Source organism: Pelobates fuscus, chromosome 10 (genome assembly GCF_036172605.1).
Source record: "Pelobates fuscus isolate aPelFus1 chromosome 10, aPelFus1.pri, whole genome shotgun sequence".
NCBI lineage: Eukaryota > Metazoa > Chordata > Amphibia > Anura > Pelobatidae > Pelobates > Pelobates fuscus.
The window spans coordinates 58,404,890-58,476,978 of NC_086326.1; the positions used below are offsets into that span (position 1 = coordinate 58,404,890).

At 42.4% G+C, this 72,089-nt stretch overlaps 1 protein-coding gene across 1 annotated transcript; it reads left to right on the forward strand.

The window, feature by feature from the left end:
* The first annotated feature begins 20,096 nt into the window (after positions 1-20,096).
* Positions 20,097-56,656, forward strand: CCDC6 (coiled-coil domain containing 6). Its single transcript, XM_063433986.1, has 9 exons — positions 20,097-20,498; positions 41,649-41,798; positions 46,000-46,128; positions 50,929-51,032; positions 51,693-51,853; positions 52,361-52,517; positions 53,506-53,606; positions 55,097-55,221; positions 56,175-56,656. Exons 1-9 carry the CDS (start codon positions 20,238-20,240, stop codon positions 56,355-56,357), a joined length of 1,371 nt encoding a protein of 456 aa, XP_063290056.1. The 5' UTR covers positions 20,097-20,237; the 3' UTR covers positions 56,358-56,656.
* Positions 56,657-72,089: the final 15,433 nt, after the last annotated feature.

Here is a 72,089-nt window from a genome sequence, read left to right on the forward strand (position 1 = left end):
AATGTACATCATAATAACTGTTGATCTTTTTAAATTTTGAACAAATGCTTCTCAATGCAAGATGTTGTTTCGTACCCCGAATACTGGCCCCTCTGTGTCACCCCAGCAGTTTAAACAGCTATGGATCACACACTTACTTTAACAACATGTTTTATTCTTGGAGAGAATGCAACAGTTGGCTCCAACAGGGTACAGAGTGAAAAGCATAGGTGTGGTCATTGTCTGACATAGGTAGGACTCATCGATGAAGAGCAGAGGTGGGCTCATTTTTGGAGAATGGAAAAAATGTGCAGTATTGGGGTTTCCCATGAATATCTAATGTCCATTTCTTTATTAATCTATGCTTTGATGGCAAGTAAGTGAGGTTTGAACAGCTGTATTCCTGATATTGGTAGTTCAATAGACCTTCAGTAATGGTATTCAAGAATACGTGTTGGTCAAATTATCCTCTTTATACAATTTTCTTTTTTTTTTTTTTACTTGGTGTCATTGTGTACAATCGCGCTGTTACACCACTTTGTGATATATTGATATATAATTAGGCTGAAAGGAATGAGTTCTTCAGATTACAATAAAAGCTCCCATATTGTAAAAGGCAGAGTTTCCTGCTGGCCTGGATTACTATGTGAGTCATTTAAAATGCATTTCAGAAATCCTTGTGACATCCACGCAAACCCTATTTATGTTATGTTGAACCAAAGCATTTTTAATCCAATGATCAGCTGTAAGATCTTCCAAAGCTCCTGAACCTACTGCCAGTTGAAAGTGGATAATAAAAATGTGTAATGTGTCTACATAAATCATTGGATTAAGGGAGTATTTAAATACCCCCTTATTATGCTGATCATTGCAATTACACAAACAGATGCTGTTGCGGACAGCACTCTCCTTGTCTGTACTCTGACGTTTGGCACAGAGCTGTGGGAACAGCTGGTAGTCAGAATATGTAACACTAACTATTAAAAAGCTGCGTTATCGGAAACATTCCATTTCCTTTCTTCCCATCATAATTGTTAAATAAATGACCTCATGTAATAAGCGACTGCTTTACTGTAGTATGACAGTTGTTTAAATTAAAGGACCGCTCCAAAGCTAAACACCAGGTGAGAAATGGCCACCCATGTGGTGCCTTTTCTCATATAATGTAAAACACTGCCGTTTGCGAGAATTGACAATGTATATTTTTGGGCAAAAAACATACTTTGTGCGGCTGTCTAACTGACAAGAGGGACTTTGTCCTTAAAGTGGCCCTGTCACCTCAAACTTACCTTTCCATTTTCTTTGTTAAGTTTAAGCTAACAAAGGGCGAAGCTTGCCTTAAACTTCAACCTTTGTCCAGATTGTCAAGCATAGGTATAATATATAAGACAAAATAGTCCCTAGTTTGTCTTGTGTTTTAAAGAGAAATAGATCAGAAATGGAGAACAGATTCTGAAAGAGGAAGAGAAGAGGAGACAATAGGAGCAAGGTAAGTTTGAGGTGAGACACTTTAAGAAATCTTTGATTTTCGAAGATCTTCGCATTCAGTGTCATCACACACAGCATGATGACGCCAAACACAGCTAATTCTCTGGATTACAGGTACATTTAATATCTTTTTTTTTTTAAGTATCTTTAATCCACCAGTGATCTATACTAAATAAGGAACACCAATATAAAATGTTTTAAATAAATACATTTACTTTTAATGTTAAAGTGTTCCTTTTATAGCAAGTCAGCCTATGTAACAGCAATCATTATTATTTCTATAAAGTGCCACTATATTCCGCAGTGCTTTACAATTATAGAATGGGGGTAACTGACATTGACAACAGGTAACTGAAATACAAAATGGCACTATATCTGTCCTTCACGTGCCTGTCCTTTAATTTTTTTTCCCGAAAACAGTACGTTTTTTTCAGGAGGCTTGAGTTTTAGCTAAAAAGTTGGTTTGGGTCAGAAGCATTTCGGTACCGAACCAAATCACAAGAACCAAAAGGGTGCAAAAGCAATATAATATTATGTATATATTTTGCAGTACACTGATAGGAACATGCTCCCGCTATTTTGTTCACAGCTCAAATGAATAAAAAGTAACAAATATTGGGAAAAAGAGGAAGAGCAATCTATTCTTATATATCTTTAAATTATATATTTATAAAACATATAATATAGAAATATATTTATTTATTACTGCTCCTCCTTTGTTTGCCCCTATTACTTCTCATTTGAAAAGAATACAAATAGGTGTGATAGTTGGCGCTTAGTGTGAATATTATATTTATGTAAATAACAGCATCCCAGGGCCAGACTGGCTTACCAGGAAATTTCCTGCTAGGTCGTCTGCCCTTGGGCCGCTTTGTGCTGTGACTCTCCCGCGGACCGTGGCTGATTGCATGCACCTGCGGACAGCCTGTGGCCGCAAGAGCACAAAACATTGTTCCGTATACAGCGAATGGAGTCATATCCAGTGGCTGCACAGAGTGGCTGGCTGCATGCAGAGCACACCAGCCACTCCCCCTTCCCAGCAGTTTGCAGTGCCAGAGGTACGTGTGGCCTGCTTGAGCAGGGAAGATCTTGCAGTGTTGAACTGGAAACGGCTTAAGGTAGAGGAAGAGGGGCTTAGGGGAGCCTTCAAGCAGTGTAGTGTATTAGAGTGGTGGGAGGACGGGGCAGTGTACTAATTGGGGGGAGGTGGGGCAGTGTATTAGTGTGAGGGGGTACAGTGTATTAAATTGGGGGAAGGAGGAGGAGCAGTGTATAGAGAGAGTGGTGCGAGGAGTGGGCAGGGTATTCATTTGGAGGGGAGGGCAGTGTATTAGCGTGAGGTGGGCTGTGTATCAAATTGGGGTGAAGAAGGGGGGCAGTGTACTAAACTGGGGGTGGTCAGTGTATTAAATTGGAGGAAGGTAGGGAAGTGTTGTAAAGTGAGGGGGGCAGTGTATTTAATTGAGAGAAGAAGGAGGGGCAGTCTATTAGAGAGTTGGGAGGGAGGGGCAGTGTATTAGAGTGGTGGGAGGGGGAAGACTATCAGAGTGGTTGGAGGAGGCAGTGTATTAAACTGGGGGAAGTGAGAGGGAGGAAAGTGTATTAAACTGGGGAAGGGAGCAGTGTATAAGAGTGATGGGAAGGAGGGAGCGGTGTATTACAGTGGTGGGAGGGAGGGGCAGTATATTAGAGTGGTGGGAGGGAGGGGAAGTATATTACAGTGGTGGGAGGGAGGGGCAGTATATTAGAGTGGTGGGAAGGAGGGGAAGTATATAAGAGCAGGCCAGTGTATTAAATTGAGGGGCGGGAGGGGGCATGGTATTAAATTGAGGGGAGGAAGGGTATTAGATTTGGGGAAGGGAGGGGAGGCAGTGTATTAGATTGGGGGAGGGAGGGAGGGCAGTGTATTAGATTGGGGGAGGGAAGGGGGCAGTGTATTAAATTAGAGTGGTGGTGTGGGGGCAGTGTAGGGAGGGCAGTGTATTAGAGTGGGGGGGGGAGGAGGTGGAGCCATGGGAGGCTGTGTATTAGATTGGGGGCATAGTAAGTAGCGTGAAGTGAAGCTTTTGAGTAAAATATATATATGTACCCAAGATTACATATTGCTTGCATGAGAGTGATACAAGTAATTTTAGTTTGTGTTGGTTTTTTTTTTTGCGGCCCACGTAAACTTTAACCTAGTTCATTTGGCCCGATAAGATGCCTAACAAGGTTGAAATGATCGTCTCTAGTGCAGAGTGAGCCGGCCTGCATTTTGGATCTGTTCTCCTCTTTTGGGTGGAATCAGTCTGATATGCAAATGGCATTTTTGTAATTGCACAAGATGAGCTAAAACCATCTTGAGATCTAAGCAGGGACCCACCGAAGGGCAGGCTAATTAAACTGTTGTCCGTTCTCAGAACTCTCTTGCACCTTGTTTTTGTTGCTCATTTAAGTATGAGTTCCATCGCCAAATGTACATTTGGTTGAACTGACTTTTGAATTCAATTTTTCTGGACTTGCAAATAACAAACATAAGTAGGTATACAGTTTCTAAAAATATATTTTAAAAAAAGAGGGCTTCTAAACAGCTGGACATTTCCCGTGGATCTTTAGGTCATCTAATGCAATGCTCCGGGATGAAAATGTATAGGTCAAGATTAATCCATGGATTATTAGAGGATGATCTGGATCGGCGTTTACAATTCTGTGATGCAATTTTGAATGAAGAAACATAAGGAGATGGCATGATTAGAAAAATAACTTGGATCATTAAAATAAAGACTTCTATATTCAGCAAGATGGAGCCCCCCCCTCACTATGCTGTAACGGTGAGTAATTCCCTTGACGAAAAATGATCCAATAGGTGGGTAGGTAGAAGATGTCAAAGATACGATATATTCAAGAAAACCATGAACAATTGATAACATGATTCGTCTCATAAAAGAAGCATGCCAGGAAATGAATGCCAATAAAGATCTTTGTGCCAGTGTGCTTGAGTGTAAAAACTAGATTACAGCTGTAACGGACCGTTTTGCACACAAGAGGTTAAAAACCGTTTAGGCGATATTCCCCTTTTCAGATGCACAGACAGCTACTGCAATCACCAATCTCCCGAATTGCAAACACATGAATACTCAAACTCCCGAACTGCAAACACATGAATTCACCAATCTCCCGAACAGGAAACACACAAATGCTGTAAACAGCCTGTGACGAAGTGCCCTTCGCCTCTTGTGCCTGGAGAGGACTAATTGCCAGCCTCCTGCCATGTGACTATGGTCCCTGGGAGACTTTGCCAGTTAAAAAGACTATTTGGGCTTATTGGCTTTTAAAAGACTGTTTCTGCCCTTTGATTCCATGGGAGCATGTGTCTCTTCCCCTCCCCCTCTAATACCTATACCATTGTTCTCCAGCAGGGCGTTGTCCCAGGGACACTGCCAAACCAGTTGAAACGAGCTGTTTTGTCCTAAATAGGACTTTTACCTAACTTTTGAACTACTGAAGGGAATTGTATGATTTTTGGGTATGTTTATAATTAAAGTGTGCTGAGTTCGAATGTGTGATTTTTATGTTTGTGGCATGTATATTTTGGAAGTTATTAATATGTTGCATAAAGTGTATTTTTCCTGCCTGCGATAAATTACATTAACCCATTTATTCACCCAATTATATCACAGGCAGAGGGGAGGGATTGTGTGTTTGTGCTGGGTGTGTTTTACGGTTTGCCTGTAAAGGATTGGTTGTACTGTGTCCAACCCTGTGGGATGTCCCCTTGCATGGGGACTTGCATAAAAGCCAGTGTGTGGTCATTAAAATCAGATTATCTTGAACCTTTCTTGAAGCCTTGGCTCATGTTTGGGGGAAGGGATACCTACACTCTGGGGATTGCTATAATCACTTACGCCTCAGAGTAAGCTCTTGCAATAGCTTGATTTGTTCCTGCTACGCTCTCTGGATTTAGGAGAGGTTCACCCACTGGGAGCTGGATCCTGGTCGTGGATCCAGGGTGGGTGGAGGCGGCGAGACCCCGGCGCAGCTGTATCGCTGGAAGTGGGGTCTGCAGTGCTGATGGTGTCGGTTGGCGTGCTTGGAGTCCTCAGCGAGCACTAGGCGCATCGATTGGTGGAGGTACTCAGTCGGAGTGCCAGCATTTCGTCACACAGCCGAACAGGTAAAGCCATACGAACAGCTTACACTCCTGGCAGTCGCACTGTAACAGCATACAATCCAATTCCCCCCAAGAAGGAGACAACACTTTGTTTGAGGGTCAAGCAGAACTGATTTACTGAGGCTACCTGCCTGGCTTTTATGCAGGTCTTCCACCTGGTGGACACTCCCATAGGGGACCAGATCGAAGACTGGGAAACATATTGGACATTGGCCAATCACAAGCTTACAATCCCACAATGCATCACAGTCCCTCCTCTCTGTCTTGGAGATAACTGGGAAGTAATCCAATTATCTCCAAGGACAGAGACAAAACTCCATTAACCACATGGCAGACAAAGGACAATAAAAGACATAAAAATACATACTGTTACATTTATCACATAGAACATACGCATTCTACCTATCCCAAGATAGCTTAGATCTGAGCGCCCATTACTACCGGATGGCACTCAGATCACATACATACAGTTCAATCGCCATGGAGCCAAAGTCTTTCATACAGTCTTTCAGTATATGGCTGAGCTCCATGGCATAGCTATCTGGGGTATCATGGCTTTAACAGTCTGCAGAAAGACACAAACCAGCCTTTCTGCAGGGAAAAAGAACAGTGTTAAACATGGGGCCATAGTCCACTGGCAGGAGGCGGGCGACCAGGCACCTCCAGAGGCCAGTGGCGAGGTTGGTTCCGCCACAACAGCAAAGTGTAAATAGTGAGGGCCGCCAATTTGATCATATAAGAGATTGTACTTAATTGTTCTGTTATTCAATAAAATATTATTTAAACTGTATACATTTTATTATATTTAACGATTTAAACTTTATACAACAAATACAGGGTGCGCTAAGTAGGACAATGAAAGATAATAAACAAAAATCAGCAATAATATAAAGAGTCTCTTAAAGTACAGTGAAGACCTGGAGTGTATATTCTTCAGTCCTTGCTTTGAATCCTCAGTGGAAAATATGAAATACAAAAGCAAAAATAGAGACCAATAGTGCAAAACCGTTTTAGGAAAGCTGGATCACGAACAACATAGAAGTAGAGAAGTGCCAACTCACAATTTAAAGAGCTATGCCCAGCTCTAGGTAAAACAGCATACATTGGTATTTAATACTCCCCACATGTAGGATATAACTGGACACTTGGAGATGTATCCTCAAGACTTCTTACAGCATTCCAGATAAGCGTCAGCTGCAACTGTAGTTTTTCCCCCTTTTATGTATTTTATATGCTGACGCTTATCTGGAATGCTGTAAGAAGTCTTGAGAATACACCTCCAAGTGTCCAGTTATATCCTACATGTGGGGAGTATTAAATACCACTGTATGCTGTTTTACCTAAAATAACAACTACATATTGGTAATCTAGTCACACTAAAAACAATGATAAAATGTCAATCACCTATCTCCCACTCAAAGTTCTTTTAAGTGCCCCTGGCTGTGGCAGTAGCTAATACCTAGATGCAGCAGCAAGCTAAACAGAAACAATGACCTGGGCATATTTTCATGTTTATTTGTTCTCTGTTAACAAGTTGCTTCTGAGGGAATCCTGTAACAAAAGTGACAAGAGAATGACTTGCAGTGTCGTTGGATGTCGTCGGATATAGTGCCCTGTGTCAATATTGACGCATGAATAGTGCCCAGTACTGTTTAATACAACAGAACAATGCTATTATACTTCTTGTTTGCTAAGCGTGTTCAGTTCAGAGTGTGCTGTGCAAGTATGCAAACACTGTTCAGCAGGCCCGGACTGGCCATCGGGCAAACCAGGCAAATGCTGGTGGGCCGCGGTGGCCATGGGCCGAGGCTGGCAGGGGAGATCGCAGGATCTCCCCTGCTGGTCTATGCAGGGCGGGCACTATCCAAACACCGGCCCCGCTGTGTTCCATGACATGCCGGTGGGGAGATTAAAGATCTCCTTCACCGGCCCATATGCAGTGAAACGCGGCCGACAGCTCGGGAGGGAGACAGCCAGGAGAGGAACCCGGAGGTTTCTCTCGCAGGATCTGGAGCGTTGCCATGGCAACGCTCCTGGTCTTGCGAGAGTGAACTCTAGCCCCACAGGCTAGAGTTCACTCACCACTAGGACCACCAGGGATGGATGGCAGCAGGTCCCCCCTTCCAGGCTACAGGTAAGAAGGGAGGGGGGAGAATAATGCCTGTTTTTTTTTTTTTTTTTTTAAATATATATAAATACTGACTCCTCAACACACAGTCCTTCCAAACACACACACACACACACACACACACACACACACATCACCCTCACACAGCACCCTAATACTCACACACACATCACCCTCACACAGCACCCTAATACACACACACACATCACCCTCACCCAGCACCCTAACACACACACACACCTCACTTTCATACAGCACCCTCACTCACATCACTCTAACACACACACAGCATCCTAAAGAACACACACACTCACACAGCACCCTCACTCACACAGAACACTCACACAGCACATCACACAGCCCAAACACACACAGCATCCTAACACACACAGCACCCTCACTCACACACACACAGCATCCTCACACACAAACAAACACATAACCCACACACACTCACACACATACAAACATATAACCCTCACACAAACACAAACAGCACCCTCACACACACATTATAATCCTCACAAATGCACACTACACCCTTCACACACACAACACACCTCACACATACACTCAGCAGCCCCCAAACACGCTGCTGCACCACTCTCTCTCTCTCTCTCACACACACACACACACACACACACACACACGATACTTCCAAACATATATGTATATATTCTACAGAACCCCTCACACACATACTGTACCCCTAAACACATTATATTCCAGACAAACAGTAGATTCCTTACCCAAATCTGGATCATCTACAGATATACACACACTAGATCTCTATATACACTCTGAATCTTCTACACACACACGCACTCACTAGATCTCCTATACACATTTTAGATCCTTCAAACACACATTAGATCCCTTACACACAGGCGCTGCACCATACAAACATAGAAACATAGAATGTGACGGCAGATAAGAACCATTCGGCCCATCTAGTCTGCCCAATTTTCTAAATACTTCCATTAGTCCTTGGCCTTATCTTATAGTTAGGATAGCCTTATGCCTATCCCACGCATGCTTAAACTCCTTTACTGTGTTAACCTAATTCCATGCATCCACCACCCTCTCAGTAAAGTAATACTTCCTTATATTATTTTTAAATCTTTGTCCCTCTAATTTTAGACTATGTCCTCTTGTTGTGGTAGTTTTTCTTCTTTTAGATATAGTCTCCTCCTTTACTGTGTTGATTCCCTTTATGTATTTAAATGTTTCTATCATATCCCCCCTGTCTCGTCTTTCCTCCAAGCTATGTTAAGATCCTTTAACCTTTCCTGGTAAGTTTTATCCTGCAATCCATGAACCAGTTTAGTAGCCCTTCTCTGAACTCTCTCTAAGGTATCAATATCCTTCTGAAGATACGGTCTCCAGTACTGCGTACAATACTCCAAGTGAGGTCTCACCAGTGTTCTGTACAATGGCATGAGCACTTCCCTCTTTCTACTGCTAATGCCTCTTCCTATACAACCAAGCATTCTGCTACCGTAGCATTTCCTGCTGCTCTATTACATTGCCTGCCTACCTTTAAGTCATCAGAATAAATACCTTTCCTCAGATGTTGAGGTTAGGACTCCATCAAATATTCTGTACTCTGCCCTTGAGTTTTTATGTCCAAGATGCATTATCTTGCACTTATCCCCATTAAATGTCAGTTGCCACAACTCTGACCATTTTTCTAGTTTACCTAAATCATTAGCCATTTGGCTTATCCCTGCTGGAACATCAACCCTGTTACATATCTTAGTATCATCAGCAAAAAGACATACCTTACCATCAAGACCTTCTGCAATATCACTAATAAAAATATTAAAGAGAATGGGTCCAAGCACAGATCCCTGAGGTGCCCCACTGGTGACAAGCCCAAGCTTCGAATATACTCCATTGACTACAACCCTCTGTTGCCTGTCACTCAGCCACTGCCTTACCCTTACTCAACAATACTGGAATCCAAACTTAAATATTGCAGTATATTGATAAGCCTTCTATGTGCAACAGTGTCAAAAGCCTTACTGAAATCTAGGTAAGCAATGTCTACTGCACCACCCTGATCTATAATTTTAGTTACCCAATCAAAAAATAAATAAGATTAGTTTGGCATGATCTCCCTGAAGTAAATCCATGTTGTCTCTGATCTTGAAATCCATGTGTTTTTAGATGTTCAACAATCCTATCCTTTAACATGGTTTCCATCACTTTCCCCACTACTGAAGTAAGGCTTACTGGCCTATAGTTGCCCGACTCCACCACCTACACACACACTACATTTCTGACATACACACTCTGGATCCCCTATGCACACACTAGATTCCATGTAAGCAAACACATAGTGTCTCCATAAATGGAATACAGTGAGTATCCTAATTATGGAAACCCCTGAGACAAGTTTCAAGCAAACACAACGCAAGCATGTTATTAAATTTGCTTGCACTGGAGGGCGGAGCCTGGCATCCAGACTGAGCGGTGGTGCTGAACCTCAGCTCCCGCTCTATTAAGCATTTTTCGGGGGTAATTCCCCTTAAAACCGGCACAAGCACGCACAGGAGGGAAGCTAGCATGACGGGGTCACCCTGGGGAATCGCCCAATCCCAAATTCAAGCCTGTAACCCCCCGGGGACCCAGCATAATCCCCTGAGGCCTGCCGGAGATCGAGCTGCGGGGAGACGGCCGCTTCCCGCACTGAGTGACCTGGACACAGATCCCTCGGGGCTACCATCTCCCACCTCCCCCCCCCTTTGGACCGATGGGGGTCATCTCGGTCCGTACCAAGCGACAGGAGGGGCATACGCGAGATGAATCCACAGTCTTACACCCCCCCGCAGCACAAGGGCAGCCGAGCACATGGCGCCCCCAAAATGGCGGCGGCAAGCACTTCAGGCAAGCAAAACCACGCGCCTGAAGCGGAGAAACATGGCGATGTTCTGCGGCGCATTGAAGCTTCATTTGCCCGATTTTGGCACAACCTAAACAAACGGCTGCAAGCACCTCAGGCGACCCTGCACTCACTACCAAGAACGAGTAAGCAGCACCACCCCCACGGGAGAAAGAAAAAGGCACAAAAGCAGACTGAGCGCAAAGCAGGAGCTGGGAGCACGGGGAAGAGCTGCACCACTCCCAAGCAGCTACATAGACACCTACCGCGGAGGCTGGGGATCCACCGCCGCTGGCGGCGACGTCGCAGCAAGAGCACCAGCCGTGCCTTAACCCAGAGAGACCAAGCCTCAAGACAGAGGACCCGAGTTTGTAGCCTCTCCTTCCAGGTCTTCACTCCGACCCAGGGCCGGAGGGCCTACGCGCCCTGCCGCCACCTGACACAACCCATGAGCCTGCATGCACACCCAAGTCTGGGTATAGGTTGACGCTGGACTCTCTGACCATGCCACCCTTATTCGGACGCCAACATGCCTGAGAATAAGGCGCAAGTATGGACTGTTTCCTTCTTGGTATTTTATTTTCTTTTTTCTAAGACCCTTCATATTGCTTTTCAATCCCAATGATGCTGTAGCTAGGAATCCTGAGTTACCTTACACAATGTAGCTTTGATTGAGAGAGTAAAGCCTAGGGGGTTCAGTATACTGCCTTCTAAGTCTTGCTGACTGTCCACCTGTCTGCCTAATTTACTTAATTAACACTTCACATACCTGCTCTCCCCTACGATTCTCCCACCAGTCTTGTCTTTCACCTGTATGCCCGAGCTTTTAATACACAGCGGTAATATACAGCAGCACTAACATGTTTCACCCACGTACTAACTACACCGCAGTAATTGTCAACCAAAGCAGACACACACCAAGCTAGCCTGAATTAAGCTTTTTCAATGTTTTGCAACCATCTTGATACTTATCCTGTCTACCAAAAAAACAAAAAAGTGCACTGTTTATTTTTCAATGCCATGTAAATGTTGTATGCTATATGTACCTAATTGCTTGCACCAGCTGTCGTGGCAGTGCAAACTTGATTGTTCTTCATTTGCACAAATAAAATAAAGAATGTAAAAAAAAAAAAATTTGCTTGCACTGTGCAGAACAAATACATGGCCCTTTTCTCATGCTAGAGCTCTTTAGCAGAGCTCTGCGCATGGTCTGTCCTGGAAGAGCATTGAACCAAGATGCTCACTTTGAGATGAGGCGTGCTTGTCATTGGGGATTAGCATTAGAGGGTGCGCAAGGGAGCACCACTCTGCACCGCAAGAATCTTCAGCAAAGCCTAAGAGCAGGCACCTACCATCAGGCACCCCAGCGAGCAAGATGCCTGTAGGTAGATGCCTGCTCAGGAAGAAAGAGAGACCAGCCCTGCCACTGGAAGAAGGGACTGATGCGACAGCCCCCTTCCCAGGCCAGGTGAAGTCAGTCCCCCTACATTAGTGAGGGAAGAAGCTAAAAAAGAAAGTGTTAGGGTAGGCAGCCAGTGCACTGTTGTATTTGATACTGTGCCACTTATATCCACTTTGATTCACTGAATGAGAAGACATGGATTGTTTGATTTGCAGTAAGGCTCTGTGCCACTGCTTGTGAACTGAAAATTGCAAGCTTCTTCCCTCACTATACACAATTTGTGGCTGCAGTTTACTGCGCAAGTCAGCCATGCCATCCCAGGACCCCCACCCGCCAGTCGTTCCACTTTGCATCCGATCCAGGTCTCTATGTTTTTTCAATGGACTTTCAAAGTAGTGGTAAAGAACTGTGTACTGCAGTGCAGCGTGCCGTGTGCCGTGTGCGGTGCAATCAAACACAATAACATAGCAGTAGTAGTAAATCCACAAGCAGCATCCATTTTTCAACACAAGCGTAAGGCAGGGTGAAACTCGGGAGCGTTGCTAGGATTAAAAAAAATATCCGTGGCTTGAGCCCTAAAATACCTTGGTAAGCACTTCCTAAAGCTCCACTTTTGGCTTCTCCCCAAACCTCACCCCAAACCTTGCCCCTCAACAATACCACCATCTAACATGCCTCTTAGAACACTATGCATTACTTACAGATACACATATATACAGCACCCAGAAAGGCTGTGTGAGAGAGAGAAATAAAGCACATTAAATGACATGCCTCCACTGTGTTTTCTGATGACATCACAAGTAGTTTCCCGTACATGTGCAACCATAGAAGTAGCCTCCAAACACGTGTTTTCTAGGCTATTTGTGGGGTTGCGTGTGGGATGCTGCTAGTGATCTTGTGTTCCTGTATGTCAACGTGCTGTATTAGAATTAATTGTTTGTCCCGTTTTATCTAATATACAGCGCTCCAGAATATGTTGGTGAGAGAATGTGGACAGGTGGGAAAACTTTTTTTATATTTTCTGGTCTTCTCAAATTTTCTATAAAAGTTCTATAAATTTTTGGAAGCAAGCATTGCGAATTGGCTCTTTGTTCCCTTTCTAATATCACAAATAATTCAAGACATGAATAGTTTATGTGGGAGGAAGACATCAGACTTAGATATAAGATATGATCATATTATCCACTTAACTGAATACTTATTGAAAATGTTTTTTTTTTTTTAAACAAATCAAACTCCATTACCAAACTGATATATATTGTTTCATGTTATATTTATTCATGGTTATTTATATTAGTTTTATTTATATGTAATATTAAAGGGAAGCTATAGTGCCAGGAAAAAAAAAGTTGTTTTTGTCTTATTAATATTGTTCATTTTATAATATAAATACTATAATACATTTTTCTTGTTATTGAAAAATTATCAATAAAACATTTGAACAGAATATGTTGGTGCTATATAAGTGATTGTAATAAACGTGTGTGTGTAAGGAGGCTGCATACAGTATTGCAATGGAGGGATGCTGCTTGTGATGTTTATGTGTAGGGAGGATGCAGGTGATTTTGCATGTGTGGATGAGGCTGCACTGCAGTATGTGAGTGGAGAGGGCTGGTTGTATTGCAGTGTGTGTGTGGTATAGATGCTGTAGTAGGCATCTCGGGGTTACTAGGGCTGTAGTGTATGTGTGTGGATAATAGAGGCTCTACTGTGTAAGGCGGATTATAGAGGCTGCAGTACGTGTGCAAGTAGGCTAGTGGCTGTAGTGTGTGCGTGGGGGGGATAGGTGCTCTAGTGGGCGTAGAGATTGTGTAGAAGCAGTGGCGGATCCAGAGCCTGATCTCGGGAGGGGCACTTGTAGATTATTTAAAAAAAATAATCCTGGCACAATAACCACTACAGCTCAGTGTAGTAGTTATGGTGCCAGTAGTGCCAGGATCCCACCCCAGAGTAAGTAGTCATACCGTTTAAGAACAGTTTGACAACTTACCTGGGGTCTGCTGGGATATAGGGCATAGAAGAAGTGGTGTGTGTTAGGGGTGAAGTGTGTGTGAAAGGTGCAGTGTGTGTGTGAGCGGTGAAGTGAGTGTGAGTGTGTAAGGGTGACAGTGTGTGTATGGGGGTACTGTATGTATGTGTGGGGCAGTGTGTGTATGGGGGGCACTGTGTGTATGGGGGGGTCGTGTGTGTGTTTGGGGCAATGTGTGTATGGGGGCAGCAGTGTGTGTAGGGCACTGTGTGTGTATGGGTGTGCAGTGTGCGGGGCAGTATGTGTATGGGGCAGTGTGTGTATGGGGACAGTGTGTGTAGTGTGTGTATAGTGTGTGTATAGGGCAGTGTGTATGGGGGGAGGGGAGGAGGGAAGGGGGGCTTTTTTAATAAAAAAAACAAAAAATGTATTTAATAAAATATATTTATGCCCCCCCTCATGGGGGGGGGGGGGGGGGCGGAGGAGGGAAGGGAGGCTTTTTAGTTAAAAAAAAACAAAACACAAAATGTATTTAATGAAATATTGTCAGGGTACCTGAAGCCTCTACCTCCGAAAGAGGTAGAGACTTAGTAGTTTACTCCTCCAGCAGGTCGGCTTCCTCCATCCCTCGCGGCTCTCTTAGACACTCTCACGCCGGCCGCGAGGGATCCGTCTCATTTTATGACGTCACGCACGCTGCCCGACGTCATGACGTCAGTCCGGACCGATCTGTCACTCAAGTGACTGGAAGCCACTCAGGACTCGTCGGAGGCGGGTATACTCACTGTAACCAGGGTATTTAAACCTGTTTCTCCCATTCACTCATTGCCCTGTCGTGGTTCTAGCCTGTCTAGTCACACAGTGCTCTGGCGTTTTCAGTTATTCCTTTGGTTCCGACCCGGCTAGTTTGACTTACTCTGTTTCCCTCTGGTATCCTTGACCCGGCTTGTTCCTCGCTCACCTGTCCTCTCGTTCCCTCGACCTCGGCTTGTTTCTGACCATTCTCTTTACTCTCCGTACATTAGTCCGGCCATTCTAAGGTCCGGTATACGTACCCTGTCCTGTTTGTACTTTGCGTGTTGGATCCCTGTCCCGATCCTGACAAATATATTTATGTCCCCCCTCCCTTCTTACCTTTATTGAGGAGGAGGGGGGACATTTCTGGATCCCTGGTGGTCCCAGTGGGGAATCCCTGGTGGTCCAGTGGTTCCAGTGAACTCTAGCCCGCGCTCCAGGGCTAGAGTTCACTCTCGCGAGATTTGGAGCGTTGCCGTGGTAACCGCGGCAACGCTCCAAATCTCGCGAGAGGAGGACCCGGAGGAGCTGCTGGTAACAGCTCCCGGGTCCTCTGTCCCTCCCTCCCCTGCCGGCTGTCAGCACAGTGCCTGCGGACCGGGGAGGGAGATCACTGATCACTCTCCCCGATCCGCAGGCACATTGCAGGGCTGGCGCTTGGGCAATGCCAGCCCTGCACTAGCCGGCAGGGGGGAATCTCGGGGGGGGGGGCAATTGCCCCGTTGCCCCCCCCCTGGATCCGCCAATGTGTAGAAGGTGCAGAGAGGAATCAGGGCTGTAGAGGGGGCAGGGAGGGTTTCGGGGCTGTAGAGGGGGCAGGGAGGGATACGGTTAGTTGTGGGCACAGAGATGGATAGGGGCTCTAGTAGGAACAGGGAGGGATAGGTGCTGAGGAGGGTGCATAGGGGCAGTAGTGAAAACAGGGGGACATAGGGATTGTACTGGGCGCAGGGAGGACTAGGGGCTGTAGTGGGCGCAGGGAGGGATAGGGTTAGTTGTGGGCGCAGAGATGGATAGGGGCTGAAGTGGGAACAGTAAGGGAGAGGTGCTGAGTAGGGTGCATAGGGGCAGTAGTGGGAGCAGGGGGACATAGGAATTGTACTGGGCGCAGGGAGGGATAGGGGCTGTAGTGGGCGCAGGGAGGGATAGGGGCTGTAGTGGGTGCATAGAAGGATAGGGGATGTATTGGGCGCATGGAGGGATAGAGGCTGTTTGTAGGGAGGATTAACAGCTGTTGTAGGTGCAGAAAGGCATAGGGGCTATAGTGGGTGCAGGGAGGGATAGAGGCTGAGGTGGGTGCTGGAAGGCATAGGGGCTATGGTAGGTGCAAGGCGGCTTAGGGGCTAAGGTGGGTTTATAGGGGCTGAGGTGGTTACAGGAAGGAATAGGGGCTGGGGTGGGTGTAGGGAGGAATGGGCGCAGGGAGACATGGGGCAGTACAAAAAGAATATACATAGCCTGTACTATCTGCTAGGCTGAAGCAGCTCCCATCTTCCAGGTACTCTGAAGGAGAGGGCAGGAAGTGACATCACTTCCCAAAACCTGGCCCCTCCACTTCCTCCTCACAAAGCGCACCGCACAGGGGGAGGAGACCTGGTAGCAAGAACTGAACTGAGAATCGGGTTAGGGGAGGGGGTTACTTACAGTGTGGTAGGTTCCAGGGACTCTGCAACCCATCGCTGTAATATGGGAGGAAATGGAATTATAACTTTCTGGCCGGGTCTCTGGTCAGTCCGCTCCTGGTAGTTTTCAGTTCATTGCATATATTAATGCTGAGTGAATAGACCTCAAAGGGAATTTCAAATTTTAGGTCAAAATGAATTAACTGAAAATATAGCTGAATTACTATTTTGGCCCCAGAATCTGAAATTCACTTTGAATTTTCAACAATCCATACTTACCTTAAACTACATGACCCAACATGTAATAAAGCACTTGTGCTCTAACTAACTGGGCTATTTGTTGAAGTTGAACCAAATAATCAAAATTTGATAAAGACAGGAGGCAAATATTTGCTTTCTCTTCTTTACTGAAACCTCCCAACACCAAAGAAAACATTTAAACATAAATTACCATAAATTCAACCAATCAGAATGCATATCAGACCTACAGGGCTCTGGAATTCTTCCCAACTCCTTGTTCTTGATGCAGTTGACAGTAGGAATCTAAACGAAGAAAAAACCCCCACCTCTTTTGAAAATGAAGAGATGGACGGTGATGGCCTTGAAGACAGCGGTAGAACAGAATTTGAATCTTCACAGTAGGAGAGAAGGAAAATACGCTATGTATTTGGGAATAGATTCAGCAATGGCGGAGTAAAGCCATGCTTTGAGTTCTGCAGATAAAAATGTGTCTTGGGGGGGTCAGACATAATAGGAATTTGAGAAGTAAAACTTGGCAGATATAAAATGGTCATAGGGATAGCAGTGGGGTCATCACAAATATTTTGAGCAGTTTACCACATAATGTGGGATATAAATATATATAAGAGGTTTACTCTTTCATATGCAATGTAAGGAAAAAATGCAGGCAGAATTCATGTCAGTAGAACTGAATGTAAAATATTTTGGTGTCACCAAACATATAAGTGGGGGTCACCCCACTAAGAAAAACACAACAGAGGTCACCTGTAGTTTAAATAGGCCTGAGAGATCATCCGCTTGTTGAGGTTTTATGACAGTAAAAGAGACAGTGTCATTCTCAGCATGGGTTCTGGGCACTAGGTAATGAAGCCGTGTGTAGATTGAAAAAAACAAACCTGTCAAATAAAGAGAAGGTAAACAAAATGGAGTTATAATGGTTCTCTAAGATATAAGATCGCAAGAGTAATGGAAGAAATTACACAGAATGAGGAACTTACCCAACTAAGAGATGAGGAGGCTGAGCGCTCAGAGTCCGGGACACTGTGGAAAATACTGGAGTGTGTCTGAAATTTGCATAGACCAGCGGACAGGGTGTAGTAAGAAAAACGAGCGGGTTGCCGACAGCCGTCGAGAATCGCTGTCAACAAGATGGCCACAGGGACTGAAAGTGAGGGGGGAGACTTTGTGTCATAAGAATGACATGAGTTCAAGTAGGCCCCCACCCCCCATCGATCCCCAACAAAACCACACCAAGCAGAACACGCCCACATCCATTATGTTATGCAGTGTGTGTAGTGAATACAGTGTTTGTGTAGTGGATGCAGAGTGTGTATTTGTGTATTGTAGTGTGTGTAGTGAATGCATTGTGTGTCTGTATAGTGGATGCAGCGTGCGTGTATTTTGTAATGGATGTAGCGTGTGGATAGCGGATGCAGAGCGTGTGTGTATATAATGGATGCAGTGTGTGTGCATAGTGGATGCAGTGTGTGTATAGTGGATGCAGTCTGTGAGTGTGTGTACAGTGGATGCAGTGTGTACAGTAAGCGCAGTGGGTGTGTGTGTATAGTGGATGCAGTGTGCGTGTGTGTAGTGGATGCAGTGTGTGTGTGTATAGTGGATGTAGTGTGTGTGTATGTGTATATAGTGGATGCAGTGTCTGTGTGAGTGTAGTGCATGGATTGTTTGTTTGTGGTGTTGTAGTGTTTTTTTTTATGGTTTATGGTTTATGTTGGCAGGGAGGTGGGATACATGATTCCCTGGGTTGCCATGGCAACGCTCCGCCTGCATTGCGTGCCGCACAGAGCGTTGCCATGGCAACCCATGGTAACGTTCTCGCGGCTCGTGAAAGAAGAGTACTAGCTGCTGCTGGAGGTGTAAGATTACTCTCAGGGCCCGCTCTTCACTGTCCTTCAGCAGGAGCTTGGAACTGCACATATATCTAGCGATACTCGCTAAATATATGTGCAAATAGGCGGCCCGGGCCCTGCACTACACATTTCTTTAAAGGTATGGGGGCGGCAAAATGTCACACTGCCAGGAGTTGTGGCTCCACTAGGGCCAATGGATGGGCCGGCGCTGGATAAATAAAATAAATAGAAACAATATAGAGAATCTAATTGGAATAGACACACTGGGAGACAAGCAGCATAGAAAGAGGAGTTGGGAGGACTTTCACAGCCCTACAGTCTATCTGATTTGCATTATGACTGGCTGAAATTTTGTTAATTTATGTTTAACTGTTTTCTTTACTGCTGGCAGGTTTCAGTAAAGAAAGGCCACACAAATAGGAAGCATCCTGTCTTGCATTCAAAGTGAATTTCAAATTCAAGGAAAAATAGCCGAATTGGAAAGATTCTCTAATGTCAGCTTCCAGTTCAGCTACTTTGGCCTTAAATTTGAAATTCACTTACTCTAGATCTAGACTGTAAGCTTGTTGAGCAGGGTCCTCCCTCATCAACCTATTGTTCCTGTAACATTTTCTAAATGTCTCATTTATTGTTACAATATTCTATAATATAAATGACGAAAATAATAAATAATACATTTTGCTTCACAGGGTTATTTCCTAAGTGAAAATTCCAATGTAAGGATTGATAGGGTTAATTTCTGTTCGGCTGAGTCATAAGACTAGTAGCCTTGTACATTGCAAGGACGTTGCATTAGTAGTTTTGCGCCTGACCATCTTTATTCTCTCCTATTCTAAGAAGATCCCAACTAGTAATTCCCCCCTAGATACGTTTTATGTCAATAATTAGTTATATGCTTTTACCAATGCTATATGCACAAGCTTGTTCTACCATGCAGCCCCTAGAGGTGCTTCCGGGATTTTACCAGACTCTGGGTCGCCTGACGCTGGACATCCTCATGTTCTACATGAGATCACCAAGCGTCAGTTAAATCCCCATAGGAAAGCAATTATTATTATTATTGGCATTTATATAGCGCCAACACATTCCGTAGCGCTAACAATATTATAGGATGGGGAGATTTAACAATAAATGAGACAATTACAAAAAACTACAGGAACAATGGGATGAAGAGGACCCTGGTCAAACAAGCTTCTGCTTTCCTATAGGGAGGGCCTAATGCGCTCGCGGTGCTCCCTGTCTGATATGCATTCTGATTGGCTGAATCATTAGTCCCCCCTGTCACTAGTCCTCCGTCAGATGCCGTCGGAGGAGATGGTGCCGACCCAGGGTCGAATCGGGTAAGTCTTAAAAGGGTTTTTTACGCCTTTATTGGTCGCGGGCACAAGGGAGGGGGAGGCAGAGGGAACTATAGTGTTAGGAATACTGATTTGTATTGCTATACTATCCCTTTAAATGTGAAATGTACTAGTGACTATCCCTAATAGAGCTTATCTAAGCGTGCCCTTGTATCCGCATCCAGCAGGTGTCGCTGTGACCAGACTGAGCGGTTTGCTAGCGAGGCGACGGTCACTCCCCGCAGGACTCGCTGGTGTCTGAGAGTGTGCGCAGAGCCGCCTGTCCCCTCTCAGTGGGCGAGTGCGTGTACCCGCTGCTGCTACCGCCGCTTGTCCGCTGCCTTCCCCTCCCCTCTCCCACCACAGCCGCGGGCCATGGCGGACAGCGCCAGTGAGAGCGACACGGACGGCGGAGGGAACAACCCAGCGGCCATGCAGACCTCGTCCTCCTCGGCGTCTACCTCTGGGAAGTCGGGTATCGTCATCTCCCCATTCCGCCTGGAGGAGCTGACTAACCGCCTGGCCTCCCTGCAGCAGGAGAACAAAGTGCTGAAGATCGAGCTGGAGACCTACAAGCTGAAATGCAAAGCCCTGCAGGAGGAAAACCGAGATCTGCGCAAAGCCAGCGTCACTATAGTAAGTGCCCCCTCTGCCACAGCTAGCCACCTGATGGCCCTCCCACAGCTAGCCACGGGGGCTAGTCACCTGATGGCCTTCCAACAGCTAGCCACGGGGCTAGTCACCTGATGGCCTTCCCACAGCTAGCCACGGGGGCTAGTCACCTGATGGCCTTCCCACAGCTAGCCACGGGGGCTAGTCACATGATGGCCTTCCCACAGCTAGCCACGGGGGCTAGTCACATGATGGCCTTCCCACAGCTAGCCACGGGGGCTAGTCACATGATGGCCTTCCCACAGCTAGCCACGGGGGCTAGTCACCTGATGGCCTTCCAACAGCTAGCCACGGGGTTAGTCACCTGATGGCCTTCCCACAGCTAGCCACGGGGGCTAGTCACCTGATGGCCTTCCCACAGCTAGCCACGGGGGCTAGTCACATGATGGCCTTCCCACAGCTAGCCACGGGGGCTAGTCACATGATGGCCTTCCCACAGCTAGCCACGGGGGCTAGTCACATGATGGCCTTCCCACAGCTAGCCACGGGGGCTAGTCACATGATGGCCTTCCCACAGCTAGCCACGGGGGCTAGTCACATGATGGCCTTCCAACAGCTAGTCACATGATGGCCTTCCAACAGCTAGCCACGGGGGCTAGTCACCTGATGGCCTTCCCACAGCTAGTCACCTGATGGCCTTCCCACAGCTAGTCACCTGATGGCCTTCCCACAGCTAGTCACCTGATGGCCTTCCCACAGCTAGTCACCTGATGGCCTTCCCACAGCTAGTCACCTGATGGCCTTCCCACAGCTAGTCACCTGATGGCCTTCCCACAGCTAGTCACCTGATGGCCTTCCCACAGCTAGTCACCTGATGGCCTTCCCACAGCTAGTCACCTGATGGCCTTCCCACAGCTAGTCACCTGATGGCCTTCCCACAGCTAGTCACCTGATGGCCTTCCCACAGCTAGTCACCTGATGGCCTTCCCACAGCTAGTCACCTGATGGCCTTCCCACAGCTAGTCACCTGATGGCCTTCCCACAGCTAGTCACCTGATGGCCTTCCCACAGCTAGTCACCTGATGGCCTTCCCACAGCTAGTCACCTGATGGCCTTCCCACAGCTAGTCACCTGATGGCCTTCCCACAGCTAGTCACCTGATGGCCTTCCCACAGCTAGTCACCTGATGGCCTTCCCACAGCTAGTCACCTGATGGCCTTCCCACAGCTAGTCACCTGATGGCCTTCCCACAGCTAGTCACCTGATGGCCTTCCCACAGCTAGTCACCTGATGGCCTTCCCACAGCTAGTCACCTGATGGCCTTCCCACAGCTAGTCACCTGATGGCCTTCCCACAGCTAGTCACCTGATGGCCTTCCCACAGCTAGTCACCTAAAGCCTTCCCACAGCTAGTCACCTGATGGCCTTCCCACAGCTAGTCACCTGATGGCCTTCCCTCAGCTTGCCATGGGGCGGGGGGCTAGTCACCTGATGGCCCTCCCTCAGCTTGCCATGGGGGGGGTGCTAATCACCTGATGGCCCTCCCTCAGCTTGCCATGGGGGGGGGGGCTAGTCACCTGATGGCCCTCCCTCAGCTTGCCATGGGGGGGGTGCTAATCACCTGGTGGCCCTCCCTCAGCTTGCCATGGGGGGGGCTAGTCACCTGATGGCCCTCCCTCAGCTTGCCATGGGGGGGGTGCTAATCACCTGATGGCCCTCCCTCAGCTTGCCATGGGGGGGGGCTAGTCACCTGATGGCCCTCCCTCAGCTTGCCATGGGGGGGGGGGTAGTCACCTGATGGCCCTCCCTCAGCTTGCCATGGGGGGGGGGGGTAGTCACCTGATGGCCCTCCCTCAGCTTGCCATGGGGGGGGGGCTAGTCACCTGATGGCCCTCCCTCAGCTTGCCATGGGGGGGGGGCTAGTCACCTGATGGCCCTCCCTCAGCTTGCCATGGGGGGGGGTAGTCACCTGATGGCCCTCCCTCAGCTTGCCATGGGGGGGGGGGGGGGGCTAGTCACCTGATGGCCCTCCCTCAGCTTGCCATGGGGGGGGGGGGGCTAGTCACCTGATGGCCCTCCCTCAGCTTGCCATGGGGGGGGGGGCTAGTCACCTGATGGCCCGCCCTCAGCTTGCCATGGGGGGGGGGGGCTAGTCACCTGATGGCCCTCCCTCAGCTTGCCATGGGGGGGGGGGGGGGCTAGTCACCTGATGGCCCTCCCTCAGCTTGCAATGGGGGGGCTAGTCACCTGATGGCCCTCCCCCAGCTTGCCATGGGGGGCAGTCCCACGATGGCCGTCCCATGGGGACCAGTCCCACGATGGCCGTCCCATGGGGACCAGTCCCACGCTGGCCGTCCCATGGGGACCAGTCCCACATTACCAGTCCCACGCTGGCCGTCCCATGGGGGCCAGTCCCACGCTGGCCGTCCCATGGGGGCCAGTCCCACGCTGGCCGTCCCATGGGGGCCAGTCCCACGCTGGCCGTCCCATGGGGGCCAGTCCCACGCTGGCCGTCCCATGGGGGCCAGTCCCACGCTGGCCATGCCACGGCCAGCCATAAGGGGGCAGTCACATGATGGCCCTGCCTGCATGTCAGCAAAGGTTGCCAGATCCACAATTTTTTCCCTAGACACATGCTGGCTTTTTACTGCCTTTTGCCTGATGGGATGTACATGAAAAGTGCTGTACTTTTGTTTGGATTGATAATTCTGCAAGGGAGTTGACAACCCTGCTTAACCCCTTAAGGACACATGACGTGTGTGACACGTCATGATTCCCTTTTATTCCAGAAGTTTGGTCCTTAAGGGGTTAATTGACTCAGTGATTTTATTTCTGCAGCATAGTTAGTAACTCAGAGCATACTTTGACTCTGCAGAATAGTCTGCTTGGCAAGACACTTTCTTGATAAATGTGTTTAGAAAGTGTAGTGGATCTGGTAACCCATGGTATGTTGCGATGCATGACTGACTTGTGGTATTTTTGTTGGTGTAGGTTAGATTTAGTCATGATGCTCACCCATTGGACTGGCTGAGCACCATGGGTAACACAGTTCAAAACAGCTGGAGTGCCAGGTGGCTGAGCATTAGCAAAAATAAAAAAAGAAAATGCAGTATGTAACACAGAGACTTTAAAGGTCAGCTTAATGGCTGTGCACCATGGGAAGCGTAGTCCAGGGAGCAGTTTTTGTAAACGTAGGAAATTGTAATCTTCAGCAACAGCACTGCAGAAGGTGATCCATCGGTGCGCTACACTTGCTGTCCAGGTTTATGGTCATCAAAGCTGTATTCCACGCCCTTGGCAGACAGGCCTCATTTCTTGCCCATCCCTGGTTCCTTGCTTATCTCGAAGTATCAGATAATCCATTTCCTTTCTGCACAAGTTAATTATCAAATGCTTGTGCCTAGAACTGTAAAAGACTTTGAACCACTGTTATTTTTAACTGTAGATGCAGGATTTGTTTACTACTACCTTGTTGGCTTAACAATACAAATCTGTATTCCTAAAGCGACAGTGTGCTCTTCTCCGGTGTTTTTATAGGTCCCGCCTCCCTGCGCCCAATAAAGGAAATGATTTACTTACCTTTTTCCAGTTCAGAGATACACTGTACACCTCTCTGGCCTCCTTCACAATTGTTTAACCCCTTAAGGACACATGACATGCGTGACATGTCATGATTCACTTTTATTCCAGAAGTTTGGTCCTTAAGGGGTTAAACCTAGCAATCTTCTTCACAGAAATTCTTTGGGAACCAAATTCCTTATTGGAAAATATTGCTTTAAATGCTTTCATATTGACTTCTAAATCACTTGAGCAGGGCCACAGAAGTGCCTCTAGTATGACAGCCACTGGAGGTGGATTTATCACTTCAACGTAAACCTTGCAGTTTCTAAATAAAACTTTACTGATTTACATTGCAGGGTTAAAAGAACAGGGTCACTGCACCTAGACTATAATTTCCATTTTAGTGTACTAAAAAGCATCCAGAAAAACTGAAATACATGCTCTGTAGTACACCTGGTAGCTGTAAATGTACCTGGGCTACATTAGCCATTCGGGAAAGCACAGGGAAGATGTAGCCAGTATTGAAATAATGAAATCAAAACCATATGTATGTATGAGTAAACGATGGAAGATTTAAGAACAGGTGTTGAAATCCTGGAGAGTCACTGTCATAAGAGGCTAACACCAATGTAATTAAATAATGAACACAACAGGCTGGGCCCTGCCTATTAGTTTAAGTGGGTTACTGTTGTATTTTAGTTTTAGCAGTCCTATGATGTACTTACATGAAGCAAATCTATAGCAATATTTCTGTAGCCATGCTTTTAGTCTGTTTCCTGTACCTCTTCCAGTATAGTGTTCCCCCTCGTCACCTTCTCTGGCAAATAAATTAAGAAAACATTTCTACACTTACCTGATTTCTGGGTTTAGGTCGCTTGGTGCTAGATCATTCTCTGCCTCCTCTGATGTCACAATGATCAGTAAATCTATTGCGCAAGTGCCAGGTGAATTGGAACTTCCCCATGCGAAAGCATTGAATCAATGCTTTCCTGTGGAGATTTTGAAGACGCTAGACATACTCATGCAAAGAGTAGTTAAATTCTGTGTAAATCGAGGAAGTGCCTCTATTGGTTGTCTGGAAGACAGCCATAAGATGCAGGCTTGATCCTGCAATGTAAACATTGCACGGTTAAGGGAACAGGAACACTGCACCCAGGCCACTACTGGGTGCCTATAGCAGGGCTTGACAAATTTGTTTAGAATCTAGGAGCCAGCTAAAAAAGTTAGGAGCCAGTTTTTTTAAAAACTAAGTTTAAGAGAAAATTGCAATTCTTAAGAGACACTATAGACACCAGAACCACTACAGGTTAATGTAGTTATTCTGGTGTCTATAGCCTGTACCTGCAGACCTTTCAATGTAAACACTGCCTTTTCAGAGAAGAGTAACGGTCACTAGAGTCCTTGGTCAGTGCTGCACAGTGTGAAGCACCTAAGTTCAGCGTCTCCACACTCTGCATGGAGGAGCTGAATGTTCCACATAGAGATGCATTAATTCAATGCATCTCTATGAGGAGTTGCTGATTGGCACATTGTTTTGCTGCGCATGCACAATATCCTCCGTTAGCTGGGATCTTAAAGACGGATTATGTCAGCCATGGAGGCAGGACCAGCCATGGCGAAACGGGCACAGCGTGGGAAAAAGGTGAGTAAAAACATCTTTCAAGTGCGATAGGATTGGGACAGGTACCCAAACAGACACACTCACACTCTGACAGATGCGCAGACTGACTGACTCACACACACACGTTATTTTAATTGAAATCCACCCAGCCTCCCTACCTCTTGGGGAGCTGAGTGAATCTTTCACTCATTAAACAGCGCGCAAAGGAAGGGCAGAGAGAAAGTGTAGGAAGACTTATGATACATGGCCTGATTCTGTTCCCCCTTCCTTCTTGTAAACACGTTGATTTAATGCACCTGTTCTCATTTCTGCAGATACCTAAAAATCTGTCCTGCTAGTGTATTTGAGAATCGACCAAGCAAAACTGCTGATATAGTAGAAAGGGTGTTAGGATGATGAGGCAAAAGTGAGCATGTTTGTATAATCCTGTGGACAAGGTTGATTGTTAAAATTGACTTTGATTTTTACATTAGAGGTAATTTGTGCAAACTGAAAAGTTTAGCTTCGAAAAATCTTGCTGGATTACCTTATTTATTTGTACTACTTCTTCACTATGATACTGTGTGTTTAACTTGGGCTTCTTTCTCCAATGACTTGCATAAAACATGTGTAGCTTGATTTTCAGGGCTCAATAATTTGTTTCGCTGACATACATTTGGCTAGTTTCCAGTCTCTCTACTTACATGGCAGGTAGATTGTGAAAGATCAGGATGTTCTTGTAGCTATTAAATGTTAGGGAAAAGGATGCAGTGGAAACTATATTTACATTAGTTAGCTAAACTAAGCTTTCCCTTAACACATTAATACACCATAGCAGGAACTAGGTTTAGTGTTTTATAGATCCTTTATCTGACCGTAACTTCGCCAGCAATCCAATTTAGAATAACTGTTGCCACCACAGTCCAGCCACGGTTTCTGGATTCTCCTACAATTAAAATTAATTTCGCTCCAGTGAACTAAGCAGAGGTATGCAGGGCTATCTTATTGGCTGAGAGTCAGCTGAGTGCACCCAGCCCTATAATGGGACATGCTTAGTTCAGGAGAGGCATCTGGCTTTTCAGCCAGGTAATTTGTCAAACTGTTCTTAAATATACAAGCACCATACCTACGACTGTGCACTGTTGTGATTATGGTGCTGGGAGTGTCATGGAGCCTCCAGATTTGACTTCTTACCTGGGGCCCACCTGGTGCCGATAGGAATGTCCGTCTCCCCTGCATTAGAAACAGAGGCGATTTCCGGTGGACCCAAGAAAGAAGCCTATCCGTTCAGAAATAGTTTGACTACTTATGCTGTCGGTGTGCCAGGGCTCTCCTAGAACTATAACCATTACAATGCGCTGTAGTGGTTATGGTGCTTGGAGTCTTTCTTTAAATTATTTCAAAAATTTGGTATACTGTTCATCTATCTGCATGTTGCACAAAATCCAGCATACAACATGTGCCATACAAATGTTAAACATTAAAATTTGGGATATAAACATTTTTACATTTTGGATTATTATTTTATTTGAGCCAGGTAAACATTGCAACACACAAGTAAAGTGCTAAAATGTTATCATGCACAGTAAATAGGAGAGACCATTACTTTACTTACACAACTGAGTAAACCCTGTTCACATTTGGCAATCATTTTGACTGCAGTACCACTATTGGGTCATCAGTTACCGGAAAAACACTGGTCCTGGGCGAGAAATTTTAATTACAGGGCAGACGTTACATTGTAGGAGAAATTTATTTTTTTTTTTTAAATGGTTTTACTCTTTTTTTCTTTCACTCTCTTTCTGTGCTGACAGGTGTAAAATCTTTTTTTTTTTTTTTTTTTTACAGCATTGACGGAGATAGACTTGTGTAGACTTTATTTATTTTCAGAGCACATATTTGTCAAATATAGTGGATAAATAAATGTAACAAAATGAGAAAATCCTTCCTTTTAACAAGGTGTTGCCTACCACCTGAACATTAGGCACATGTATCAAGCTCTGTCAAAAATCTGAAGTTACTTGTCTCTGAGTAAAGGCCATTTGTGAGTTCTTAGAATAGTAATCTAGTTTAGTAGAAAGTCACGGCTGATATTGTAGCCTGCTATTGTAGATGTGTAAAGGAATGTGAGAGTTTAACCACGGTAACACCTGATGCTTTCATTTTCCTTTCTGCTACTGAATTATTAAGTGCTAATGGTTTTCAATAATGGATCAAGTGAAGAATGGTTCATGGTATTGCATTGGAGGTTGTTTGTTCAAAAGTGGTCATGGAAGGCAAAATGTTCATTACAGAAGTATACAAGCTAAAGAACATTTGGTTTGCAGTTAAAGCAACACTTTTTTTTCCATTCCTTTTCCCATTTAACCCCTTAAGGACACATGACATGTGTGACATGTCATGATTCCCTTTTATTCCAGAAGTTTGGTCCTTAAGGGGTTAAAGGACCACTATAGTGCCAAGAAAACATACTCGTTTTCCTGGCACTATAGTGTCCTGAGGGTGCCCCCACCTTCAGGGTCCCCCTCCTGCCGGGCTGGATGGAGAGGAAGGGGTTAAACTTACCTCTTTCTCCAGCGCCGGGCGGGGAGCTGTCCTCCTCCTCTCCGCCTCCTCTTCGGCTGAATGCGCATGCGCGGCATTCAGCCTATGGACGCTGGCGTCTTCTCACTGTGATTTTCACAGTGAGAAGCACCTCTAGCGGCTCTCAATGAGACAGCCACTAGAGACTGGATTAACCCAAAAATAAACATAGCAGTTTCTCTGAAACTGCTATGTTTATAGAAAAAGGGTTAACCCTAGATGGACCAGGCACCCAGACCACTTTATTAAGCTGAAGTGGTCTGGGTGCCTATAGTGGTCCTTTAACAAAAAGTGCAGCTTTTAATACAGATTGGCACTTTTATAAATGAACCTTGCTACAACACTAGCTGTCACTAAGTCAACAGGTCCTGTTACTTCCTGGTTTGTTTAGCCCAGTGGAGCTAGATTCAAGAGGCTGCAATTGCTCAGAGCACCTGCCTGGCAAAGCCTCACTGAGCTGCACTGTTTGATTGGATAGCCACAAAAGGTCTGGGCGGGGTTAGAAGGGGAGGGCTTGTGAAGCATTCAGATCAGAGATCAGCTACTTTTAGGTATTATATGGGTTATATTTACTAAACATTGCTTATTTAATTTGCTTTCTGTATTTGGACAGTGGAGTGTCAATTTAAATCTGGTCTTGAACATAAACCACAAACAACCTTTTTTGCTTAGGTGTTGTAATTTCTGAAAGGAGCGCTCTAAGCAACCTGATTACTACAGCGTGTAATGGTGGCCTGGCACGACCGGTTTAAAGCAGCTCTGTTACTGCGGAATGTTTAATAAAAATGAAATCTTTATAAAATGCTCACATTGACTGTATTGTAATTTCTTTTAAACCCCAACGCAATCAGGATGTCATGAGACAAAGTGCTAAACAGCCTACTTTGTTTTCAGGGCTGCCACAAACAAAGGGGGGTCTCTGTGAAATATGCAGATACTGCAAAAGTGACAATCAGCCATTTAGGAACAGAGTGCCCCTTTAAAGGAACACTCCATTCACCATAATCAATACAGCAGGTTGACTTACCTTTCCATGCTTACTTTGTTGTACTTTCAACCAGATACATTTTTTAACACAAAATAATACCAGATCCAGATCAAGTTTTCAAATTCTGTACTGCATTGTGGTTGATGGCACACAATACAATACAAATTCATAAAATACTGAACCTTTTAAAGGGACATTAGTCACCAGAACCACTACAGCTTAATGTTTTTTTTCTAGTCTGGTGTTCTCTCCATGCTATGCAGGGAGAAGCTTATATTTTCCCCATATAGATGCATTGGTTCAGTGCATCTCTATAAGAAGATCCTGATTGGCACAGAGCTGTGTTTTGCTACGCATGCGCAATAGTCTCCCAATACTTTTCTATGGGAAAGCATTGGATAGACTGAGATCATCATCAAGATCTAAGCCATAGAGGCAGGGCCAGCTGCAGCAAGTCTGGCACAGAAAAAAAGGTGTGTAAAAAAAACCTTTTCAGCATAATTGAAAGGGGGGATGATAACCTAAACAGCTACACCAGTAATACATGTTTGCTTTCATGAGACATTGTGTCCCTTTTAAATGGCATTATTTTATCAGAATGCATGCTTTAATATTGGGTATCCTCTGTTTATGTAGACATTTTCATAATACCCCAAGCTTTCTGTAGTTCCATGAGATTATAATGCCAGTGAGATAGCTCAGTGGGCTAATACATCATCTGTTCAACACTTGGGTCGCAGGTTCGAATCCCAACAGGCTTGACTCAGGCTTGACCTTCATCCTTCCAAGGTAGATATCATGAGTACCATTAAATTAGGTAATCGTAACATCCCCAGGACGTACTTGAAAACCAGAGTAATCTGAATGTGCCTTTCCTGGTTAAATACTTTATTATTATTTTGCAAAGTATAGCAGGGATCTCTTGTAATTTTTCATGTGTTTTGCTGAAAGGCATATTTATCTTGAGTGATCAGTTGTTTAGGAAGCAGTAGAACCCGTAAGCTTGGTTCGGCTAACCAATGTTAATTATTATACTTGGGGAGTAATGTAATCTCTAACCTTGTTAGATTGACATGTTTTTAGTGCTTGCATTTTTATCCTTGTTTATCAGATAAAAATCTGTTTTGTTTTTCTGATTTTGGCATCATGGTGAGATGGAAGTATTATTACCCCTGATGTAACTGTCAGAAATCACTGCAGTTGCATTATTCTTTGAGGATGAAACTGCAACTCTGCTTTTTATGCTACATGTCTGTGGCAGAAAGATTTCCAGCTTCTTTTGTTTTTTGGGTCGAATGACAGCACATAACAGGTTGTAGCTGTTTTAAGTGTATCAGCAAGAATTGAAGGATCACTATAGTGTCAGGAAAACACACTTGTTTTCCTGACACTATAAAACCCATCCTCCCTCCCACTGGGATAAAGGGGTTAAAACCCCTTCAGCTACTTACTCTAATCCAGTGCCAGGCTCCCTCGGCGCTGGTGACCTCTCCTCCCACTCTGACGTCAGCTGAGCGTGCATTAAAAACGCCCATAGGAAAGCATTTCTTAATGATATCCAATGGATGTTCTGCACGCTGAATGCGATTTTCGCATTCAGCGTCGCAGAAGCGCCTCTAGCAGCTGTCAGGAAAACAGCCACTAGAGGCTGGATTAACCCTGCAATGTAAACATAGCAGAGCAGTTCTCTGAAACTATGTTTGTTTACATCTGAATGGTTAAAACCTGGGGGACCTGGCACCCAGACCATTTCATTGAGCTGAAGTGGTCTGGGTGACTATAGTGGTCCTTTAAGTAGAAAAAAAGGTAAAATTACATAAATGCACAGATCTACATGTTTATTCAATGTAGCCCTGCTACAATCTGCTTCAGATCGATATTAAAATGTTATTGACACATTATGCTAGTAAAATCATCAGGGAATAGTTTGCAACAAGTTAATAAGTTATTCCTACCATAAAAAAACAACTGCTTACATGGCAAAACAGAAGCAATATAAGCAGTAATGTAGAGTAAACTCTGTGTGAGACGGAAAGTGAAAGTGTGCAGGTCATTGACAGATCCGTGTCTCTTTGCATTTGAGGCAAAAGATTTGTGCGACTGATTTCAAAATAATTTGTTGGGAACTCAAAGCATTTCAGAGATTCTTTCACCGTCTGGCGGTGTCTTTGCATAATTTGCAAATATTCCCGGCGATGACTGCTCTGCTGTGTGCCGCTGGCTGTGGAGTGCAGGGAAGGTGCGTCATACTTACCTGAACGTGTCCCTTGCAGCAGCTGCCATGGTCTTCCTTCTGGTCCGCTTAATCTTCCAGGAACTAACGTCTGTGTTGTACGCTCATGCATGCGTGAGAGTACTACGCTGAGGTCTATGGAGGATCCCGCAAGGTCCTCCATAGACTAAGCCTTTTGGCTATAGCCATCACTGGTGACAGCTGAGGGAATTGTCAAAATTTGACAAACCTTGCACCTCCTTTTGTCAAGTATTGTCAAACTTATGAAAAATGCTGACACAGAAGTCCATACTTTGTGCCAGTATATCTGTTGACTGCATTTGAATTCCAGTGAAATTTTAAGTCAATGTGAGTACTTAACTTTTATTTTTTATTTTTTTTATCTTTACAAAATACTCATATTTGGAAGGGGGGGGGGGGGGGGGGGAACAAAGATCCTTTAACCCCTTAAGGACACATGACATTTTGTTCCAGAAATGTGGTCCTTAAGGGGTTAATAGGTGATAGTTAGCGATGCTGTAGTGCACAGTTAGGCACACACATTACGTACATGTCAGATATATATGCATATTTGAAAATTTTCATTCTTCTTCTCCACTAGATGTTCCCCTCACTTCATTGGTGGTGCAGAGGTTGGGCAAGGCATTATTCAGTCCTTGTTGTAGTGTGGTAGCAGAGGTAACTTGTTGTCTCCTTTTGCTCTGCGTTAAGTGTGGATGCTGTACTGGAGAGCAATTGGATTCCAAAAGCTGTTTCTGCTATCTTTACCTCCTCCCAGGATTAAGTTGGATCCCGCAAGCTACCTCTGCTATTGCAACAGACCGTAACTGCCTGTCTTTGCAGATCAATGGGGACTGGACATGGGAGGTTGTTTGATCAATGCAGTTGACAAATTATCGGTACCCTATCCCATTTGTGTGTTGCTATAACAACCTGCCTTACTAGATTTGTTAAAATTAAAATATGTAAAAAAAAAAAAAACTATTCAACCCTAAGTTTAAAATTCTCTCTAACCCTGTGAGAATTGCAGGGAATTTACAGTGAATTTAAAATAAGGGTTCAAATAGCCAAATTGTAAAATATAGCCGTACTAAAAACACAATTGAATTTTTCTAATTCGGTTATTTTGGTCCAAAATTGAAATTCCCTGTAAATTCCTGGCAGTTCTCAAATTAGTCAATAACCCTGTCAGACATATTTTGCACTTTTAGCTTGCGCGAGCCTCCTATACTGGTCTTTTGACTAAATGGATCAGAGACCCATCTCTTCCCTGGACCTTCCAGTTACTGGTCCAGTGCATTTACACTGCCACCCGCATAAGTATTGCTAAAGATTGAAAGCCAGCTAGCCATCTGTACCATATATCCACAATAACGTTTTGTTCAGTTAGCACTCCTATTCTTTAGATTTTTGGTTCCTGCATTTTGGAAAGGTTTGTACCCGCTCAAAGTCCATTGATTCTATATATCTTTATGTGGAGATGCTGATTGGTAAAGCACAGCATTTTGCTGCACATGCACAACAGCCTCCGTTTCCTATGAGGAACCATTAAATTGGCTGAGATCATCAAGATTGATCTCAGCCATGGAGGTGACACCGGCACGGTCTGGGGTAGAAACACCTTTCCCGTGCGATCGGAGGGGGGCTAGTCACCATGTTTGTATTCCTGACACTTTAGTGTTCCTTTAAATTTGCACATGAAGACTAGAACCAAACGTCGTCATGGGCATTTAGCTTATGCCGATAATTAATAAATTTGGGTGTGACACCAGATGCTTTATGCAATGTATCATTTTTTTTCACTTGGCTTTTTGTGGCCATGAACATGACTTGTAATTTTTTTTAATTTAGTAACCAATACACATGCACATTCTCACACATACTCCCAAAATATTATTTGTTTTATTTTAATTTACATCCACCCAGCCTCCCTATGTTTGGGAGAGCTGGAGTGGATCCTTTCCCTGGGGCCCAGTGGAGCTGCTAAGGTGGCCAGCCGAACAGCTCTTGGGCCCCTATGACAGGCGGAACACAGAGGGCTGGTCACACTTGCAACCTTTGTAGTTATACCACTGCACCAAAGGCATCAGTGCTAAAAGTGTTAAATGGGCTGACAAACACACAGGCTCCAAGACAAAATTCTTAGTCCCCATGGCGACCTGGCATCTGGGATTCATCGAACCTGAGACATCAGTTTACATTGCAGTGTTTGTTTCATACCAGTGATTGATTCAAACTCTGTACATTCTCTCACAGCCTGAGACAGAAAATTATAGAAAACTACTTTGGACACCCAGATAATTTGTTTGGGCGTTTACTTAAAAACTGTACCATTCTTATATAGGGTTGTTAATCCCAGGAGTTACATTGTCTCTTAAAGGGAAGCTGTCACTCCTGTTGACGTGTACCTGGCATAGGGTGCAAGTTATGTGCAAATGAAAAAGCATAACATGTCATATACATTTTGCTTTCAAAATTGCAAACCAAGTATATATTTTGAAATATCTCAAAATAAACTAGTACATCTTATCACAAGGGGCTATGCTGATTGCATAGCGTGTATGGCAAGTAGTGACTTAATGGCACGAGCTGCAAACTCACTTTCCTTCACAGCACCTCTAGCTCTAGTTTTGCTAGAGGAATAACGAAGCTGGCAAAGAAGTAAGTTTATTGGTGTCATAGTTGAGGCGCATTGTGCTTTGTGAAGGAAGGGTTTCCAAGCAGGACCATTTAGGCAGTAGGGGTTGGTATGAAGGAGTCTGTGAGGGTGGGTGTTCCACTAGTGTGGCCACAAACCAAGGATATTTTTCTTAAAGCAATACAATGTTTAATAAAAAAAAAAAAAAAAAAGACTTAAATTAGGTCTTCATTGCTGTAATGCGACGTGCATTCCCTTTAAATGGTCCCGGATACCCACTTGACAAACGTAGGTACACTGGTTCAGAATCTTGTTACAGACTGGATAGAAATATAAAGCAGCAGGTAATGTGATAACAGGTTAACTTACAGATTCTGTTTATTTGATGCTCACAAGTAATGACATATTGAGGAAACATACCTGTAGAAGTATATGCAGCATCTGACATTTCATAGCTTGAGTAATCTAACCTAACTGGGTGCCTTATTCATTTCCCCCAACCGTTTTTCCTAAAACCCTGCATTCATTGGTTGCTGAACAAAATGTACTGTGTTTTTTGTTTTGTTTTTTTTCTTCTGAAAATACTTTGTGACCATTGTCAGGTGCATTATCAAATTCGTCCTATCCACATACTTTATATGTATGACCTCGTGTTTGGTTTTGTGTAATGTAAAAGATTGATATCCTTTTTGTGTCTTCACCATCTAGCTTAAAACTTTAAATGGAAACGAGTCAGAAAAGGGAGGGAAAAAAGCATTAAGATCGCTTAAGCAGCAATTCTTTTCTCTGCAGTAGGACAGGGCCGATTCAGGACACTGATTATGGATGGATGATGTATGTGATATATTATAAATAGAAGCAGCATATCCGATGTGCAAGATTGTGCTCTGTGGTTAGCTGAGATATTCCACTAGGTTACTTACACTTAAAAGGCTGTAAATGCAATCTGCCTAATGTTGATGGTATTATACCTTTGCTTCTCCTTAGCTTGTCTTTACTGATGACTTGCAATTAAGCCTCTTACCACTTCCATTGTGCTCAAGCTATTCCGGTCCTCTTACTGCTTTGTTTTAAATAACGTGACTTTGTTCCTATGTCTGTGTACAAGTGCACTGACATTGGGTGCTACTCTGGAGAAAAGTGCAGATGTTGGAAAGCATTCTCTCAGTTTTAAACACTTTTTTATGATGATGGGACGTATCAGTACGTCTTAAATATACGGGGTTTTAACACCATATTTTTTTTATTATTATTGTGAGCAGGGTTAAACACCAGCGAGATTTAGGTAACCGTCAATAATGGGGCTACCCTTGTCAGCTGGGGCCATTATATTTGCCATAGACTGACAGATGAGCTGTATTCATTGTTTAAAATGAGAGGTGCATCCAGTTTTTTAAACGGGCATTTACATGCCTATAGCTAGAATGTGGTGTGAGCAATTTTAAATCCCTGCTCACACCAGAGAGTCCCAGATATCTATCAATACCTAGGGCTCCCCTCTGCATTAAAAGAAATGCCCCTCCTGTTCTTGGAAGGAAAAAAAAGATATGTATCAGGGCACTTAAAGGTAAACCCTTAAATTATGGTGGAACACGCACAGTACAAATTCTGGGTTTTGCTTTGGATCTGATCCTAGACAACTGCCTCCGCTCTTAAAGGGAAACATTCATGCACATTTCAGTTTCCATTTCCTCAGTAATTTCCATCTCTTTCCATAGCGAAGGAGTACTGGTTCACTTTAAGGGCTTGACAAATTTGTTTGGAATCTGGGAGCCAGTCATTTTCAATGAGAAAATGCAGTTCTTAAAGGGACACTATAGTCACCAGAACCACTACAGCTTGATGTAGTTGTTCTGGTGTCTATAGCCTGTCCCTGCAGGCTTTTCGGTATAAACACGGTATTTACACTGTGCTTAGTAACACCTCTATTGACAGTCACTCAGACAGCCACTAGAGACTCCTGGGTCACTGCTGCACCATGTGCAGCACCCATGTTTAGTGTCTCCAAGCTCTGCATCTCTATGAGGAAACGTGGATTGGCAAATTTGTTACACATGCACCAAATCCTCCCAATACTTTTCTAAGGGAAAGCATTGGTTTAGCTGAGATCATAAAGATTGATAATCTCAGCCATGGAGGTGGAACCAGCCGCAGCTAAACTGGCACGGCGTGGGGAAAAAGGTAAGTAAAAACACCTTCCTCATGCGCTCAGAGGGGGCAGGTACCTAAACATGCATACACACTCACTCTGACAGGCTCACACACACACTTACATTTTTGTTTTAAGTGAACCGCACTCAGCCTCCCTACCTTTGGTAGAGCTGAATGGGTCTTTCCATGGAGTCCAGTGAGGCTGCTCTCTTCCTGTGCAAGGAAGTAGTACTCTGCCTTCTGCTCCCTCGCGCTCTCTGTAATGATGCCGGGGCCGGAGCGATGTCATATTCCGGCTTCTGTGCGAGGGAGCAGAAAGGAGCTACAGGTACTGCTCCCTAGCGCGCGCCTCCTCCATGCTCTTCAGGGTGGCAGTTCCAATATTCCCTGCGACGGCCGCCTTTAAATCTCCGGCGGCCACATTAACTACATAGCTGTCAAATCCCAGGCGCCAGGATAAAATTCCTAGTTGCCATGGCGACCTGGCACCTTGGATTTGACCAGCCCTGCTTTAAGGTGTCAAACCTGTACTTGGGAGTTATTGTTGGATTTATGGGACAATACTGAAAAGAAATGTGGGTGTTTTATTGCAATAAAACATAAAAGGGCGATGATCTAAACAATGAAAGTGCAGTGTTTGTGTGAAAAACCTTTGTAGGCCCAAATCTATTTACATGAATGAAGACTGGGGCTCATATTTGGTCCTGTAACTTACACAAAAAAAACCCAAAAAACCTGGAAATGAGTGGCATCGTTGTACTTGTGTGACATCACCTAATACAAATGTGTGATTTATTGGAGTAATAATAACTATCCATATAGTCACATCAACAAAAAAGGCCATGCTGAACTTGGGCTTTCTTAATTTCTCACACTTATTTAGATTTGTTATCTTTTGATATTTAATTATGGTAAATATATAAATTATTTGATGGCAAATGCAAGCCCTATATGTCCTTAAAGGGAAACTCCAGTGGCAGGAAAACAATCCGTTTTCCTGGCACTGCAGATCCCCTCTCCCTCCCACCACCCATCCTCGCTAGCTGAAGGGGTGAAAACCCCTTCAGGTCACTTACCTGAGACCCCGCCGATGTCCCTCGGCGGTGGTTTCTTCTCGCCGCCGCTCCTCCCAGTCATTACGTCGGTCGGTGGGTGAGACTGATCCTGCCCACCGGCCGGGGGGAGACCTAATGCGCATGAACGGCAATGCCGCGCATGCGCATTAGAGATCCCCATAGGAAAGCATTGAATGCTTTCCTTTGGGGAAATGAGCGACGCTGGAGGTCCTCACACAGCGTGAGGACATCCAGCGACGCTCTAGCACAGGTTTTCTGTTCTATAGAGCAGGAAGTGCCTTTTAGAGGCTGTCTAGTAGACAGCCACTAGAGGTGGAGTTAACCCTGCAAGGTAACTATTGCAGTTTTATAAAAAAAAAACTGCAATAATTACAGTTGCAGGGTTAAGGGTAGTAGGCGTTGGCACCCAGACCACTCCAATGGGCAGAAGTGGTCTGGGTGCCTGGAGTGTCCCTTTAACAAAAAGAAATGTAATAAGTGTCACTTATTGTGGAAGAGGTACATTATGGTTGAGTAAATATATAGCTCAAATGATAGCTTTTGTTTTTGTTTAGAACTTGGACAATTGCTCTTTAAGGTGTTAAGCACTCTACTATGAAGCGCACGCTTGCTCTATTGTTGACTTTTACTCCTCTCACAACTTTTAATTATGTGGCAACTGGCCAACAACACAATAGGATGTCTGTCTTTGGGTACCAAAGTCATGTGTTGAACAGATTGGAGTTTCTTTTTCATAATGTTTCACATACATAAGTTAGATTTATCATCCATGTTTGCCTGGCTTTCTTTCCATTTATCTTATTTGCTCTCATGTTTTGCTTGGTGTGGGATAAGAAAAATGTCTCACCCAAACTTAACTAACCTGCTGTTATCCAGCTGTTAAGTGACCCCACGGATTGCCATCTGTGTAACCAGATATACCACCATGAGTTGCTTATGCATTTTCTTGCTGATATCCTATTTACTTTTCCTGAGCATACATAAGAGGCCATCATGCCTTAAAGCAGGGCATGACAAATCAAGGCGCCACGGCGACTAGGATTTTTGTCCTAGCGCCTGAGATTTGCTGGCCCAGTCAGCCCCCAAGGGATGAGTGGCGGCCGGTGGCCGGCTGGCTCATAAAGAGCATGGGTGTACATGCGTGCAAGTGGTTGGTCGGTCAGCCAGCTCAGGAAGTGTGGGCGGTTGGCAGGCCGGGAAGAGCGTGGGCGTGCACACAGGCGGGAGGTTCCTGGAGGATTGAGGCAGACGGGCAGGCGTGTGAGGTAGCTGTAACCTCCCTGCTCTGCTCCCTCGGGCGCCTTCCAGTGATGCCGGGAGACGGAATATGTTGTCATTCTGGCCCCTGCATCACTAAACAGTGCTCTATTGAACAGTGCAGGGAGATGACTGAAGCCCCACTGGACCACAGGGAAAGCCGAACTACTCCAGTTCTCCCAAAGGTAGGAAGGCTGGGTGGTCACATGTGTGTGTGGGGGTGTGTGTGTGTGTGTGTGTAGGTGTGTGTGTAGGTGTAGGTGGCCGGTTCTCCTCCAAGCACATGGGAAAGGTGTTTTTACTCATCTTTTTTCCCCCCATGCTATGCTGATCTCGCCGCTGCAGGCCTTGCCTCCATGACTGCGATCATCAATCTTGGCTATTTCGTACTCATGGCCAAACGGCACGCTACGCTAATCAGCATCTCCTCTATGGGGAGCATTCAGCGCCTCTAAATGTATACTGTGCACTGTGCATCACTGACCCAGGTTGTACTCTAGAGGCCGTCTGAGTGACTTGTCACTAGAAAGTTACAAGGCAGCAATGTAAATACTGCCTTTTCTCTGAAAAGTCAGTGTTTACATTGAAAAGTGTGCAGGGACAGATTATAGACCCGAGAACAACTACATTAAGCTGTAGTGGTTCTTTTTTGACATTGAAAAACCTGGCTCCTCTTTTTGCTGTCTCCTAGATTCCAAGCATATGTGTCAAACCCTGCCTTGAAGTACACTGTTACATTAAGGAAAATAACATTTTAACTATGCATTTTTCTAGCAAATAAAAAATGTTGCTCCATGTTTGGACTATTCAGATTCATCTTTGTCATTGAACCATGTACAAACAAGAGCAATGACACACAGTTGGCCTGTGAACAGATATGCAGCAGTCATTTAAAATACTATTTGCTAGCGACATAGCTGTAAAGACTACTAACTTGGCAGTCTGCAGTAGTGCTGCATGCAGCAGCCTCACTTCTAAATAACATGGTTGCATACTGAAAGTTGTGGGATTCTGACTGCATTACTTGGAGGGACAATCCACCATCTATTCCAAGAGTCCATTTTGTGATGATGTAGAGATACGTCAGACAAATCTATACGCTTTTTGCTCATTTTGACTGTACAGTATGAATACATACTTTGCTTCAACGTGAACTTGTCTTCCATTCAAGTTGTAGGTTAGGGGTAAGTTTAACCTGCATTATTTATAAAGCACTGCAGAATATGTTGACACTATAGAATAGAATGCTGATATTACGAATAGTATTTATATTAAATGTATTATCCAAGGATTATAACCATGAGAGAGAGAGAGAGAGAGAGTGTGAGTTGTTCTGGCTGCATGCAATGTGTGTGCTGGCTGTATGTGGTTGGGTCCTGGATCCTTGGTGTACCTTTTGGCTGATGCAGACCTCGGTAATCTCTGGCTCTTCCGGCATTCCATGAGTCCGAGTGCATGCTGGGAACATCCAGTGACTGCACTCTGACGCACTAGAGCGTGTCGGACAGCGAGTGAGCAGTGCCTTGCACACAGAACTACATGGGTAATAAAATTTCCACATCCCTGGCAAATAGTCAAGCTAGATATCAGATTTGTTTTTACATAGAGAATCTATGTTGCGAGAAGCATAAATGGCCTATTCATTCACTAATCTTAGTGAGTTGTGGTTAAACGACAACTAAATGAAATTGATCCAGTTCTGCTGCGTGATAAAGGCAATTGATCAATCTGCTGTTGAATATACAGATCCATGCCACACCCTTTCTTTAGAGTTTAAATTTGAGTTTGCTAGATTCTTGATTTCTTTTTAAATCAGCCCTGCTTGATTTGGAAACAATTCTAGGGTTTGTGTTTGTGTTCCAACCTGTTCTGTGTAATTAAAAGTAGGTCGCAAGCATTTACCTGTGACTCATGCTGTGTGATTTAGAAAAATACCATCACTGTTTGTTGAAAGAAAAAAATAATGTCTGAACATGAAGGGAGCAAAAAAATAAATAAATTGGCTTCTGGTGCCTTGATGGTACCATGAAGAGAGTAAATAGAGTGCTAGTGCATTGAGTTATATTTGTCACACTTCTTGCAACTTTTTTAAACTTTGTAGATGTAGACAGCATGCAGCATTGTGGGATACATTGAGTTTGATGTTTACAATGCAGAACTGGGGACGTTTCACTCTCCTTCTGTCCGGTCCAGTTTCTCCTTCCCATCAGGTAGCTAACCTGGCGATGTAGTGCTGTATATCTAGAGGATGTGTTGTAGGTGCCATGAGGCATATCTTATCTGGCTACAAGAATCCATCCTGTTGTGCTCCATATACTATTCATATGGTTTGTCAACTGGTGTATACTGTATGGTAAAGTTGAATACGATTTGACAGATCAATCTGGGATGTCGTCAGGCCACTCGTGGAACTATAACCACCTCAGATTGCTGTAGTGGCTATAGTGCATGGAGTGTTGCCGACATTGCATATATGCTATAACTCTTTTTGCATCCTCCTGCTACAGCTGGAAAATGTAGGCAGTATATAAGTGGGAGAAATGTAATTTATTCTCCCTGTTGATGGCTGCCCAGCTTAACCGTCCTCATAGTGTGTAGGTGTAGAGGAAGGTAGCCTATAGTACTGTTAACCACATAACCTGGGGTGTCAGTGTTCCTTTAACCTATTCTGCATATGAAGCTCCTTTTTTTATTTTTTATTTAATATATGTATTTTCAAGATTTGGTAAATATCACAGCATAGTCCAGGAACAGACAGGGCACGTTATGCAAATGAGGTGAAAATATAGAAACCTAGCTAAATATTTATTTGTGCAACTACCTCTGTGACAGACATTTTCACTTTAATGTACAAAACTAATTCAGTTACCTAGAGCCCTAGCTGTGTAGGTCATTAGAATTAACACTTTCTTAAACATGTCTAAATGTCTTGGAAAAACAAAAAAATGTAAAGAAGCAATATAAATGGACCTCCTTTTCCTATTGGTTTAAATACATACGACGTAGCTATTCTTTCAAGCAGCTAGGAATATATTGTAAGCATTACTTGTCCTATGAATATATTTTAAGCATTATTTTCCTTTTACAGCAAGCAAGGGCTGAGCAAGAAGAAGAGTTCATCAGCAATACCTTGTTTAAGAAAATACAGGCGTTGCAGAAGGAGAAAGAAACCCTTGCCGTCAACTATGAGAAAGAAGAGGAGTTTCTGACTAATGAGCTTTCAAGGAAGCTCATGCAGGTGAATACCATGTGTCAAAATGACTATACGTTCGAAGAACTATAATTGGATGATGCAGAATGAAACCAGTTCCATACCCTTAAAAAAAATATTTTAATATTTTTATTTGTTGGGGGGATTGCTGCTTTCTATACGGTGGTAGTTCAGAGGTAGGCAACTTTCGGCATTACAGACTGTGGACTACATCCCCCATAATGCTCTCTTACAGCTACAATGCTGCTAGAGCATGAAGGGAAATGTAGTCCACAACATCTGGAGTGCCGAAGTTTGCTTACCCCTGCTTCTCTTCCTGTAGGGTCAGGAACACAAACCAGTATTTATGACCCTACAGTGTTAAAACTACTATCCCCCCACCTCCCTAAATAAAGTAAAATACGGCGTACATCGAGACAGCTCGTGCACACCGTATACACTGGAGGTTTAAAACTGCCTGTAGTCGCTGCTTACCCGACATGCACTAGAAGCACTTCCTGCAGTTTCATGGGGCTTGTCTCTGTGAAATGACGCTGGATGTCCTCATAAAAAAAAAAAAAAACCTAAAGCACCGCTCATGTGCATTAGACTCCCCCACCCCCCATCAACTGACATCCACTCAGGAGGAGCACAACTTAGCGCTGAGGGACAGGTAAATGACTGAAATCTTAGGAGTTAGTATTCCTAACACTAAAATGTTCCTTTAGGCTGTAGTGGTTCTGGTAACTATAGTGTCCCTTTAATTACCAGGTGACCACTCACTGCCAAAAAAGGTAGGCCAGAGGGAGGGGGACTTATCATGTAAAGAAAATAAAATATAATTGCATTACAATGGCATCTGTGACTGATTGGGGCAAACACTAATCGCGTCCTCATCCTCTCTCAGTATCATCAATAATACAATATCTGTGTAACTATACGTGTATTATTGATGGAGATCTGTTTACACATTGCAGTTATATACGCTGGAAAATTAGTGCAGAATACATAAGCCCTTTAATGCTGATATAATTTTAAAATTGTTAGTGTATTAGCAAGTGTATAGATCACAAATGTTACATATAGGGTTATTCAATAAAGTGAATTTCAAATTTAAGGCCACAATTGCCCAATGTGAAAAATTCTCAGTCTGCTATGCTTTCAGTTCTGGAACTTTGGCCTAAAATTTTAAATTCTGCTTGAATTCACTTTCTCACTTTAGTGAATAAAGCGGATAGTGACCTAAAAGAAAACCCTACAACTTTACTATACTGCTAAATTGGAGGGCTACTCCAATCACTCCATTCTGTGCAAAACAATGTCTATCAGCGCACCCTGCATGCTGTCAACAGACGTATTTAGCTTGTACTCTTGCAGTAAATGCTGGGAGTGAGCTTGCAAGTGGAAGCTTTGTTATCCCTTCCCGTACTCAAACTATAGAGGGCTATAGTAACTCGTAATGAAGTGTTTAAGCTTGCGTCTTTGTATTCTAAGATCATTCAACGATGGTACTGTAAGTTACTTAAGAGTAAAAAAAAAATGTAATACAATGATTAGCAACTTTTCATTTATTTTATTTGGTATGCAGGATGTAGATTACACTTTGAAATTCACTGTGATCAGACAAGTGAAGCTGGGGAAGCTTGCCAAAATGTTTGGTTCTTAAAACACTAAAGAGTGAACAAGTCCTGTTTTTCCAACTTTTTAAAAAGTCTTTACTGAAAACTCAGAAGCCTAGACTCTTGCTGCCAAAAGCCTTCTCAAAAGTGATTGCATCAAAAACAGAGAATATGAGAACTCTGAGAACGGGCAAACGTTTAGAGAAACTCAGTAACTTGCCCTTCAGTTAGTCATCGCTCAGTTCTCAAAATAGTTTTTGCTCACTTGTGCCATTACAAAGAGAACCTATCCCATTTGCATATCAGACGGATCTTACACATAATGGCAGTCTAAATCCAAAATGCCTGCAGGACGTTTCTGCACAAGAGATACAGCAACCCCCCGGACAATTTCGGCCTCCTTTGGGACCTGTCAGCGAGGTGCGGCTGAAACCCCTCTAGGCACACAGAGAATGAGGTCCAGATCTGAATTATCCTTTTAGTTTAGGGAGATCATAAGCAAATGCATTGCAATAAGAAACCGAGAACATGAGAGCGGGAAATATGAAATATTTTGAGAAACTCATTGGCTTGCCCTTTGGTTAGTTCCTGCTCGGGTATGAAAAATATTTTTGCTTTTAACTCTTATCGCACTTCATCTCAAGACATAGATCATGGCTGGGCAACCTTGCCTTCAAAAAAGTGTTCCAAAATGACTTTTAGCACTGTTGAAATAGCTTGTTATGGTTTTTGCCATTTAGTGCTTGTTTAGTGCATGGTCTGTAAATTAAATTTAACACGAACAGCTGATAGTTTTGTTTCTTAAAGCGGCACTGTCATGCCGAACTTACCTTTCCTCAATCTCTTCCTCTTCTCCCCCTCTCTCAGGATCTGTTCTTCTTTTCTTCCTGTCTTCTTTAGTTTTCTTTAAAATCATAAGACAAAGTAGGGACTCTTTGTCTTATGGAGGATTTCTCCGCTTGACCAGCTCAGACCAGCGGAGGAGCAAAGTGTGCTTCATTTCCGCTGGTCAGAGCAATTTTCCCATGATCCCTAGCTTTCCTCCCAGTTTCCTGTCAGTATTGCCGAACGTCCTGTCACTTAGACAGAACGCCGGCAAAACTGCCGAATTGCATCCTAACAGAATGAGCACTGTTTCTCCATTGGTGTTAGGATGCAATTCGGTACTTTGTTCGTATCGGAATTTCATTCTAATGAATGAAACTCCGATCCTATTCATTGCTGTGGCTGCATCTTGCAGCCGCTTAGTAGATAACTCTCTAATTCCCACGGTATCAGGGAGCTATCTACTAAAAGGCTGAAAGACCTAAATTGGTCTTTCAGACAAATGTACTAATACTAAGATTACTTAGTATTAGTAAATAATATGCCCCTACTCGCTATATCGCCACAGGCTGCTCACTGTTTAGTGGACATGCCCTACTCGCGGTATAGCGAGTAGGGGCATTGGGGAGATTTTAATCTCCCTTGTGCTATTATGGGGGTCATATTGACCCCCATAGAGTGAGAGGGGGACCTGGGGGGCTTATGAAGTGGTGGGGTGCTCTGCTCCCTGCCGCTTCTGTCTTTACATATTACAAGGAGGGAGCTGCACGCCGGTAGCTCCCTCCTTGTAATAAACTGAACGAACAAACGAACACTGATACTCAGTGTTAGTTTGTTCATCTTATTTTTTTTCTATTCATTCATTCGTCTGTCTGATGAATGAATAGATGAAATTCCCGTTCGCATGTCCAGGTGTTTCACTGGGCATGTGCGGGAATCTCACTGTCTGTGTAGTGTGGGCAGATGACGTGTCCCACAGGGACTTCACCTACCCACACAAAGATGGCGGCGCCCTGAATATAGATCGGGGCAGAAGATGAAGAATAAAAAATAGGTAATGTGGGGGGGCTTAGGGGCATTTGGGTGTGACTAGGGGGTCGATGGGATGTAGTGGAGGCGGGTTAAAAAAAAACAACGGGATTCGGCATGACAGTGCCGCTTTAATGCAGCCAGTTTGTAGCACTGAGTTGTAATTTTCAGCAGTTGTTATCCACAGAGATCTGTAATTTGAATCTTTCATATCACAAAAGCATAATGCATTTAAATGTACGGAAAAAAGAATCTTATTCATCTCTGAAGGGCTGAAATTTTGGTTGAAGTCAATTTATCCATTAGTGCTAAAGCAGTTTATAATGTAGTTATGTAATCTTTGACATTTTAATATGAAAGAGGTTGCAATACAAGGTCACTTTAATTTGCCAGCCTTTATGAATTAACAGTAGATTGTAGCATTTAGGCGCAACATGGAATACTTGGGCAACAGCTTGAGCCTCGATGCAGTCTTTGCTTAAAGGGATCCTATAGTGCCAGGAATGATGCTGGAGGTCCGTGAGGATGTCCAACGTCAGATAATGGACCAAGAGTCAATTTGGATTATGGAATTCCCTCTCGGGGCTGTCGGTTACACAGACACTGAGGGCAGACTTAGTTCTCTGGAGCTTCAATATTTTACATTGCAGCACTAAGTGCAAAAAGGTCACAGCACCCAGACTACTTCAGTTAGTTGAAGTGGTCTGGGTGCCTACAGTGTCCCTTTAATATTCGTAATAAGAAGAATAATATAAATATATTCTGTGTCCCTTTAGTTACAGCATGAAAAGGCTGAACTCGAACAGCACCTGGAGCAGGAACAAGAGTTTCAAGTGAATAAACTGATGAAGAAAATAAAGAAACTGGAAAATGATACCATCTCCAAACAGTTGACGCTAGAGCAGGTAAGAATTTGCATTTATGGTTTGCATAGTGCAGATGCGTTTTTAGGAAGTGTTTTGCGATCTTGGTCATGTTGGAGCGTTATAAGTGGTACAATGAGAAGTTGGTGATTGTTTTTCACGTTGGAAAAGTGTAATGTTTGTTGCATATTAAATACAAACTTCTAGATTTTACCACTAGGTGGAGACACAAACCTTGTTTTCAATTGGGTCTATGTCATTGTTTGTGTTGTAATGTTACCAGGCAGAGCTCAACATTTGAAGTCCTATATTACTAGCCAGGTCTGAAGTTACTTTGGAAAGTCTATGGCATACTAACCAGGGGAATTTCTATCAGTATGCTGTACGGACTACTTAGTCGTGACTGGCTTGAATCAAAAAAATCTGAGAATGGTGAATGGAAATTAAACACTAATATATGTTTGGGGAGAAATGTTCACGTCTGTCAAGTTCAACCCAAACACAACTTTCAATGGGCTTTAAAGCCATTGTGGCTCTATAGAATGCCGTAACGGCTTTGAGCTCTGGAGCTTCAAGAATACTTGCCTTCCTGACACTCCAGGCAGTCCTTCCACGGCAAATCAGACGCTCTGGGGCCATGTGATCGCACTCACAGAAATATTACATGGCAGGCATAGCTGCCTGCAGGGGGACTGCCTTCTGCCACCTACTGGTGGAAAAGTATATAAAAAATATTAAGCAAATATTTGTACATATATTTTTATGTATTATATATAGTATATATGTAACTTCATAGTTAGCGTATTTTAATATTGATATAATTACATATATTCATATTAAAATACACTTAGAATTAGCTAATATATCTATGTATGATAACAATAATAAAAAAATGTAAAATTAATATATACTCCTGGCATAGGTAAATAATGTGCCCGGTGCTGGTCAGGCAAATAGCATAGACAAACAGAGAATGACCGCACTCAGGGACTTGTAAATATCACTACCATCCTGATGAAAGCCCAAATATGGGGCTGAAATGTTTGATTTATTTTGAATATTAAAAGTTACGTTTTAGTAATATTTACAAGTCCCTGAGTGCGGTCTTTCTCTGTCACAATATATATTAATATATTACATATCAAGAGCTGTGGTGGGTAAAAAGGGGGGGATGAAAACCCTTTCCACCTGAAGTAAGTGGATACATTTCTAAAAATAAATGTTTTTAGCAATGTATTAACTACATCTATATATAAATAAATACAGATAATTGCAAATGTATATTCGTTATATATTTACATAAATAATTACATAAGTATACATGTAGAATTTAACTGCATATATATGTATATATTACAATTATACGTGTATATTTATGTACTCTTTTTTTACCATATTTATGTGATTTTATTAATTAAAATTTGAGGGCTGTGTCTGCCCACCCAGGCAGAAAGTCCAGAGAATTTAATTCACGCGCACTATATTTACCCTGTAACTTTCCAAAACACCATTAATGTACGGGGGAGGGGGGGAGGGGGGGAGGGGGGAAGGGTTTTGTTTTATTCAGGAGACTTCACTTAACACAAATATTAGTGCTTCAAAATGTTAAACTTTATTACAACGATAATATTTGTTTTCAGTGAAGTCTCCCGAGTAGAACAGTACCCCCCATGTACAGGTTTTATGGTGTTTTGGAAAGTTAGAGAGTGAAATATAAGGCTTGCATTTCAGTTTTTTCACCTTGAAATTTGCCAGATTTGTAATGTTGCCACTGAGACCATATGGTAGCCCAGGAATGAGAATGACCCCCCATGATGGCATACCATTTGCAAAAGTAGACAAACCAAGGTATGTTTTTTTGCATTTTTCACACAAAACCAAATATGAATGCTAACTTTGGCCAGTGTTTGTGACTGTAAGTGGCTACTAAAAATGACTGGACATACCCCATATTGAATACCCTGGGTTGTCTACCATTGCAAATGGTATGCCATCATGGGGGTAATTTTCATTCCTGGGCTACGATACGGTCTCAATGGCAGCATTACTAATCTGGCAAATTTCAATGTATATAAACTGAAAAATGGAACATGCTATATTTGACCCTGTAACTTTCCAAAACACCATTAAACCTGTTCATGGGGAGTACTGTTGTACTCGTGAGACTTTGCTCAATCCAAATATGTGTGTTTTATTGCAGTAAAAGTGAACAGTATTCTGAACTTCACTGTTAAAATGCCATGCAAAACTAAACAAAATTGAAAAAAAATCTCATCATATCTCTCACTCTTCTAGATTCTAATTATAATATTTTTATATATATATATATATATATATATATATATATATATATATATATATATATATATATATTTGATGTGAAATGAAAGCCCTGGTTCTCCTGAACAAAATGTTATATAATAAGTGTGGGTGCACTTAGTCTGAAAGAGGTGAATTACGGTTGAACAGACATAGCGCAAATTCCAGGTTTTGTTTAATGTTTTTGTTTTGATCAGAATTGACTCTGTCCTTAACCCCTTAAGGACACATGACATGTCTGACACGTCATGATTCCATTTTATTCCAGAAGTTTGGTCCTTAAGGGGTTAATAATATCTGATGTAAATACAGAAAATGTGGCATGGCTGAGTAAACCATGGCACATGATTACAGTTTATTTTGATTGCTTAAAGGACCACTATAGGCACCCGGACCACTTCAGCTTAATGAAGTGGTCTGGGTGCCAGGTCCATCTAGGGTTAACCCTGACTGCTGTAAACATAGCAGTTTCAACGAAACTGCTATGTGTACATATGGGTTAATCCAGCCTCTAGCTTCCACGCTTCTCACTGTGATTTTTCACAGTGTGAAGACGCCAGCGTCCATAGGAAAGCATTAAGAATGTGTGCCGCTCATTCAGCCAATGACGTCCCAAGAGAGTCCCCCGGCGCTGGAGAAAGGTAATATTTTAACCCCTTAACCCCTCTTAAGCCTGGCAGGACGGGGGCCATGAGGGTGTGACCTATTAATACTATAGTGCCAAGAAAACGAGTTTGTTTTCCTGGCACTATAGTGGTCCTTTACTTGTTATTAATTCTCCTGTAAAGGATCAGTCTAAACCCCTAAAGTATTTCACTTTATATAGCAATAGTGCTTTATAAGTTAACAGGATGACCTCTCTTTCTTACATTACAGAAGTGCTAATTTACAGAGAGATTGCTTCTTTATAGCACTCATAGGTTGCAGCGTCCTAGCTATCAGGGAATTGGAAAAGGGGTCTTCCTCGCGTATTGTCAGAGCTAAATTTGTATCCCCGGGAATCTTAACAGATGCAGTCAGTACTTGGCAATCCAATCAGCACATCACACCTACGAGCTTAGAGAAATGACGGAAACAGTGAGATTGCAAATCAGTTTTGATATTATTGGTATCTTCGGTACGTCACATTACACAGAATCCTCAAATATGTAGGACATTTATCAAAAGTTACTCATGATTACCAGACAGAACTTACATTTAACTTGGCATTGACATTTAACTTGGCATTGATAAGAAGGAAGCGAGTAATTAAAAATGAGGGTCAGCTTGACAGAGTTGCAGGTTTGTTTGTTCTCTAAAATAGTTACCGAACATTTACTGGGAAACATCTAGTACAAGGTTATTTGTACAAACAAATTAGTAATAAAATATCAGTTAAATAAGAAAATGGATGCGGAGTGCAAAGTTTGATTTTATCTTATCCCATATGCACTGGCTGGTCAAGGGGAGATGGGGGGGGGGAGGGGGGAGGGGGGGGGGTGGCAGAGAGCTCTTCTAAGCTACCAGTTAGTTTAGAGAGGACTTTTAATTTATTTTTAAAACTTAATTTTATTTTTATTTAACACCATAACCAAGATTTAGAGGGATGCAAATTGTGGGCTTTTCAGAGGCTTTTTGTCAGGGTTAAATGGGGAAGATTGCAGGAAAATGAATGATTCTAGTTTTGCTAGTGAGTGCTTAATTACAGGGCAGTGTTGAGCACTGAGGGGTTAATTGTGGGCCTTGTGGAAATCTAGTTTAGCTGTGGGAGCTGTTATTTGCAGGGTAATTAGTGGATAAGTGGGGGGGAGGGGGGGAGAGAGTGTTTATGGTGTGATTACTTGACTAAACCTGTCCCTTGTAGACGCCGCCATCTTGGTTGTGCAGCTCCTCTTCAACTCTTGGCACCAGGAGTTCACGTCATTGACAGCTGCAGGGATTGACACATAGGCTCCGCCTTGTATCAAGAAGTGTCAGGCAGAGGAGAAATACAGAGACAAAGTAGGCTTTACATTGTCTGTGTATCTCTTGGTTGGAATTTCAGTGAAATTCTAACACCGTCATAAGATTCTATCTTTATGAAATACTCATTTTTAATATGGGCGTGACATTGGCATTTGACTATCTTATTAAAACATTTATTAAAAAGAGAGAGAATAGCAATTAAGTTCCCAATAGAGCACTAGAAAGTAGTGTTAAAAAAGGTTTATAAATCAATGTAGATAGTTTACTGTAAATACACAAATGTTTAATTTTAAGCTGTAAGTTTTCCAAATTTGGCATACATTTCCTGACACTTTTATAATGATTTATTTGCCAGTTCTATTTAAATTTTTGGTTTTACTGCGATCTTATTATTTAAATTTTATTATTAAGTAATATTGTTTTTTGTAATTTATCACCACAAAGTTGTCAGATTTACATGATATTACGTGGTTTATAATTTAGAAAGCTCTTTGAACTCTGGCAAAGTATTGTTCTTCAATTTATTAGCACAGCATAAAGTGTGAGAAATTTCTAAATGAAATGTTTCTGTACATTTAGCTAAGACGTGAGAAAATTGATCTTGAAAACACCTTAGAACAAGAACAAGAAGCATTGGTAAATCGTCTCTGGAAGAGGATGGATAAGCTTGAAGCTGAAAAAAGGTTTGTTTGAAAAGAAATAAAAAAAATAAATTGTAATCCGATTTTGTCTGAAAATTCGAGCTGCCTTAACCCTTCGAATGCCCACACTACTGACACTCCCAGGATTAAGAGATCCTCTACGCCCCAAAAACAGTGAAGTTTATTTTAGAGTTATAGTAGTAGTAGTAGTAGTAGTGAGTCCAGTTATTTATATTTTTTATTTCTCAAACTGTTTTTGAGTGAGGTTTATCAAGAGTGGGGGGAGCTCAAACACTGGTAAGAACAGAGGGATTGCACCAAACCATTCCTTACGGTAGAAGGGATTTTAAAACTTGGTTGTTATGATTCTGGAATTTAATTAGCATCACTGGATACAGAAATTGGTTATAATTTGGTACACATCAGCTGCTCATCTCTCCCCCCCCTCCCCCCCTTCTCTTTATTTCTATCTCTCTTTTATATGTTTCTCTGGTACCTGCACCAAGAAATGGGATAGCACAGAGTTTAGTTTAATTGTCATTAGATCAAACTTTTATTATTTTAAATCAACATCTTCAATACAGGTTGAATGCAGTTTTTCTCCAAAGTTTTTAAATAACTGCTAAAAACATTTAAATCCGTATTATAATAATGTAATGTTATTTTCAATAACTTACATTTTTTTTTTATTTTAAATTCTAGAATTTTGCAGGAGAAATTAGACCAACCGGTTTCTGCTCCTCCTTCACCAAGAGATATTTCAATGGAAATAGATTCTCCGGAAAACATGATGAGACATATACGTTTCTTGAAGAATGAAGTAGAAAGACTAAAGAAGCAATTGAGAGCTGCTCAACTACAGCGTAAGTAAATACATTCCCTAAAAAAAAAAAATTCAGCCATGTAGGAGAGAGATCGCTCCAAAAATGCATTTAATATTTGCTAATTTTTTTGTTCTTGCAACTACTGTAAGCCCTCCCTGGTAAAGCCCAGATGATTCCCAATGAGAAGCCCTGCAGACAAATTGCACGTGTGACCAACCAGTCAAATACTCGATGATCTGTAGTAGTTTAACACCCTTACCTCTGATTTGAACTATAGTTTAGTTTAAAACAAGCAAGGATTGACAGCTGGGAGAGTCTGACAGATGTGTTTATAAAGGGGCTGATTTCTCTTGGAGATCCCAGGAAGAAGATGGTGGCGGCACTAGACTTAGAATGCTGGCTACTTTTCCTTCTAATGATAAGTTAAAAATCTTCCTCGTTGTTTTAAGCATGTCTTTTTCAATTTTCAAATCCAACTAAATCCCTCCCTCTAGTTAGCAGAACAGACATACAAAGTATAATTTTAAATATTAATATGCGTTTTAGACACAGAGAAAATGGCCCAATATTTGGAAGAAGAACGTCACATGAGGGAAGAGAATTTACGGCTTCAAAGGAAGCTACAGCGTGAGATGGAGAGAAGGGAAGCCCTCTGCCGACAGCTGTCAGAAAGCGAGTCCAGTTTAGAAATGGATGATGAAAGGTTTGTGTTGAGTGTCGTTTCTCCCCCCACTCCCCTTCCATTTCAGATTTATTTATTTCTTCTATATGGTCCCTTGACTCTCTTGTCATCAGGATTGCTGGAATGAGTGCCAACTTAGAATTTTGGACTCTTAGTCTAGCCATATACTTTTCTTATTAGAGATCATTTACTTATATTTCATTCCGGTCCAGCAGCCCCTTAACTTCCTGTGGTCCCATTCCGACCTCTTTTAGCCATCCCTTAACATTCTTCCCTTTTGTCGTCCTTGTGCCTCCACCCTTGCGTACACCTTGCAGCAGTGAGTACTTGTAAAAGAAGTCCATCAAAGCCAGCACCTTTTAAGGGCCTCATAGTTCATGTAAGTGTTTCTGCAGAAGGGCTGCAATGTCGGCAGTTAGTATGCAAAGTTTATTTTCATGCCTGTAACAACTTTCTACACATTTCAGTTGACAGTCCTGATTTCCTAAATATACATTGCCTGACTTCTGTATAAGTTCTTCTCTCAGATTGATATTCAGTATTTCTTTTAATGCATTGTGATAAACCCCTGTACCAATAATTAGCAAAAGAGAGAGAACGAAATCATAACATTCGGGACATTGGGATGCTCTATGCCAATAGGGACTCGCTGGGGAGTTGCCCGGTTGATGGCCAATGCAGGCATGTGTGCAATATATATCACTCCGCATTAATCTGTTTTCGGTCTCTATATGTTTGGCTTTATTTATTGTTTAATTTCCATTAATATATATATTTTTCTTTTTTTCTGGTTAAAAACCATGTGCTGAGCTCTACAGTGCTAGTGTTCTAAACATATATACCTGGACACTTCTGCTATGTGTATGCAATGCCCCAGTCGTCGTCTTGCTGAATTTTTTTTTCTGTTTTTAATAAATGTTAGATTTGCACTCAGATTTTATTACAAGACACTGAGGCTCATATTGCATAGATTAATTCTGCTAACACCTGTGTAACTGACTCTCTTTAGATATTTTAATGAAATGTCTGCTCAAGGATTAAGGCCACGCACTGTATCCAGTCCAATTCCCTACACGCCGTCACCAAGTTCAAGCCGGCCAATTTCACCTGGTAAGTTAATCTTCATTGGTGTGTGGAACAGCAAAAGTTGTAGAAAACATTAGCAGGAATTATAGTTTTTTTTTTCTCCCTTTCTTTTTCATGTTATTTTTATGTATATTACAAATGTATATTTGTAATAAAGGTTGCTATAAGTATACATCCGTAAGCAAGAACTACTGGTGATGCAGCCCTAAAGGGCTAAGTTTGCCATAGGCATTGTAACTTTCCCGGCCATGCTAGCTGACCCCCGATCATTTCACGTTGCCTTACAGGACAGAGAAGCAGAGTGCCGCAGGGAGGCTCATCAGAGCCAGACCGGGGCTTACCAGTGTCACTGATTGTTTTTAGTGTGTACTACTGACCTGGGCTGTTAATAATGCCGGTGGAGACATAAATAGGAGTAGGAGGGAGAGCTGGACTTTTAGAAAAGCCGGTCAGTCTCTCTCTCTCTGCGTCCATGGCACAGCAGTCTGCAGAAGGGACTAAGTTAGAGAAGAGAAGTGGAGACTAAGAGACCATGCATGGGCTTTGGGGATCTAGCTGGCTGTCACTACAGGTTAGTGATGATTCACCAGCAAAGTAGGGAGCCCAGCCAACACTAAGGCAGTTACTACTACTACTGCTGCTAGTCTAATAGTAGTACGGTAGTATCCTTCACTAGTTTCTCATAGTGGGGGGGATGAAGGGGAGTTGGACTTGGCCAGACACAGGTTACTGCTGAGCTTGTCATACTGTGAAGTTGCCCTTTTCACTCGTTTCCCAATGCATGTATATGTGCGCGCACACACACCCTGCACATACTATACATATTAATTTCATTTGAAAGTCTGCAAAATGTAACTTATGCTCTTGTTAAAGAGTATAACATTCCATCTATATGTTGTGATAGCAAATGTATAGATTGGGAGAAAAACCTAGAAAGGTATTTTTTTCCCCACTTGTTAATCAATGGATTCTATATTGAAAAATTGAAAGACGGAAAGCAAAAGAGACTTCCCCTGGAAGGTTCTACTGCTCTACAAGCATAGCAACCACAAGGCATATTCTATGGAAACTCCCTATGCAAGTGTGATTGGCACTGGCTGGGACTGTTCAGACACATAACAGGAGGTGTGCCCTGTTTGAGGAAGTGGTGCAGTAGGTGGAGCACAGACAGACCTCTGGTAAGAACGTGGTGTTGCTGGATTGGAGGGTTGGGTGAGTCATGACAGATTAACTTTTGTAGTTTATGGTGCATATATGCTGTTCCTGACAATGTTCAACTATAGGGGTGCTATCGGCCTGCCAAACCACTAGAGGCAGATCCTCTTAAGACCTTTGAAAGGATTTCATTCGGTATCACGCATGTTGTTGTGATGATGAACATGGCTAATGTTTTTGTGTTTTTCCTTATCAAGATCTGGGTGTCAGATGTTAGTCCCATGTAGAGTTTATTCACCCTAGTAGATATCTTAATGTTTTTTTTTTGTTTTTGTTTTTTTACCCCCTCATTTTTTTAGGTTTGTCATACGCAAGTCACACAGTTGGGTTCACGCCCCCTACGTCCCTAACCAGAGCGGGGATGTCCTATTTTAATACTCCAGGTTTACATGTGCAGCACATGGGATCGACCCATGGTATCACTGTAAGTATTAAACCCAACAAAACTGCACATAATCTGCCTCTCAGAATAGATTACAGTAAAACACCTATTGTAATTATGAATGTGTTCGGGATTAAGGATAAATAGACTCCATTTTCAGACATGGTATTTTTCCTTGACCAAGCAAACTGGCTTTAGAACTGTACTTGGAAAAATGACTTTAACCCCTTAAGGACCAAACTTCTGGAATAAAAGGGAATCACGACATGTCACACATGGCATGTGTCCTTAAGGGTTTAAGCACGTGGCTGCTCTTAGTTGTAACCTCATAAATAAGATGTATTTTGTTTGCATGCTCAAATCCTTAAGGTTTTTGCGCCACAAAATTAATATTTTGTAGAACTGCTTTAAATTTACAACCTGGCTGGTGACAGGGAAACTATGTGATGCAGATCCCTAACACCAGGGGTTCCCAACCCGGACCTCAAGTACCCCCTACCAGTCCAGGATTTAGGGATTACCCTGTTTTTAGAAAGGGGGGAAAAAAAAAAAAACTTCAGACAAAACACCTTCAGACAACTTCAGACAAGACACAACTGGGTAATCCCTAAATCCTGGGCTGGTAGGGGGTACTTGAGGACTGGGTTGGGAACCAGTGCCTTTTAGTTGTTCAGTGGTTTTACTACCGGTAGCATTAAGAACATTATAAGACAGGGTGGAAAGTGGTCATTATTAGTCTTCTCATAAATATTATCTTTCTATAAATAAAAACGTGGAAAGGTGGTGAAATTGCTTTTCCTTCGTTAGGAAGAAGAAAAATGACACGCGTTTTATATTGCTTTTTCTATGTACGTGCCGTTAAAATGCCCAGTTAGATTTATGACTTTGGTTGCCTAGTAGGACAAGCAAATTAATAAATATACAATTATATTAACTTGTCTTTATCTAGAAAATACCATCTCCTATAACTGTTGTCTTAAAATTTGTTTTGACAGAGACCTTCTCCCAGGAGAAGCAACAGCCCTGATAAGTTCAAACGTCCCACGCCACCTCCATCTCCGAACACTCAAACTCCAGTACAGCCTCCTCCGCCACCACCTCCTCCAGCACAACCTGCAGCTCCGCCTCCTGCGTCTCAGTCTGCCACTTCCCACAATTCAGTGCATCCTCAGCCCTAGTGCATGTCCTCTGCATTTTGAGTTGGACTCGTAACATGGAACAGTTTACTTTAAAAGCCAAAGGCTTATCTGTCATTTGGATTTGACTTTATTTGCACTGAGGTTACATTGGCTTCACTGTTTAATTGTGTTTGTAAATGTTTGTCTAAAAATACAGCCAGTGTTGTGCGTCTACAATGTTAACTTCCCGACACAGATCCCTATCCATGTTTACTGAGGCTACGTGTACGTTCCTACTCTGGCTGGAATATTTGCTACTTGATATTGAGCAGATCCGAATTATTAAAGGGTAAATCATGCTGCTCGAGTGCTTACTTTCAAGGCTTTTTTTAAGTTAAACTAATAAAAGGGATACCTCTTTTGTTTTGTTTATTCCCCTTCCCAAGACTTTGCGTTAGCTTTATAAAGCATGTTGGAATATATATATATATTTTTTTTATGGTATCCCAAGCATACCGTAAATAATCACTACATATGAGTTAAAGCAATTATGGAAAGGAGATGAAAAACAGCGGCCCATCTGCATTGTGAAAAATAAAACCCAAAACATTCATTAGAATAGAGTGACATGAAGCCAATTGTGCTTAGCGTGGGCCAGTTAATCAAGAGAGCAGCATGCTTCATTGCAAAGCCTATAAATGCACTGTGTTAAATGTAGAAAATAATGTGCTACAAAGGATACATTTCTGGCTTTATTGAGGTTGGGCGTGGGGGAGATATTCAGTGCCTGTAATTCACTTACATTTTATAGAATAACATAAACTGAGCACACATCGTGTCTGTTGCACACAAAGCATAACTGATGCAATCTCATAAAACTGAATTCTCATCCATTACTAATGGTAGTGATATGTGGGAAAACTTGTTTAAATATGTGGAATGTATTATTGTAAATGGATCTTAAAATTTAATTGTATCAGTTTTAAGTAATCTTATCCAGTAAGCTGTCCGCAAATCCATTTCTAAACTATTGCAGTATTTAGCACCCTCCTTTTTTATTTTAAATAGTAGGCGGCTCTGAAATTCTACATTTATTTGCGAAAGTAAAAGCAGAAGCATAGCTTGCATCATGCATTTTTGTTTTTTTTAATTTAGCATTTTAAAATCTTAATCAGAATTTGAGAACGCCATGTGATTTTTGAAAAAATAAATTTTAGCAATGTGTTGGCAACAAGGCCATTTGTTTTTGTATTGCTTGATAGAACCTGGACAGATTACAGAGGAAGACGTTTATTTAGCAGTCACCAGAAGCCGGTACAAAATATAGAATAATTTTCTGAATTTCTTTTTTTGCATTTTTTTTCATTAACAAATGATTTGAAGTATCTCTGAAAATTGTATATGTCTGCATTGATAAACAGGTTAGTTTTGTTATATTAAAGGGATTTTTTTTTTCTTTTTTGGTTATACATATAGAAACTTTTGAATATTTTTTTTTGTTTGTTTGCAAACCATTTAAAGCTGAAGTCCTATAAAAATATTTAGCATTAAATATTGTGTGTTTTTATTAAAATTATCTCTAACAAACGTATGCATTTAAAGCACAAAAAAAAACATGAATTAAATATCTATTGATCAACATCTGCTTTAACTAGTAGCAGTCTACAATCTTGTGCCCCCCTCCCCCGCCATGTTTCTGCTGTTTTGTATAGTTACCCATTCAATAAACTGGAGGTTGCTTTTGCAGTGCGGCAGGTCACAGCTCCCTAGTTACATTAAACAGGAACTGTTATGGGAATAAAAAAAATCATTTTTAATATGTTCCTTGTAATTGTAATGTTCATAAGCTTTTAGCCCTGGAAATGAGTGGTATCAAAGGTGGATATGGACACTTATTTAGGCTTTGTAATATTGATAGAGTATGTATTTTATCAACTTGTATTTCTTAAAATGGGGACAGCACAAGCATGTAGATACCATTCCCTATTAATATATAAGATCCTTACCAACGGGAAAAGGTAAAAATATAGCTACACATTTTCTTGATCCTCCACAATCAACTTACCTCTTGCAATGAAGCAGTATTAAAGGTTTGAGTGATTCCTATGATGAACACAAAAAGAATTCAGCGCTAGTAATCACAAAATTAGTCAAGGTAGGCAGCAACCCAAATGAAGGAAAACCCCTCGGGTCCTTTGGTGGATAGATACAAAAAGATATGGAAGGGCTGCGCCAAATAAGGGTAGATAGTCCAGTAAAGTATTGATAGGGTGCCAATAGATGGTCTAGGATACTTGATAGAGTTCCTCTGTGGATGCGTCTAGTGTAGACCGTTCCGTATATGAAAATACAAGAGAGGTAGAGGCGACTAATGGTATAGTATGAAAGTTCAGGGTGTGATAGGTAACAAAATGTAGAGAACTCACATTCAAGAGAGCTATGGCCAGCTCTGGTGTGGATTGCGTACAGCGGTATAATCCCCGCTTATAGGATATGTAGGGAGGGGGTCTCCGTCAACACCGTCTGGTAGTCCAGAACTCGGAAAGGAAAGACAGAAAGCGACAATAGTGCTCTCAATTTTGATGTGGTTCAGTGTGCAGATAAGAAGAGGTAAAAAACTCACATTTGAGGGAGCTATGGCCAGCTCTGGTGTGGATAGCGTACAGCGGTATAATCCCCGCTTATAGGATTTGTAGCGGCGATACGTCCGTCAGCACCGTCTGGTGATCCAAGGCTCCAATATAGAAAAATAAAAAGCAGCAATAGTGCTCTCAATTGTGATAGGTTAAGAGAGTAGTAGAGGAAATAAAATAATACTCACAAAGATAGAGCAGAGGTACTGCTCTATGGATAGGCGCTGGTGGTATGATCCCCACCTAGGATTTCTTGGAGTACTGGAACTTTAAAATTGCCAGTGGAAGTAAAAGTAACCAGGAAAGGTTAAAATGCCAGGAATATGTAAAAAAAAGTTTAAAGTGCATAGAGAGTGCAATAAAAAGAGGATTGGTACAATAAAGTAGCCAAAAGACTTTTATTGATCTAAAATACAGAATTAATAACCATAAACGCGTTTCACCATAAGTGGCTTCTTCAGAATGAGCTTCAAAGAGTAAATCATAAAGAGTTTTTATGTAACTGTAAAGGTTATAGATTAACACATTCACTATATTTACATATATTTAGATGCCCATTGGAAAGGCACTAATGCCAGAGGACTAGAGTTGGGCATCCCCAGCATATTGTCAATCAACTTAAGTGACGTAATTTTACTGTGTTTTTGGTTCTTAACCTTGTTTTGTGATTTGGACATACTGTTCCTTTCCTCTGAGATCATCCCTTCATCCTTCCCTCACAAAAACACCATGACATGAATATTAAGCCCAGGAAGTGTGATCAATAGTCATCACCTTGGCACAGATTTGGCGGAGAGTTGGTAACATGTGGTGGGTTGGTTGCTGCCTAAACCAGTGTGTATAAGTAGGGATTTGCCATAATAAACATGTATCCCTTCTCTCCACATCATCGGGCATCTAGGTGGTGTTTTTTGAGAATTTGAATGATTTATTCTCCACCGCTACAGAGGCTTTCTGAGAAGTACTTTGCATAAACATTTGGCTAGTGCTGGATGGAAAAGGGATTAGATCCTTGTTTGGGTTTTCCTTAATACAGAGAGATGGGCCACTGGAGCACTAGTTCTGGATCCCAAGCCAATGACCAGTCCTATGTCTGTTGCAGTTATTAATGGGAGTTTGGCAGTCAAGGCCTGGGCATTTGCCTGCATGGTATACTTGGGTAGTACTAAATTGCTTGGGGACTGGGCATACCCCAGGCAATCACATTAAATTATTCTCACTGTGCACAAACACTTGAAAGTTAGCATTCCTGTTTAGTTTTTTTTTTATATGTATACTTTTTACCTCATAACTCTATATACAGGCAGTAGGCATTTATTAATTTAGTCAATTATTCAGGAGTTTCTTTTCTTTTCTAACAAATCGTTAATAATAGGGAAATCTTTTAAGGTTTTTAGATGACATCTGATTCAGAGAGGGCTCTTGCTGTTCATATATATTTAATTAACTACATTTTTTTTTAAAATGAAAATGTGCAACTTAGAAATGTAATCTTTGATTTTTTTATATATATATATATATATATATATAATTAAATGATACATTTAATGTTGCACTACATAAGACAGTAAAGTTTACTTTAAATCCTTTATAGAAATTCTCATGTTTTTGCATTTACACTAAAATATTTCTTTTGATTTCCAGGTGCCCTTTTTATGAAATATCAACAGGCTATTAAAGGAACACTCTGGACCCAGAGTTTTTTTTTTTTTGTTTGGCTTTATTTTATAAAAAGTGCATATTTTAATAAGAATGTGCACTTTTATATATTAACCTTATTACACGATCCTAGCTTTCAAGCTAACAGGACCTGTCCCTACCTGGTCTTTTTTTAGCTCAATAGAGCTAAACTCAAAAGGCAGCTATTTGCTTAGAGCACCTTCCTTGCAATGCCCTATTATTGAGCTGCATATAAAAGTCTGTGATTGGATGGACAGTCTGTATGGGTTACAAGGAGTGGACTTGCAGAGGCAAGCTTTTTTAGTAGGTAAACCCCCAATTTGGGCAGTGGTGTGTCCCTTTAACTTTTTATATATCCTGTTAAGATTAATACAAATTAGTGTTAAATTACCTAACAAATTGCAGTCCAGATATGTTATCTATTAGCACTGGTACTGAATTAAGCAAACTTTGCCATAAACATACCTTACATGCATTTTTTGTTGACATCATAATGTTCAAATTGCAGGGTGAAGTCGACATCTAATGGCTGTACATTTGACAGCCACTAGAGGCACTCCCGCGGCACTGACAGAGTAAACCATTGAGTCATTGCTTTTCTTAATGGTATGCATGCTGGGCATGTGCATTAGGTCCCCAATGCTCTCCTATAAAGAGCATTGGATTGGACCACTCTAAAGGAGACCATGCCTTCACTGTGATATCGCGGGTGTTGGAGAGGTGAGCTGCTTTGATAGAGCCTTGGCACTGGAAAAAGTTAAAACAAAAAAACATCAACCTTTTATCACAAATGAAGGAGGAACGCTAGCGTTAGAAATCCAGATTGGTATTTCTAATTCTATAGTGTTCCTTTAAGCATTGCTTCATTAACAAGTCTGGTTGGTGGGTGGGTACCACTTTGGAGTCGAGAAGGAATTTGTTTTACTTTTGCAGCACAAAATAATTCAAGGAGGTTTTTTTTCCCCTTTGGCTATTATTGAACTATGGGTGTAATATTAAACTTTGTGTATAATTATCTAAACTAAAATAACTTGTGATGCTGGTACTTGACTGTAATTAGAGATTAGGTTCTGGCATTAGGTTCCTTCCACATCTGCCCTCACTTCAGTATGAATTAAAATCCAATCAATATCGCGCACTCTAGTTAATCAAAATCGTTTTTAATTAGCAATTATTTTTATTCAAACAGATATCAGATTTGCTTAAACAGCGGGTGATAAAGGCCCATATGCCACTAGTGTCTTACTTTGTCAACAAGTGACCATAGAAAACATATACATATAAGCAACACTATATCCTGATGCAGTTGTACTGCCCTCTATACAGCAATATCCAAATGAGAGCAAATTTCAAGCAAAAAAAAAAAGTTCCTAATTTATCAGTTATAAGATACAGTCCTTCCTTTTGAAATAAGCAGTTCTTTGATAAGGTTTTTCTACGAATTTCCAGCACTTGTTCTGATAAAGGATAGCATGTGCCTTAATACAAAATAACATAATCAAGTAAACCAGACCGCAATATGCTCAAGAAATAAAAGGAAAAAGAGAAAAAAATGTTTTTTGGTTTTGGGTGTGAACAATAATATTTAGCGGCAGATTGACTAAATGTCCGAACACTTAGATGTTTGCAAATCTGATATTTGTTTGTATAAAAAAAAAGATGATCCAAAATAGTATATTTAATAGTATATAAAAAAAAGTTTAAACGACTTGAGTGCGCCATTGATTGTATTTTGATTCAGATTGAGGTGAGGGCATGATACAAATAATAGTACATTAACAAAAATATATTTGATTGACTAGAGAATGCAGTATTGATTGTACTTTGTGATTCGTGTATAACTATTTAACCTACAGAGATGCTAAAGGAGGGGAGGAGGGGTGGGGGGTAGAAATTGGGAGAAAAAGAAAGTGAAAGTAAATGGGGCTAAGCATTCTAACACACGAAACATGCAAATCTAGCATAAAAAATAAAATGTTATGTTACAAAATTCTAAGACACCATGTTATGGGAAACGAGAAGTTATATGTACACAAAATGACTTAATTCAAATAATACTTCCTTCTACAAATTACCCTACATAGGTCAGCTGGCAGGAAAAGTGCTGAGTCTGCTTAAAGTGTAAATGATGAGGTATATGTGTCTATTTTGCTGTTTTAAGGCATGAAAAAGAGGTTTACAGAAAACGTAGCCTATAAATAGTATCCTTTATTATCAAAGAATATGATTTGTCGTATATGGTAACCCTACTGTATGACATGTATTATTATAGGTTACTGCACGTTTCTGCTGGTGGGAAAACACCAGAAACTATATACAACCATGCACATTACAACCTGTGTTACAAAAGGGCCTTATCAAGTGCATCCATTCACATAACTTTAACATGTTATCTTATGCAGTTCACCAGTTACCTTGTCATTTATCGCTGCAGCTGGTGACAAATCTTGCCTTCCTTTATCTATTTAAATTGGTTGCACAGAATCATATTGTTTTGTTAAATGTTAGCGGTTTCTCATGGAATTTGGAGATTAAAGCAACTTTAGCCAAGGTGCAAATGGGACTTTATTGTAAGTGTAAATGTGTATAACACCTTTCTGCTAATTTAAGGGACACTCTAAACCAAAGGTGTCCAAATGGTAGAGCCCCAGATGTTGTAGAACTGCAACTTCTATGATGCTTTGCATGCCTTTAGAATGACAAAGCATCATGGAAGTTGTAGTTTTAAAACATCTGGAGATCTACCTTTCGGGCACCCCAGCTCTAGACACTATAGCCATTTTATCACATTGAATGGGTTCTAGTGCCTGGAGTATCCGAGCACCATCCCTCCATTCAACGTTGAGTCATTTTCAAACAGTCTAACATTGAATGATGGTCTTTGGTTGCCCAAACCCTTGCTTTCGAATTGGAGGAATGTCTAAAGCAGACATTACACTCTTATTTAGCTGTAGCAATGCATACCGGTAGGTGACTGCTGTGATAGGCAGAGAGCAGTCCACTGACACTAGTAGTCAATCACTACTGTCCATTGACAGAAGAAGCATTATTCTATCAGCACATAGGGGACAGACATTTATTTATACATTCTTCTGTGGCATTCTGTACCTACATTAGCGCATCCTCTACTGAGACAATAAGTTAGCGCGCGCCTTAGGTTCATCTTCCTATAGCTATACACTGCACACGACAACAGAGAACTGCTACCAAATAATGCACCTTTGCAGGAGTCATCTAACCACTATGGAAAGTAATGTTATAGTTCTATGTCCCATTATTCTACAAAATATGCACATATAATTTGTGAGAAAACTTTAAATATCTCCTCAGGTCCACGTCGTGACCTTCTTGAGAAGTTTTATACAGAGGTCACACGACACCGTGTGTATGTGGCGCTCTAGGTAACTATCTGAAACGTAGATAGGTGGAAATGATACCTTAATGTTCTTCATAGAAGGGTTTCAGACTTTGGAGACTAGATGAGTTGTAACCTGGGGATCTGGTCTGGTAAAGAGTAGGATACTGCCTATCTCTGCAAAGGAAAAAAAATAATGAAAGAAAGCTTATCTAGTTAGCTCCAGATTCTTTCATAGCCAGCAACAAATAGTTTTTTTGTTGTTGTTTTTAACTGATCATGAAGCAACATAATATATTCATAAAATGTAGACAAGAGTAGCAATGCTACACCTAAGATATATCCATTTAATTTTTTTAAATAGTTTTTTTGTGAAATACATTCCTATTTTTGTGTGGGTCTCTCTATTTTATTTAAATTTATTATTTATTTATTATTAAGCATGGACAGATATTCGTCTAAACACCTACAGAAACCTTTCTTCCGTGATGCAGTCAAAAGGAAGTTTTTTCGTAAACCTTGCTCTACCCAATGATATCTTGGCACATTCCTGCAAAATCTTCCAAGTGTGTGAAATGCTAAATAATTATGAGATAAATGATTAGAAGTTCAAAACTTGACAGATTTGGCAATATCAAGTATTGCATTCACCAGAGAGCGTCCTGAACACAACGAACAAAGTTAAATTGCCACCTAATCTCTGTACCAAGAATTTGAAGAGGACTTTGCCCCATCTTCCTTTGCATACTTTTTTATTGCGCTGCATCTACACTCAGCACGTTTTGCTCTACTAGGTAGAGGTATTTTGCCGTCATTTACATTAATGAATATCCCTACTTTGCTTTGAAAGAATGGTTCCAGCACATCAGTGTACTTTGAGCATATTTCAAAGTAAATAGGTCAACGTTAACACTTACATGTTGTCAATAATTACATGTGAAAGAGAGATAGGCCTTTGTGAAACAGTTACGTATTATTTTTTTTTTGTAAATCTTTATTTTTGATATGCAGGCAGTTACAACAGTGCCTGTATCGCCACAACGGCATCAGCAGGCTCAATTTCCATGCACATAAAATAGCAGTGTTGTGGCATGTTGGATTTGCATATAATTTTTAAAATAACAAGGAATAACGAGTCGAGATATCAACGTTTGGGCATTAATTATCCCGCTTAAGTAGTGCGTTGCTTAACAAGGCTTAAAAGTTAAACGTACAGTACACTGGGACAGTAAGTGTCCCTGATTACTAAGCTGCTAAGTAGTGGGGCTGTGGCAGCGGTCGGAGCAGAGGTTACCAGAAGTTTCCCTTCTTATTTAACAGTAATTCGCCCTGTCTAGTTAGCTAGGTGAAAACGATTAATTAACAGAAACATTAGCAATTACAGTCAGGCTAAACAATCCTGGTGAAGGCTGGCACATGAAAACTAGGCTAGGCGAGAACAGGCTCCATAACTTGACCCATACCACCAGCAGGGGTTGCGGGGCGCAGTGCTTTGCAGTTGACAGGCTAGTCTCAAACATGGGACATGTTGGCAGAGTAGGGAGCCCTAGGAGGATTTGGGTTTAGCTTATAGGTAGGTTTGTCTGCAAGATCAGTGTAGTAGACAGTGAGATCGGTATTTGCAGTCATGGTGAGTATATCAGTACCAGGTAAAGTAAGGTGAAGCAATATTCCTTTCATCTGTCCCTGAGTGTCTGTAGGACACCATATGGTGTTTTTGCCGCGGGCGTCCGTTGTGTGTTGCGGGCATTCCTGTATGCTGCTTAGCCGATGCCCTGCTGTGGGAGGCTGCAGAGGAGTAAAAGCTTCAGTGAGGTGTGCGATTCCTGCTGGGGTAGGTCTAAATCCTGCTGTATTAGTTCCCGTGTTCGCCTATCGCTGCGGTTACCTGTGATTAAATTGCAGGTAGGTGGTGTCCTTGTCTTGGACCTTGGGTGTCCCCGTGGCGTTAACAGGGTCTGGTGTCGTGATGGGAGTCTGCCTCTTGGATGGTGCGTAGCTGGTCTTGGTTTCACGCGAGGCTGGGTTGGTACCTGTATGACCCTGTGGGCTGCCAGCACCTCTTGGTTCAGTCGCTTACGAGCAGGCTGGAGCGGCCTCCGGCGGCGGCGGTGCCATCTTGTGGTTACCCTCGGACGGGGACAGCATGGCTGTGGCTGATACGTGTGGGTCTCTCTCTGGGTAAGTTCGTTGGCGTACTGTCCTGCCACTCTCTACGTGACAGTTTTGCCCAAAAGGCGTCAAAGATGGCATCCACCCGCAGCAGGGTACTGGTCCCCGCTCTGCCGCCACTGTGGTCGCACGTGGCGTCCGCCATTGTGTGGGCCTGTGTGGCTATGAGTCGCTTGTGGGGCTCTGTTATCTTCGTCTGCTGTTGCCATACTGCCTGGCGGGGTTGGACCGGGATCACCCCCACCGGTCCTGAGGGGGGGGGAGAGCGGGCGATCAGTGGTTCAGCACCCCCGGCTTGGAGGCTAGGAGAGCGGCCGCCTCCCCCAAGCCCCGGCCACCGCAGGCCGCTGTGATCCACATCAGGTTTGTGCCTGTGGGAAATGCTTGTGTCTAGTGTCAGGCGATTCGCCAGGGTGCCCCCAACGTGGGTAGCGTACCCCGGCATCTTTTTAGGCTGCAAATCAGTGAGCATTTCCCCTAAATCTGCTTTGGCATCGGGAGCTCCTCTGCCATGCGACCGTTCAGTTTGCAGGTCAGGCCCCGCCCCCCGTTACGTATTTTTTGGGTTGGCTAGAAAAGAAGCATTTAATGAACACAATCTGAATTTTATTATTGATTGACGCAGCCTTTTGCCGCGCATGCACGATAGCTTCCCAATGCTTTGCTACGGGAAAACATTGGATTGGATGAGATCATCAATCTCAATGATCTCAGCTAAATAGGCATAAATAGACCAACTCTGCCAGGGAGAAAGGTAAGTAAAATCACATTTTTAACCCTGGCCGAGGGGTTGCTATAGCGTTATGAATACACACTTTTTACTCTCTTATTCTCATGCCGAATTATGCCCCTTTTATTTGCAACTTTGAAAAAAAGAGAAAGATAAAAAAGTAGGTCTAATTTTGTATTTTTTCAGTCTGTTGACTTGTTAAAAGCAAAATCATAGAAAAGAGCAACGTGCTGCTTAGCTGATAAGGCCCATTTGTGAAAACCTAAACCATTTTTGAAGAGCACAAAAGACAAATGCTTCAGGTCCTCTGTACCCTTTCTCAGTGTAAAATGCCTTTATAGAAAGCAAGCATCCACCACCAGTATAAATAGTGCATATAATAGTCCTCACCAGACCTTAGAGGAAGCTGGGAGCAGCAGTTTATATTATACACTATTTATACTGGTAAGTGCTTGATTTATGACAAGGCATTGTACATTGAGAGAGGGGCCCCAAAACGTGTCTTATGTGCTCTTCCATAAATGTTTAAGGTTTCACAATGCGACCTTTCCAACTAAGTTGGGCAATCTGCTTTTCTATATATTTTTTTTCTGGCTGACTAAAATTCAAACTGTAAAATGAAATGAACCCCAAATTGTTCAATTTAATTTGATGAAAATATCAGTACAATACGCACAACCAAAATGTTTATTATCAGAGATCTGCAACACAGAACAGATTTACAGGCAGCCCCTAACAGCAATTACAGACACACTAGGAAAACATCAAAGGCTTTATTAACATGAAAAGAAGTAGATGTTCTAAAAGATAGATCCATGGCAGCAATGCTGGCTTTCAGAAGAAGAAAAAAGGAACATGAATACATAAACATACTAGAATTCAATGGTTCTATGTAATAGAACAAACATATGCCTCAATTTAATATTGGTGTTTTTAAACGCTTTTCAAATCATTTAATATTTTTGGATAAACGTTTAAAAATTAAAACATATACCGGTATAAATAAAAAATGATACATTTTTTATAAATAATTTTAAAGTTTATCTAAAAATATTAAATAATTTTAAAATCTTATCCAATAATATTAAAATGAGGCCATTCCATAGTAAGAAAAATAAAGGGACACGTGCTCAGCAAATAGAATTACTGATCTTACAAAGAGTGACACATTGAAGAATATATACATGTGGATATAGATGTAAATAAAATACATTTTCATGTCCATGTTAGCAATACTTTACTTTGTAAACACGGGATTGGTTTCTCTGTGGAAAAATAAAAACAAGATTTAAAATCTGAACAGGCACATTGCTGTTGACCCTTTGATAGGGTCTCATCAAATGCCTTTATAATAAATATCAAAAGCAACTCCGAAACAGACACCGTTATGACTTGGGAGTACCAGAATGCTTCCCTTTCTACCTCTGATGCCTATTGAAAATGCTTATTCCTAGGCTAAAGGTGTGAAGATTTAAAAAAATATAAGGGCCAAGAAACTGTTTTTTGTTGTTGTTAGTGGAGCTGACAAGAACCAAGACCCCTGACCAAAAATAAATCTAGGTGTTCAGGGAGGCATCGTTCTCTTGTTGTCTCTGGTGGGACTTGAACACCTCCTGGTTTATGTTTGCTGACTCCTGATAAATCTCTGGAAACTGTCTGTGAGAGAATTCCAGCTATCTTTAGTTACACTGTGATATTAGCTGCCTGGGTCACATTAACTGTTTGTATAGTTGGGCACCTGTGGGAAGCACAGATACTAACTTAACTGCTGACTCCTCATATTGTATCTTACCTTCCCCATTCCCAATAATTCATGCAACAAGATTTAGGTGGGTAAAGGCAATGGCCTCAGCTTTATTCAAGTACCAGCATTATTACATCTTTGACTGAACCATGCTGCGTCCACCTGGGGTTGTTCTTTTTAACTCACTAGCAGCTGACAAAACAGAAGAAACAAACAAGCAAAACACCAACAGTAACCCTGTAACACTCCACCAAGGGAGGGTGGGTGGGAAACAGCAATGCCAGGATCCCTCAGGCGTTCTCTCAAGCGGTCTGGTAAGTTTTTAAAAAAAAATCTCCAATCCCAGGTGCCTTAAAGGGATGCTATAAGTGCCAGGAATGCAAAGCTGTATTCCTGGGACTATAGCTCCCTCTGCCTCTCCCTCCCTCCCTCGCGCCCCCCAGTCAGTGAATAAAGGGTTGAAATCCCGAAAGTATCCCCTTGCTTGTTACCTCTACTGTATTTGGACTGATAATTGGCTCATACTTGGCTTGGTTTACCTGGACACCGCTTAGCGTATCATTCCCCTTGTTTGTAGCCTTTGCCATTTCTCTAGTCTTAGTCTTCGTCTCTAGTACCCAAATTCAGTTCTGATTTGCTGGATTCCATATTTATGCTGAACTTTCCAGCATTTCTGATCTGGATTGCCCTTATGGGAGGAATCAGCCTGATGTACCAATGGTATAAATTCACTCTGAAATGGAACAAGTGAGCAAAACAAATACTTTGAGACCTGAGAGGAGACTAATCGAAGAGCAAACTAGTGACTTTCGCTAAGATTTTGCCCTTTCTCAGAGTTCTCATATTCTCTGTTTTGGATTCCATTTTTCTTTATTTTCTACATTTATTAAGTTTTATTAGGCTTATTTATTAGCAATGAACTTAAAGGATCACTACAGTGTCAAGAAAACAAATCGGTTTTCTTGACACTATAGTGCCCTAAGTGTGCCCACACCCTCAGGGCCCCCCTCCCGTGGTGCTGAAGGGGTTAAAACCCCTTCAGTTACTTACCTTATTCCACCGGCGGGCTCTCTTACCTCTCCTCCCCCTCCGTCAGCTCCCCCGTGTGACGTCAGCGGAGCGGAATGCAGTGTCCGGAGGACAGCCACTAGAGGCTGACTTAACCCCAAATGTAAATTGCTATGTTTGCAGCAGGCAGGGTTAACTCTAGAGGGACCTGGCACCCAGACCACTTCATTGAGCTGAAGTGGTCTTAGTGACTATAGTGTCCCTTAACCCCTTAAGGACCAAACTTCTGGAATAAAAGGGAATCATGACGTGTCACACACGTCATGTGTCCTTAAGGGGTTAAATATATATCTAGATGGCTTTCTTGATTCCAAAGGACCCGCATATGTTCCAATCACAGACTGTTACCTGAAAACCTGAAACAGAACACAACAGGATGTAGATCTCAGCACAATTCCCTGCACTGTGGCTCAGTTTACATATGAATAACTTCCAATAACTGCTCAAGTAGCAGTATTATGAAAAGACTTTATATTGAAATGCATTATCTTTTGTATGAAATTGTGCCATCTGGTCCTTATGAAAATTAAAAAAAACATGTTTCATCTGAAAGCTGCTGCATTAATTATTTATTTTTCTCTGCCGAGGTCTATGATTACATGCAGTGATGCATGTAAGTTCAAAGCTGTTCATCTAAGTTTATACCACCTATTTAACAATGATAACGTTTTCTTTACTCCATTAGGAAAGATACCATTAGAGGAGCCATGTAGGCTCCATAACCACTACCGCACTTAGTGCTTTGAGTACTAGGATTCTCCTAGCACCTTCCTACAGTAAGTGGTAAGTCCCACAGTAATAGTTAGTCAAACTGGGTCCCCCAGGCACCTCCAGTCCACCCTCCACTTCTGGTCCATGACACCTAGACTACCCCTTTAATCAGTGATGGAACTACCTTGGTCGCAGGGGTTGCAGTTGTGATCGGGCCCATCACTTTATGTAACCCGGCCGCGGTGGCCCATGCTGTTAGGGTCACCCGATGCCAATTTATTTCCAGGAGCTCAGTCAGCACTGCGGCGATTTAACTGCGCGACTGGACCCTCTGAGATGACATCACAGCTGGGAGGAAGTGACTGCCCCGGTCACTTCTTCTTAGCTTACACCAGGAGTCGTGTGGGAGGAGGAAGGAGAAGAGGGAGCCAGAGTGGGAACTCTGACTGTCATCAGGCTGAGCCACTGGACCCCAGGAAAAGTCACCCTCCTGCACCTAAAACATAGGAAACAGGAGAGTGACTAAAACATTTTGTATGTGTGTCTGTTTGTATGCGTCTGTATATGTGTGTGTTTGTATGTATGTGTGTCTGTATAAATGTTTCTCTGTAAGTGTGTATGTATTAGTGTGTCTGTATGAATGCTTCTCTGTATGTGTGTGTATATATATATGTGTGTGTATGTCTGTATGTATGGGTGTCTGTGTGTGTGTCTGTATGTGTTTGTGTACCCGTGTGTGTGTGTGTGTGTGTGAGTGGGAACTCTGACTCCCATCAGGCTGAGCCACTGTACCCCTGGAAAGTCACCCTGCCGCACCTAAAAAGTAGTAAACAGGAGGGTGACTAAAACATTTGTGTCTGTTTGCATGTGTCTGTATATATGTATGTTTCTATGTATGTGTGTTTGTGTATGTGTGTCTGTATGAATGTTTCTCTGTATGTGTGTATGTGTGTGTGTGTATGTTTATCTGTCTGTATGTGTGTGTGTGTATGTCTATGTCTGTATGAATGGTTCTCTGTATATGTGTATATATGTGTTTGTGTCTGTATGTATGTTTCTCTGTATGTGTGTGTATATGTGCGTGTATGTCTCTGTGTCTGTGTGTGTCTGTATGTGTGTGTCTTTGTGTGCATGTGTGTGTGTTTGTATGTGTATGTTTGTATGTGTCTCTGTATGCATGTGTGCCTGTATGTGTGTGTCTCTGTATATGTGTATCTGTTTGTCTGCATGTGTGGGGGTGGCGTATGTGCAGGAGTGGCGGTGGGGAAGACATATGGGCGGTGGCCCCAGGGCAACTTTCACACCGGGGCACTGTAGTTTCTAGTTACGCCTCTGCCTTTACTATATCTTTCCACGTTGTAAATAATATTGGCTGTAAAAGATGTGAATGTAATGTATACATGTGTTTGTGAAAAGCACAATAAGAATGCTCAAGATTAAAACAATAACAAAAATAGCATAGACATGGCTTTTCTCCCAGCAGAGAAAGAAATATCACTATTTCGCTTGTTCATGGATTGCTATTTAATATAATGTATTAGCTTAGCCACTTCAGGTTTTCTTTTGCCATTGTCTTCCATAAGGATTTAGGATCTGGAAGTATTGCAATATTTCATCTAACCAAATATATCGAGAGTGGAACAACCTGTTCTTACTTGGCAGTCTCAATGATTTCCACTGTTTACTTATACGCTGTGAC

Excerpts from the sequence above, each read along its gene's own strand:
- CCDC6 (XM_063433986.1), top strand. The coding sequence starts at position 20,238 with ATGGCGGACAGCGCCAGTGAGAGCGACACGGACGGCGGAGGGAACAAC. Across the intron at positions 41,799-45,999 it reads TTTCAAGGAAGCTCATGCAG|TTACAGCATGAAAAGGCTGA; the intron begins GTGAATACCATG and ends GTGTCCCTTTAG. Across the intron at positions 51,033-51,692 it reads AAGCTTGAAGCTGAAAAAAG|AATTTTGCAGGAGAAATTAG; the intron begins GTTTGTTTGAAA and ends TTTAAATTCTAG.